A 72,089-nucleotide genomic window follows, 5' to 3' on the forward strand; every position below is an offset into this window, starting at 1 on the left:
TGCTGGGACTCTGAAGACCACCTTACCTGCTGCCTGTGGTTGAAGGCAGCCATGCCTATAATCACTGTTTACAACCGAAATATTTTATATGAGCTCAAGTGGTAAGCCTAGAAACCAGAATTTTTTTTTAAGCCTTTTCTCCAACCACCCTGGCTGCCTTCTTATTCTGATCTTCGGTATCCTTGTCACAAGTTCTTTGATTGTGGGCTTTACAGTTCACCAACGGGCACTAAGAGCCCAGCCCTCCCATCTTGGTGTGGTCTCTTTTGATAACAATCTGGGTAGGAAGGCAGAGAGTGAACATGCATTAACAAATAATCAAAGCACACGTCTTTGAGTTCACGGGCAGTCTTCAGATCCGATTGTGAAAGGTTAAACTGTCAGGTGAATGGGACGTGCAGAGATGGCTGGACTGTGTCCAACAGTACCTGGAGCAGCTGTCAACCCAATTAAGCCAGATGTGCATTCAATGTAAACGGACCTCCCAGGGGGAATAATAACAGATTTCAGTCTCTGGCAAAGGACTAAAGGTGGGGGTAGGGATGGATGCTAGAGAAGGGAAATTAAGATCTGTGGAATGTTTCTCATGTCAATGTCATTCTTAACAAGTCCTTTGTGGCACCTTGACTGAACCAGGGTGAAACAGTCCTACAGGTGGATGATAAATGTGGCTGTCGTTAAGTAAGTGAAGTCTGTGCTAATTTTCATGTTCAATAATGTGGAATACTTGCTAAAACACTTTCATCGTATAAACACACACACACACACACACACACAAAAAAAAAAAAAAACCTCAGTCTGACTTTAAGTCCTCAGTTATTTAAAAAATGACATTTAAGTCGTGCCAATTTTGACAGCCCTTCAAGTGAGTATGCAAACCATGAGCCAAGAAAAGGACACTGTTTGGAAGGCCTCAGATTATATGCCATTCATGGCTGGAGATGGCTAAGCAGGCATGCTGCTTGTAACCTTACTATTTAGCACAAACACTCTGCAAACTATAAGATGTCATGCACAACAGTAAGCGTTAGGTTTACAAAAATAAGCACACACATACTCTAGCTCTCAGGCAAATTTTTCCATCCATGCTATAAAGTGTCATATCTCCAAAACAGAAGTGTTCGAGAGGCAGACCTTTAAGCTTGGCCAGGAAAATGCTTCTCAGAAAAATTTCCTTCATGTTGCTGAATTTAGAAACTACCTTGATGAAACCAGCTTGAAGTTGCCACATGTGTATGAAAATCATAAGAAACAATCTCTACCTTTTGGGCTTTTGACAGATCCAGAATAATTCCTCAGTCCTGATTAGCATGAAAAACTATTTACTTAACGACTATAGAGAAAGAATTCATTCTGAGCCAGAGAGCTTGGAGTACCTTATAAATAATAATTTACTGAATGTTCATAAAAACACTCTGCTGTAGGTAGCCTTGCTACTCTCGTTTTTCAAACAAAGAAATATAAATCCAGAATATTAACTGTTTGCTAAAGCCAGACAGCCACAGCCTCCACATTCAGAAGTACCTGGTCTGTAAGGATCATCTCTTTAAGGAGAGGCTAGATGAAAAAGTAGGATGAGAGCTGGTAAAGTGTAATGGTTAACTTCTATCCCAGTGGCTGCAGCAGACGGGATGCTCAGGCAAGCTCACCTGGAGAGGCACAGACACATGATCCAAAAAGAGCCCAGGGCTATGAATATGGGTTTTGTGAAAAACAGAAGATTAGGAAATTGAGTCTGAATCTTAAATTTTGCTAAAATAAAGTGGGAGCTGGCTAATGTATTTATTTAAACATTAAGACTAAAACTGGTCCCATTTGACAATTAGTGATGGACGGTCTCCACATGCTCACTTGATCCTGAACATTAATAACCACTGGAACTACAAAGATGCATCAGTACATTGTAGCCATGAAAGGATGCAGAAACTATGTAGAAGGTTGAATAGCATCCTCCAAGATCGACACTATCTAAGAAGCTCAGAGTATGGCCTGATTTGGAATAAGTGAAAAAGATAGAACTAAATTAGGATAAACTTTTACCGTACTGGATATGTGCTACATTCAGTGACTAGCATCTTTCCTAGAAGAGACATGCCCAAAGGCAGAGACAAACAGGGGAGGATGAAGGCCATAGAAGCAGAGATGCAAGTGCTGTATTTGAGAACTAAGGGAGGTTTTAGGACATAGGTCAGCCTGGGCTAGAGTGAGTTTCAGGTCAACCTGGGCTTCAGTGTGATATCATATCAAATCAAGAAATTCATTGGCTAAGAGACCTAAGGAATATCTAAAGAACCAGAGATGCAAATGCTGAAAACCTTCCCTCCATCTTTTTATGGGCATCTTTTTTTGAGACAAACCTATCTCTCCTCATCTATTGCTAATCATTGAAACATTTTTTTTTTTTTTTTTGCCTATATATGTGTGTATCTGTTTTTACTCATTGGACTCATTGACACTTTTCCTCCTCCCTCCCCCTATCTTTTTGTTTCTTACCAGCAGTGCCTGTTTTTACCCTAGGTCTCTGGGCTATTTAATCTCTGGCAGTGTTGGGTATAGGTTTCTTCTAGTGGAAGGAGCCGTAGAGTAAGTCAAACATTGATTGGCTACTCCCATAAGTTGTGTGCCATCACCTCCCTAGCATATTTTTGCTGGCAGGGCTAATTGTAGGTCAAAGCTTTTGTGGCTGGGTTGGTGTCCATGTTTATCTTTTGGCTGACTGCTGAGTACTTTCCCCACACGAAAGACACTGAACGCAGGGGTGAAGGCTCCATGCACCAGCTCCACTTCTGCAAGGTCAGTGAGTTATGTCGCTGTTGTCCTTGGCAATGGGGCCCGCTGTCATTCTATAGAGAGCAATCCTTTATCTTAGTATTAGCCTGGGTTGTTTGAAGATTTCAGTGTAATCCCTTCAGACCAAGGCTCAACTGAATGTGACCCAGTACCGCCACTGGAAGCCTCTCCTGGCAATAAGAGATGACCAGTTGAGACTCCACAGCCCCCATTACTAGGGGTCCTCCTCAGGATCACCTTCATAGATGTCAGGCAGTTTCCCCTTCATTTTCCCCACACTGCTCCCTAAAGGTACCCCAATTCCAGCCACCTCTGTCCTCACTCTCTCCTTCATCTCCCCAGCCGCACGATCCTCCTTTTACTGTCTCTGCCTGCTCCCAGTCCACTGGTTAGATTTAATTCATTTCTCCCTCCCAGAAAGATGCATGCGTTCCCCAGATTCCTCCTATTTACCTAACTTTTCCCGGGTCTATGGATTATAGATTGGTAATCATTTACTTTAACGGCTAATATCCACTTATAATTGAATACATACCATTTTTATCTTTTATCTTTTATCTTTCTGGGTCTGAGTTACCTCACTTAGGGTGATTTTTTTTTCTAGTTCCATCCATTTGCCTGCAGATTTCATGATGTTATTTTCTTAACAGCTAAAGAATCCTCCATTCTGTATATGTACTACATTTTCTTTATGTGTTCATCTGTCGAGGGACATCTAGGATAGTTTTACTTTCTGGCTACTACGAATAAAGTCACAATGACCATGACTGAGCAAGTGTCCTCGTGGTAGGATAAAATGTCCTTTGGGTATATGCCCAAGAGTGATATAGATGAAACTTGATGTAGATAAATTCCCATCTTTTTGAGGAAGCACTGTACTGATTTCCATAGTTTCTGTGCAACTTTGCACCAGCAATGGAGGAGTGTTTCCCTTGATCCACACCTTCGCCAGTATGAGCTGTCACTTGTGTTACTGATTGTAGCTATTCTGACAGGTGCATTGTACAAAATCCCAAACAATTAAAAACATTATGTTGAGGGGAAAAAGATGGAATCTCAAAGGAGTTTTGATATGCATTTCCCTGATGGCTAAAGATGTTGAACATTTCTCTAAGTGTTTTCTTTGCCATTTGAGTTTTCTCTATTGAGAATTCTGTTTAGATCTGTACCTCACTTTTTATTGGGTTCTTTATTTTTATATGTAATTTCTTGAGTTCGTTGTATATTTTTGATATTAGCCCTTTATTGGATGTAGAGTTGGTAAAAGTCTTTCCCCATTCTGTGGGCTGCCACTTTGTGAGGCTGAGAGTGTCCTTTGCCTTACAGAAGCTTTTCATGAGGTCCCATCAAATATTATGTTCAAGGCTATTTCCCACTTTCTCTTTTATCAGGTTCACTATATCTGATTTTATGTTGAGGTTTATTGACCATTTGGAGTTGAGTTTTGTGCAGGGTGGTAAATATGTATCTATTTGCATTTTTCTACGGGCAGTTTGACCAGCAACATTGATTGAATATGCTGTCTTTTTTTCCAGTGCCTGCTTCTGGCTTCTTTACTAAAAACAACAACAACAACAAACAAACAAGTGTCCATGTGTGTAGATTTATGTTTGGGTCTTCAAGTCAGTTGATCAGCCTGCTGTTTTTATGCCAATGCCATGCTGCTTTTGTTACTAGAGCTCTGTAGTACAGCTTGAGATCAGGGATGGTGATACCTCTGGAAATCCTTTCATTGTACGGAACTGTTTTAGCTATCCTGCTTTCTTGTTTTTCCATATGAAGTGGAGTACTGTGCTTGCAAGGTCTGTAAAGAATTATGTCAGAATTCTGATGGCAAGGGCACTGAGTCTGTAAATTACTCTTGGTAAGATGGCCATTTTTAGTATGGGATCTTTCTATGTTCTGATTATCTTCAATTTCTTTCTCCAAAGACGTGAAGGTTTTGTTATTTTATCATACAGATCTTTCACTTGTCTTGTTAGAATTGCTCCGAGATACTTTAAGTATCTGAGACTATTGTGAAGGGTGTTGTTTTCCCTAATATCTTTCTCAGCTTGTTTGTCATTTGTACATTGGTGGGCTACTTACTTTCTTGAGTTAATCTTGTACCCAGCCACTTTGATGGAGCTGTTTATCAGCTGATAAAAATTTTCGGGTCACTTATGTATACTATCATATCATCTGTGAATAGGGATACTTCGACTTCTTCTTTTCCACTTTCTATCCCTTTGAACTACATCGGTTGTCTTATTGCTCTAGCTGAACTTCAAGTACTATATTAAATTGATATGGAGAAAGTGGACAACCTTGTCTTGTTTCTGATTTTAGTGAAATTGCTTGAGTTTCTCTCCATTTAATTTGATATTGGCTATGGGCTTGCTGTAAACTACCTTTATTATCTTTAAATGTGTCCCTTTTATCCCTGATCTTTCCAGGTCTTTTGTCATGAAGGGGTGTTAGATTTTATCAAAGGCCTTTTCTGCATCTAATGAAATGATCGTGTAGATTTTTTTCAGTTTCTTTATTATTGTGGATTACATTTACTGATTTTTGTATATTTATTCATCCCTACAAGTCTGGGATGAAGCCTACTTGATCATGGTGGATGTGGTTTTGATGCGATTTTGAATTTGGTTTACAAGTATTTTATTGAGCAATTTTGCATCTATGTTTATAGGGGAAATCTGTCTATAATTATCTTTCTTTGTTGGGTCTTGATGTAGTTTGGGTATTAGAGTAACTGTGACAGCATACAATGAAATGGGCAATGTTCCTTCTATTTGTATTTTGTGGAATAATTTGAGGAGTATTGGCATTAACTCTTTTTTGAAAGTCTGGTAGAATTCTGCACTAAAGTAATTCAGCCCTGGGCTTTTTTTTTTTTTTTTTTTTTTTTGCCTTTTGCCTTTTGCCTTTTGCCTTTTGGATATCAGTCTTTATTGAATTTATAGGGTGAACCTAAGTTTAAGTTCATAGTCCCTAGGAAAGCCACAGACTTCCTAATAGCTGACCAGCTTCCATTATTCATCTTTTGTTCCCCAAAACATGACTATTCCATACCATAGCATCTGTTCCCCTAACATAATGACTGTCACAAACCACAGCTTCTCTTCCCTAAAACATAATACCTTTTTCTAACCACAAAAGAACAAATGGATATGATTGGTTGGCCTGCAAAATCTACATTTTGCATCAGGTGACATCATCAATGACATAAACAAATCCCATATCCTTAAACCCTGATTGACAGAAAAAAAATAGTTATAAGACAGCACAGATGCTTATGGTTTTCAAACATCCACCTTCTGTAACTTTCTGGCTCACTGGGTGGGTAGGTGTCATAGTTCATCTCTAAAGAATGGTATGTGGCCCTAATCAACCAGTGGTGCCTGGATGACACTTTTTTTTTTTTTTTGCCCTTTGCATTTAGCTAGTGTTAGAATTGTATTGGATCTCAATGGACCAAAGCACACAAAGGCCTTACCACACTGCTTGTATTCACAGTTTCTCTCCAGTATACTTTTATGACAAAAAAGACTAGAGCTGTGTGCAGAGGCCTTATATTTTAACATGTTCTTAAGGTTTCTCTCCAGTATGACTTGTTTCATGATGATGATTACACGAATGTGGAAGAGCTTCAGCACGCTAAATACACTCACAGTCTTTCTGTCCTGTATGGGGAGACTTTAAAACCTAACTTTTTATTGGTTCTTTATAAATCTTACATCACGAACTCTAATCCCACTTGTCTTCTGTATATGCATACCCCCACACTACCCTTGCAAACTCCCTGCAAAACAAAAAAGAAAAAGACAACAACAACACACTGTGGAAGTTGTAGTGTGTCACAGCGTGTCCCACAGTATATCTTTCTGTCCACACTTCTTGATGTGCAAATGTTCATTGCAATTAGTCATTGGTCTGCTTCAAGGCCTCTGGCTTCTGCTACACCATCAACACCAGAACCTCACGGAGACCTTTCTCAGTTATCCTGTTGTTGTTCTGTGTTGTGGAAATCCTGAAGCTTTGGATCTGCAGGACTGGCACTTTCACATGCTCCAGCACTTCATAGGTGAGTTAAATTTTGGGTGGGCCTACTCAATATCATCAGTCTGGGCCTGGGGGGTAGCAGAGCTGGTCATTCTGCCGGCTGTCCCTCATACCACATCACTGGAGAGGGCAAACTCTCCAGCAGTGCCCTGGCTAGCTCGTCCAATGCTTTAGCTGGCAAGGGGGCAGTTCTCCTGCTCCCTTGCCCTTGGGGCCAGCTCACTTATGCCCATGCCAGCATTACCAGCTCTGTTATGTTGCCCAGGTGAGGTACAGAGCCTGCTCTTCTGAATGCTGCAGCTGGCGAGGGCAGGGCCAGCTCTTGGTTGGGAGAATTTTAATGAGTGCTTTATTTCATTAGGGGTTATAAATTTATTTAAATTGTTTATCTGGACTTGACTTAATTTCCGTAAGTGATATATATTGAGAAAATTATCCATTTTAAAATATTTTCCAATTTGGTGGAGTATAGATTTCCAAAGTATGTCCTTATGATTCTCTGAATTTCATCTGTATCTGGTTTTATGTCTCCTTTTCATTTATGATTTTGTTAATTTGGGTATTCTCTCTCCACCTTTTAGTTATTTTGGATAAGGGTTTGTCTATCATGTTGATTTTCTCTAAGAACAAACTCTTTGTTTCATTGATTTTTTTTTTGTATTATTCTCTTTGTCTCTATTTTATTGATTTTAGCCTCAGTTCAATTATGTCTTGCTGTCTACTCCTCTTGGGTATACTTACTTCTTTTTGTTTTAAAGCTTTCAGATATGCTGTTAAGTTGATAGTATGAGATCTTTTTTTTTTTTTAATGTAGACACTTAGTGTTATCAACTTGTCTCTTAGCACTGCTTTTATTGTGTCCCATAAGTTTGGTCATGTTGTCTATTCATTTTTATTAAATTAGAAATTCTTTAATTTTTTTTATTTCTGTCTTGACCCAATTTTTATTCAGTAGAGAACTGTCCAGTTTCTATGAAATCATAAGTTTCCTGTTGTTTCTGTTGTTGATGTTCAGCTTTAATCTATGCTGGTCTGATAGGATGAAATAGGAGTTATTTCAGTTTTCTTGTATCTGATGAGACTTGCTTTGTGTCTGAGCAATGTGGTCATTTTTTCCTATGGGATGCAAAGAAGAAAGAATTTTCTTTTGTGTTTGGGTGAAATGTTCTGTAAATATCTGTGAGGTCCATTTGTTTTAAAACATTTGTTGGGTCTGGGATTTCTCTGTTTAGCTTTTGTTTGGATGATCTGCCTATTGGTGAGAGTGGGTAGTCAAGTCTCCCACTATCAGCGTGTGACTCAATGAGTGACGTAAGCTGTAATAATGTTTTTTTTACAAACTTGGGTGCCCTTGCATTTGGGACATAGTTGTTAAAAATTAAATTGTCTTCTTGGTGTTTTCCTTCGATGAGGATGTAGTGTTCTTCCCTATCTCTCTTAACTAGCTTTGCTTTGTAAGTCTATTTTGTTGGATTTTAAATGGCTTCAACGGCTTGCTTTTTAGGTCCATTTGTTGGGAATATCTTTTTCCAACCCTTAACCCCGATGTAATATGTATGCTTGATATTGAGGTATGCCTTTTGGATGCAGCAGAAGGATAGCTCCTGTTTTCATAGCCATTCTGTTAATCTATGTCTTTTGGTTGGGAAATTGAGACCATCAATATTGAGAGATATTAATAACCAATGGCTCTTGGTTCCTGTTAATTTGTTGTTGCTGCTGCTGGTGGTAGTGTGTGTGTGTGTGTGTGTGTGTGTGTGTGTGTATGAGAGAGAGAAGGGGGGGAAGACAGAGAGACTCCTGTATTTGATTTTGATGGTGTGTATTCTTTATTTTCTGGATTTTCATGAGTATAGTTAGCCTACTTTGGTTGAAGTTTTTGTTGTTGTTGTTTTCTTTTTAGCACTTTCTGTAGGTCTGGGTTTATAGATATTGTTTAAATTTGACTTTATTATGGAACATCTTATTTTCTTCATCCATGGTTATTAAAGCTTTTGCTGGGAATAATACCCTGGGCTGGGATCTGTGGTTTCTTAGAGTGTACAGCACATCTATCCAGGTCTTCCTGGTTTTCAGAGTCTCCATTGAGAAGTCAGTGTAATTTTAATGGGTTTGCCTTTACATGCTACTTGGGATTTTTTCCCCCTTGTAGGTTTAAATATTCTTTCTTTGTTCTGTATATTTAGTGTTTTGATTATTATGTGGGAAAAATACTTTTTTCTCTGGTCCAATCTGTTTGGTATTTTGTACGCTTCTTGTACCTTTATAGGCTTGTCATTCTTTACGTTAGGAAAGTTCTCTTCTGAGTTGGTTGAAAATATTTTCTGGACCTTTGATCTGGGATTCTTCTCATTTTATTCCTGCTGTTCTTAGTTTATTTTTATTTTTTTTAATGGTGTTCCAGATTTCCTGCATGTTTTGTGTTAGGGTTTTTTTTAGACTTAACATTTTCTTTGACAGATTTTTTTTCTATCATAGCCCCATCACCTGAGATTCTTTCTTCCATCTCTGGTACCTTATTGGTTAAGCTTTTCCTTTAAAGTTCCTGTTTAAACTCCTAAATTTTTCATTTGCAGAATTCCCTTTTTTTGTGTTTTCTTTATTGATTCTATTTCTATTTTCACGCCTTGAACAGTTTATTCATTTCCTTCAACTGCTTGTTGGTGTTTTCCTGTGTTTCTTTAAGGGATTTGGTCATTTCCTCCATTTTTTTGTTTGTGTTTTCCTTGCTTTTCTTTAAGGATTTTTTTTCTTTTAATTTCCTCACACTTTGTGTTTTACTGGATTTCTTTAAGGGGTGTATTCATTTCCTCCTTAAGGACCTCTATCATCATATAGTTGGTTTTAAGGTCTTGTGTTTTGGCTATGTTGGAATATTCAGGGATTGCTGTTGTAGGAAGCTGGGTATTAATAGGGACATATTGCCCTGGCTATTACTGAGTTTTGTGTGTTTCTTTGCTTGTTTTGTTTTGTTTTTATAGTAATATCTAGGCATTCAGGTTTGGGATGATCATAGGTTCAGGTGCTGATTTCTGGATTTGTCTTTGTTGGCCTTTTTTTTTTTCTTTGTGTTTCCTCTCTGGGTTTAAGAGAATGTAATGGCTGTGTGGTGCTTGTTTTCCTGGCCTGCTCAGCTGGTGTGCTCAAAGGGAATGCCTGGTGGTGTTGGAGGCTAGAAATACTGGAATGAGTTGGGGGAAGGAAGGTTGGTGAAGAAGGTCTTTGATCCCTTGGGGATGGGATCAGAGAGGAAAGGGAGGCCACAGCACATTGTCTGCTCCAGGGCTGGGGCTGAAAACTGGGGGATCTCAGACACAGTAGGAGAGGTGTGGGTCCACTTCCAGCCTACTTGTTGCCTTGGGAGGAGCTGCCTTGGGTTAGGAGAAGACACCTTCTGGGGTTGGGGTTTGAGATAAAGCTACAAGTATGTGGGGGGAGTTAGAAGGGGAAGATCTGTGGGGTTCACAGGAGGTAAGAGGAAGGCGGGGAAGGCTGCCAATGGTATTCTGCTGCAGAACTGGGGATGACAATGGGGTATTGGATCTGGAGGAACGGAGAGAGAAGATATCAGTGCACAGCTTACCTGGTTTTCTGGAAGGAGTGGTCTGAGGTTTGCTTGTCAGTGCTTGTTAGAGTTGGGGACTGAAATACAGCAAATGGGCATAGGGTCGTTGGGAGGGGATGGTCTGTGAGATCCACAGATGTGGGCAGGGTGAAGGAACACTGTAGCTGGTATTATGTTTTGGCACTATGGAAGAGACTAGGGGATTGGATTTGGGGGGGGGGAGTGGTGAGAGTCTTCAGTTAGATTGCCCGTTTCCCTGCTCTGTTTGGCTGGTGTGTTCTGAGTGAATGCTTCTGTGTTGGCTGGGACAATAGGATGACTTGGGGTGGGGGGAGGAGGTTTAGGAGAGATTTTGGGGACTGGATAAGAGAGGAAAGTAATTCTTGAATATTCTTGGTAATTTTACCTATGGGTATCTGTTGTAAGTTGCTGTTAAAATTTACTATTAATTATCTTTTAGTAATGCTGCTGTTAGTCCTAAACAGCTGTATACCTAAATCACCACACAGAGACTATGATTTATTTAATTAATATAGAACACAATGCTGGGCAATATTTACTCCATCGTAAACCTCCAAGCCTTCATAGTTTCCTAACATTTAGATTTCCCACATTATACTTGCTTTTAGTGAAATCTTAGGTCCGGTTCATTCTCCAAGTCATTCCAAGACCTCTGCTCCTGCCTCTGCTCTCCCAGCCTCTGCCCTCTCTCCTCCTCTGCCTCCCACCTTCCTGTCCTCTGGCTCCTCCTCTCTCCCTTCTATTCCTTCCTCTCTGTTGCTCAACATTGTGGCTGGTTGTTTTATTTTGTCATGTTTACACAAAGTTGAGACAGTTGATGCTTAGAAAAAGTATCACAATGCAATGTCCAGATTAAAACCAGAGAGTGGGGGAGAGAAATCAGCATTTGAATGAACAAGGGTAAAGTGTATACATTCCAAAAGAACATTATACCAACAGGTCTCTGATATTAGTTTCAGAAGCAATTCAAGCAAACAAAGTAAAAACTTTCAATGAGTCCCAAATGACGGTGCCAGGTAACATGTTCAGCTTCTCCTGTGCAATTCCACTCAAGGTGAAGCAATTTTAACTAAAATAAGAATGACAAATTTGGAAAGAACCACTCCAAATGAATCCTTAAGGCTCATGGAAATGTTTGATTGGGCAGCTTCCTTTTCCTCATAGAATCCTTAGTTTGCACATTAGCATAAATATGCATAATTCAAGTCACTAGGTGTTTCTGCAATAAAATCACTTCCCAATTTTTCTGTACTCATGAGGCTTCCCTAACCTACGCTGCTCCATAGGGCATGTTGCCTTTATAGTTAACTCAACATAGAGGTGGAACACTCAGGCTTAGCTGTCTGAAGCTGAAAACAGTTCTACATAGGCACACTACGTAGTGAGAGAATCACAGGTCCAGCCCAGTGCATTCACTTGTTGACAATGTGCTATTGGAGAAATGCTTAAATAAACAGCTTCAACTCAAGAGTTCTTTGGGATCAAATGCTGCCACGGGAAGACAGAGGCATACAAGCGTCTTTATGTTGACTCTAGCCCCTTGGTATGTAAGCTAATATCCTTTCCAAAGCCCAACAATAACTATATATTTGTTTAAGTTCTTACCAGTGTGCGTGAGTGAAGATGTTGACCTCTTGAATTGGCAACAAGACATTTAATAAAATTAGGAGATTAGAAGGAATTCAAAGAAGTTGTTTTATCCACCCTGCAGTCTCAAAATGCTACTATTCCAAAAAACAAGACAAAACAGAAAAAAAAATCCAGAAAGATGCCAACAATGAATTATTGGACAGCTGGAATTTTGTTTACTTATCTGAGAGAAGCAAGAGCTGAGAATAAAACCTGCCCTGGAGAAATACTTGTAGGATGATATAATAGATTGCCTGAAAGCTAGAGGTGCTGGGAGGAGAGTCTACCAAAGTTGATCTCATTAAAGTCGAATCTTCATTATTCTTCTCTGGAATAAGACCATTTCTGAATTTACAATTGGGACAACTCTTTTAATTTTATCTTTTAGAGCCTGGCCCTCCCAACACTAATGAAAGTCTTAGTCTTTGTCAGTTTTGTTGTTTGATGTGTCTTTAAAGGTCATTGAGCACCATACTTCAAATTCTAAGCTGTTTTTAATCATTCTTAACTTGCTACAGGGAATCTGGAAAAGCATTTTGTCTAAGAATCACCCCCTATCCCCAAGAACAAATGTACAAATAAAAAGCTCAAATTCTTCCTCATTTGACCTTTAATGTTTGAGATGTTTACATCTTCTCTAATACACACCTGTTATTCAGAACTCCACAAGAAAGAGCTCCAGAAAGGCCAACCATTTTTTCTGAGAAGTTCCAATTTGTAATGCACAATACATTTGTTTGTTTATTTATTTATTTATCTTTCTCTCTTTTTGATATTATTTTCCTCTTACTGAAAATAAAATCAGTATTTTATTTTCACATCATATGTCTTGATTATGGCTTCCCCTCCTTCCACTCTTTCCAGCTCCTCCCCACCTCCCCTTCCATCCAGATCCAGTCCCTTTCTGTCTCTCATTAGAAAAACAAGCAGACTCTTAAAGGAATATAATAATAATATAATATAATATAAATATGATAGAAAATATAGTATAGTGTACTATCTAACACATCCGAGTCGAAACCAGACGCCCACCTACTCCTTCACACACACAGGAGCTGCATTAAAACGCTAAACAGGAAGGAAGCCATGTGTGCACAGAGGACCCGGTATAGACCCAGGCAGAGTCTGTGCTCACTGCTCGTCTCTGTGGTCTATACAAACTTTGCTCATGTTGATTTAGATGACCTTGTTCTGGTTTCCTCCAGTCTTCTCTGCTTTTACATTCTCTCTGCCTTTCATTCCGTGGCTTGCCCAGAGCTCTGAGGCGAGGAATTAGATGAAGACATCCCATTTAGAGAGGTGTGTTCCAAGGTTCCTTACTCTCTGCATACCATCTGGCTGTGGGTCTCTATTTGTTCCCACCACTACAGAAGGAAGCTTCTCTGAAGATGGCTGAGCAAGGAACTGATTTGTTTTCCTAGCTAGAATCCATTTTCTCTTTTCAAAGAATAATCTGCCATTTTGTTCGTGCTATGACTGCACAATAAAGAGTCACAAGACTAAAGAATTCTAAATCGTGGAACAGTTTTATGGCTATTTGTTCCCTTACTTGATATTTTTTTCCCTCTACTTCACTAGTGGATAAAAATTTCCCTTTCATTTTTACTAGTGGATAAAAATTAGTTTAACTGTTGTTTCCTGTTCAAAAATTGCTAAGGAGTTAAACAGCAACAAATCAAGTAATCCAATTAAAAAAGGGGTACAGAGATAAACAGAATTATCTGTACAGGAATATTGAATGGCAGAGAAACACTTAAAGAAATGCTCAATGTCCTTAGTCACCAGGGAAATGCAAATCAAAATGACCCTGAGATTTCACCTTACACCCCTCAGAATGGCTAAGATCAAAAACTCAAGAGACAACACATGCTGGAGAGGTTGTGGAGAAAGGGGAACCCTCCTCCACTGCTGGTGGGAATGTAAACTGGTACAACCACTTTGGAAATCAATCTGGTGCTTTCTCAGACAGTTAGGAATAGCGCTTCCTCAAGATCCAGCTATACCACCCCTAGGCATGTATGCAAAAGATACTCAAGCACGCAACAAGGACATTTGTTCAACCATGTTCGTAGCAGCTGCTCCAAATAGGAAGGGGTAACTTCAGGTGCTATTACCTGTTTGATGGTTAGCGTCAGCACAATTAACAATTAAAGTATTCTCAGTGTACCGGTCAGTTTAAACTGCTAACTTGACAGTGTAGGAAAAACAGGGAAGGGAGCCACAGCGATCAGGTTGGCCTGTGGGCTTGTCTGGGTGGTGGGGTTCATGTGTGAAAACTCAAAACTTAAGGCAGGCAACACCTACTCCCTGGGTTTTAGTTCTGAACCAAGCAGAGGAAAAGGTGTGCAAGCTTTCCTTCTCTGGCTGCTCCTGATGCCATGTGTGTCATAAGCTCCTTCAAGGTGCTGTGCCCTGATTTCTCTTCAGTGTTGGGCTCTTACCTGGAAGCGTGCAATGAGTAAGTCCTTTCGCCCTTAAGTTTGCTGTTGTCAGGATAGTTTACCACAGCGACAGAAAAGGAAAGCAGGGCTCCCAGAGAGTAGATTCTAAACCACATTCCTTAAACAAAACCTGGTAGCTGTATTAATGGAAGCAGAAAGATCCATCCCTCTCGTGTTTTAACCCTGCATTCTACTTAGGTTGGAATTAAATGCTGACAGTCTTTCAGAACAGCCCAGCCAGGATTAGAGAGCTCTGCACAAGCCAGCAGCTGCCTCAGCCCCCACCTTGACTCCTCCTGTTTGCACTCGGGGCTCCTCGTGGTACAAAGGACTCAGGACCCTCAGCTGCCGAAAGCAGCAGATTCCGGTTGTGCATGTCCACAAGCAACCTCTTGCACAACCCTCTGAGACTCAACTTTGTGACCATGTAGTTAGTCAACAAGTTTTTAATTCTCACTTAATTTATACGTGTTTGGTGAGCTGTCTCGCACCGACTGGCCTGTTTCTCTTCCTTTTGGGTGTTTTCATTGCCCATTGAGTACTTTTTAAAACTATATTTTGGAAAGGAAAGAGTATAGTGCTGAAGTCTGATTTGGTCACGGTGAAGTGGAGGAATCTGCTATGTTCCGTCTGACCTGCTGTACCACACCGCTTGAGAACTGTTTGCCTCTGACTGTGTGTGTGTGTGTGTGTGTGTGTGTGTGTGTGTGTGCGTGTCTTTTGCCTGTGTTTTTCTCAGGCACCACGCAGGTCAGCCCCATGCTAGGATGGCTGTGTTCAATAATTCCCAGTCCCTGGAATCAAGGACCTTGTTTAGTCATCTCTTCTGTGAATGGAAACTGTGACAAAGATGGCAGGGTTTCTCTTCCTTAATGAAGCCGTTTTGAGTGCCAACGGTGAAGGGAAGCCTTTTTCGAGGTCACTTTATGAAATGAGGGGATGGTATTCCTTGTCTTACATGGAACACACTTTTTGTATTTCAGTCGACAGGCAGCTTTTCCGGTTTTTGCATTTCTTCGTGCAGAGTGATTCCCCATTGGCAGCGTCTGGAAGGTGTCGGATGTCCAGCTCTGCTACTCTCTGCCTTGTTCTGTCCAGTCAGGGTCTCTCACTCAATCTGAAGTCATCTCACATTGAACCCAACATTCACTATTTTAAAATTTAAAAACCAAATAATCCTATTACTGTACTAGTTACCTGATAAGTGAAAAATTAGTGGAAGAGGAATTTATTTCTGCTTATAGTTTGAAGGTTTGTTTCATCACGGTGGGAAGAAATGAAGGCAGGAGCAGCTCATAGCTGGACTGGCAAGAAGTTGCTTGCTCAACATCTCTGCAGATCAGGACACAAAGCATAGGCATTGCCGGCTGCTGGGGCTTCTCTTCTCATTGCTTTTATTCAGCCTTGAACGGACAGCCCATGGGACCATGCTGCCCACGGCGAGGACAAGTCTTGCCCCATCCATGCTATCTGGGAACACCAGCACAAACCCACCAGAAGTAGCTTCACTCATACTCCAGACACTTCATTCCTTAATAAAGGCAAGTTGACAGTGAAGGTTAGACTGGGAGGCCTTCAGTCTGCTTTTCCTAATGTTTCCCAGCGACCGATAGGAACTTCCTGTCCATGCACCAGCACATCCTCTTATACTTTCCTGTAAATATCCTGTGGCTTGTTGTCAGTTTAGTATATTTTTGTTTATTTTAGTATATGTTTGTTGTCAGTTTGGTATATTTTGATTTTCTTTTTCCTGTGTGTGTGTGTGTGTGTGTGACAGGTATGTTTACATGTGTATGTTCAGTCATGTGTGTATGCATGTGGAGGCCAGAGGTTGATGTCAGGAGTGGCCATTGACGACTCTTCCATCTTATCCACCTCTCAGTCAAACCCACAGCTTTCAGCTCTGCTAGCCTTGGTGGCCCTTGCTTAGGCTAACCTGTCTCTACCATTTACTCGGGTTCTGGTAAATTCATGCTCTCATGGCAAGTGCTTTGACCATTGTGCTATCTCTCCCAGTCCTGACATGAATGTATTTTCAAATGTGTTACATTTTTAACTGATATGTAAAAATTCTCTATATTTGTGGGGTTCTTTGTGATGCCACAGTACCTGAATACACTGTACTGAATGTATATACCTTCTGTCTAGTGAAAACATTCAAGATCCTGTCTTCTAGCATTTACAAAAATCTACAGCTGTAGTTAGCTGGGAGCAAGACATTCTGGTAAATATGTTGTAGAATGCAGTGTGGTCCTAGTTTCTGTATTTGGTGTGGCATTTTAGGAATCTTGCCTATCTCATCTAGTGTTTGCCAACTTATTTTCTGATGAGCTGTTTTAATTCTGAAGAAATTTAATCAGTTTCTCTGACTTTCTTTTTGGGTGGTTTGTGTTATACCTTCTTTAAGAAATATATATTTCTGGCTGGATCTTATGGAGGCATTTTCTCAATTGAGGCTCCTTCCTTTCAGATAACTCTAGCTTCTGTCAAGTTGACCTCAAACTAGCCAGCACATATGTTAATAAAGTTATACCTAGTATTATAAACAAAAAGCAATAGTTGTACCAAGGTAATAATTGTTTATAGGAATATAAGATTTATTTAACATTTAAATATCAATCAAAAATGTCTACATGTAGAAAAATGCAAATAGATCCATACTTATCACCCTGCACAAAACTAAAGTCCAAGTGGACCAAAGACCTCAACGTAAAACCAGACACACTAAACCGCTTAGAAGAAAAAGTGGGGAAGAGCCTTGAACTCATTGGCACAGGAGACAACTTCCTGAACAGAACACCAACAGCACAGGCTCTGAGATCAACACACAATAAATGGGGCCTCATGAAACTGAAAGCTTCTGTAAAGCAAAGGACACTGTCATCAGAACAAAACAACAGCCTACAGATTGGGAAAGGATCTTCACCAACCCTATATCTGACAGAGAACTAATATCCAGTATATATAAAGAACTAAAGTTAAAAAGCAACAAATCAAGTAATCCAATTAAAAAATGGGGAACAGAGCTAAACAGAGAGTTCTCTGCAGAGGAATATAGAATGGCAGAGAAACACTTAAAGAAATGCTCAACCTCATTAGCCATCAGGGAAATGCAAATCAAAACGACCCTAAGATTTCACCTTACACCCATCAGAATGGCTAAGATCAAAAACTCAAGAGACAACACATGCTGGAGAGGTTGTGGAGAAAGGGGAACCTTCCTCCACTGCTGGTGGGAATGTAAACTTGTACAACCACTCTGGAAAGCAATCTGGTGCTTTCTCAGACAACTAGGAATAGCGCTTCCTCAAGATCCAGCTATACCACTCCTAGGCATATACCCAAAAGAGTCTCAAGTACACAGTAAGGACATTTGCTCAGCCATGTTTGTAGCAGCCTTATTTGTAATAGCCAGAAGCTGGAAACAGCCCAGATGCCCCTCAATGGAGGAATGGATGCACAAATTGTGGTATATCTACACAATGGAATATTACTCAGCAATAAAAAACAAGGAAATCATGAAATTTGCAGGTAAATGGTGGGATCTGGAAAAGATCATCCTGAGTGAGCTATCCCAGAAGCAGAAAGATGCGCACGGTAGGTATATACTCACTCATATAGACATATAATATAGGATAAACCTACTAAAATCTGTACACCCAAAGAAACTAATCAAGAGGGAGGACTCTTGCAAAAATGCTCAATTCCTATCCAGAAAGGCAAAGAGGATGGACATCAGAAGAAGGAGAAAGGAGGGAACAAGTCAGGAGCCTGACACAAAGGACTTCTGAAAGGCTCTGCTCTGCAGACTATCAATGCAGATGCTGAGACTTATGGGCAACCTTTGGGCAGAGTGCAAGGAATCTTAGAAAGAAGTGGGAAACAGTAAGATCTGGAGAGGACAGGAACTCCACAAGGAGAGCAACAGAACCAAAAAAATCTGTGCACAGGGGTCTTTCCTGAGACTGATACTCCAACCAAGGACTATGCATGGAGATAACCTAAGACCTCTGCACAGATGTAGCCCATGGCAGTTCAGTATCCAAGTGGGTTCCATTGTAATAGTAACAGGGACTGTCTCAGACATGAACTGATTGGCCTGCTCTTTAATTACCTCCCCCTGAAAGGGAAGCAGCATTAGCAGGTCACAGAAGAAGACAATGCAGCCACTCCTGATGAGATTTAATTGACTAGGATCAGAAGGAAGGAATAGAAGACCTCCCCTATCAGTGGACTTGGGGAGGGACATGCCTGCAGAGGGTGGAGAAAGGGAGGAATTGGGATAGGAGGAGGGAGGGAACCACGGGGGGGGGGGGGTACAAAGTGAATAAAATGTAATTAATAAGGAATAAAAAAAAGAAAGAAAAAAAACAACTGTCAAGCATTTTTTAAAATTAGTGATTGATGGGTGAGGGCTCATCTCATTGTGCCTGAACTTTTGGTCCTGGGTTCTATTGGAAAGCCGAATGCACAAGCAATGGGGAGTAAGTCAGTAAACAACACTCCTCCATGACCTCTGCACCAGAAGCCTGACTCTACATCCCTACCCTCACTGCTTTGATGATAAACTGCTGTATAGAACTGTAGGTGAAATAAACCCATTACTCCCCAAGTTGATTTTGGCCATGGTGTATCAAGAAATCAATAACAACCCTAACTAAAACAACATGCAAACAGAGAACACTATTACTTCCAAGAAATAAGGAAATCATGAAATTTGCAGGCAAATGGTGGGATCTAGAAAAAAAATCATACTGAGTGAGGTATCTCAGAAGCAGAAAGACACATATGGTATATACTCACTTATAAGTGGATATTAGATCTAAAAGATAGGATAAACCTACTAAAATCCGTACACCTAAAGAAGCTAAACAAGAAGGAGGACTCGGGGTAAGATGCTCAGTCCTCACTTAGAAAGACAAATAGGATGGACATTGGAAGTAGGAGAAAACAAGAAACAGGACAGCAGCTTACCACAGAGGGCCTCTGTAAGACTCTCTCTAGCAGTGTATCAAAACAGATACTGAGATTCATAATCAAACCTTGGGCAGAGTGCAGGGAATCATATGAAAGAAGGGGGAGTAAATAAGACCTGGAGAGGACAGGAGCTCCACAAGGACCAAATATATCTGGGCACAGTGGTCTTTCCTGAGACTATTTCTCCAATCAAGGACCACGTATGGATATAACGTAGAACCCCTGCTCAGACTTAGCCCAAGGCAGCTCAGTATTCAAGTGGCTTCCCTAGGAAGGCTAACAGGGACTGTCTCTGACATGAACTCAGTGGCTGGCTCTTTGACTCCCCCCGCAAAAAAAAAAAAAAAAAAAAAAAAAAAAAAAAAAAAAAAGGAAGAACAGCCTTGCTAGGCCACAGAGGAGGACATTGCAGCCAGTCCTGTTGAGACCTGAAAAGCTAGGGTCAGATGGAAGAGGAGGAGGACCTCCTCTATCAGTGGACTTAGAGAGGAGCAGGGAGGAGATGAGGGGAGGTAGGGTAGGATGGGAGGGGGCTACAGCTGGATACAAAGTAAATAAACTGTAATTAATATAAAAAATAAAAATTTAATTACAAATATTTGTGATTTTGTTAATGGTAGACTTTTGCTTGTAGTCTTTTCTTGTAGTGGGTATGAAATCAAGTTGATGCTAGCCTTCTAAAATGAATTGCTTATAAATAATTGTTATTATTTTTTCCTTACATGTTGCTAGCATTCACTAGTTAAGCTATATTGGCTTTTTCAAATGGCAAATCCCATTTCCTTAACACATACCGGGAAATTCAGTGTTTATGTTTCTTTCTTTGTTGATTACCATTATTGTACCTTTCAAAAAGTTGGTCTACTCCACCCAAGAAGTAGAAGGGCTGTGAAGGTTAGGGTGAGGAAAGGGATACATTATTCAATAGATGAACTGGGAAAGGATATACTGAGAAGGGGACACTTAGAAGTCTTTAACATAGTGAGGAGTTTAGCTGTCTGGATGTGGAGGGGAAGACTTTTCCCTCACAGTAGATCAGCCAGCTCAAAGACCACAAGTTAAGAATGGGTCAGGGCAAGCTGGTGATGACTGTCTGACTAGTAAGTGGAGGGACATGAGGTCAAGGCAGAGGTCTGAGGAGTGGTCATGGCACATGCTGCACTGACCTTGGACTTGACTTTGAAGAGTCTGCGGTGCACAGAGTAGCTTTGAGCAGGAGGTAGGCTCTGGCTTTCATTCTTTCAAAAAACAACTCTGGTCATTGAATTGCTGAACAAAGAAGGTAAAGATATAATCAGTGTCTAGTCTTGTGGCAACTTGACACCAGCTGGAGTCATCTATGGGGAAGGTATCTCACTTGAGAAAATGCCTCCAACAGGTTGGCCTGTGAGCAAGCCTATGGTGCATTTTCTTCATTGATGATTGGCTTAGAAGGCTCCAGCTCACTATGGACAGTGTTGCCCCTGGGCAGGTGGTCCTGGGTCCTATCAGAAATCAGGCTGAACAAGTCAGAGGAATAAGCCAGTAAGCATCACTCCTGCATGGCCTCTATTTCAGGTACAGGTTCCTGATTTGAGTTCCTGCCTGGCTTCCCTCAGTGACTAAATATGACCTGAGAGTTGTATCAGAAAAAAGCCCCTTTCTTCCCAAGTTGCTTTTGGTCTTAGTGTTTTACTGCAGTAATAGAAACATAAGTAAGACAGTCAGTAAGAATAGTAAGATCTATCGGGAGGCCATTTGACTTATGTACGAGTAGGGACTGATTACAGAAGTGTGTGTGTGTGAGGCACAATAAACCATCACAATTTGTTTATATAGCAGAAATATGACCAATAAGGCTTCCTACTAGATTGGATTTTGAGTAGGGAATATGATACATCCTTTTGTGGAAAAGGTTCAACTATCAGGCAATTTATTTTTAAAACAGAAGACGTAAAAAGAAAACCAAACAAAAATAACAGTGATTATATTTGTTATTTAAAAGTAAATAATGAAATTACAAGTACAGCTAGAAATAACATAAATTAATTAAATTATCATAATTTAAAAATTTTAAACTTGTATCAATAAGGGGAGATGCAATTCATTGAAAAAAGTTAAGAATTTAACAAAGTAAAATAATCACAAAACACTGTCATTCTCCTCAAATGTGGTTTAGGGTGGGAAGAGAGATCTGGAATCTAGAAGAGATCTGGAATCAATTAATCATCCCATAAGAAAGTAAGTTGTTTCCTGAATACAAGATGAGGTTCAGAGGAGGAGGTTAAGACTAGACAACCCAGCAAGCATGCTGGGAATCAGAGCTGAAGGGATTTTATATTTGGGCTCTGACTTGGTATATATTTCCTTTTTATCTTTAAAAAGACAAATAAAGGAGGTGAATTTCCTCTCTTTCTGTGACAACAAAACAACTATCAGAAACACCTCAAGGGGCATTTATTTGAACTCACAGTTTCACAGGGTTTTCTCGACGACTGTGGGGTCCTTGGGTTGGCAGAGCATCATGGTAGGAGGAGCTTGTCCTAGAGAGCAGCAACTGAGTCGTCCTTTGTGGGAGAGAAATACAACCAAGAGGAGTATTTATAACATTCAGAGGAATGCCACCAGTGAACAAACTCTTCCACCTGGGCCCCATCTCCCAATGTTTCCAAAACTTTCCAAAATCAAGCCACCAAATGGGAAATAAGCATTTTAACACATGAACCTGTGGAGGTCATTTCATATTGATACCATGACATGGGTCATGAAAAGCAAGAATAAGATATAAATGCAGAAACCTTGGTGGGAACTTGTATCTACATTGTGTTGATGCTGTATTTCTTCTCAGAGATGCACTGAGCCCCATGTCAATCATCTTCACAGCAGAGGCCCTTGCGGTTCTGCTGTGAAGACAAATGACTTACCGTAACTACAGAAGGAGAGTCATGGCCACCACAGGGGGAGCCCTCATCACCTGAAAATCAATCTAGAAAACGAACTAAGGGAATGTCACCATGAGCAGAGCCGTCAAGGTCGAGAATAGAATTTTGATATAATATAATGTAGTATAACAGTGCAATATAATATAATACAATAATAACTAATACAATCAATATACTTTTTGGCTCTCTTTTTCAATTCTAGTAGTGAAACTCCAGGCTTTCATATGCTAAGCAAGTACCCTGCTATACTGAGCTATATCGCTAGACCTTAGGCATACATTTTATGATTAAAAAATAACAATTTACTATTCTGAAAGTAATAGACTTTTTAAAAGGTAAAATTTTAAGGAAAAAGATGCTATATGATTTACCAGAAAGCTCGGACTTTAGAAACTGAAGCTATCACTGAACACAAAGGTTGTTAGGGCCCCAATGCTTGTGTGTGTGACTCCTTTGACGCTATGTTTTGACTGAATTAATTAGTCTGTTTTGACTGCACACATGAAGTGGAAACCACCTTAACTTTTAAGAGTGTTTCTGTGCAGTGCTTTCTGCTGTATTCGGCACACTTTACTATGCCAGTGTGGTCTAGGTCAGTCTTGCAGCCCTCTGTTCTTCCATGGAATATCCACAAATAGACATGACATATGCAAGCCCCAAAATCATGCATCTGGATTTCTGATTTAGCTGAAAGATGTGTAAAAATGCATGGAACCACATCTGAAGAAGGAAAAGAACACTTTTTCCCCAACCATCAGTGTGATTTATGATCCCTGAACTGTTTCCCCATCCCTTATTTGAAAATTGGCCTGAGCAAGAATGGAAGAAACACAGATCTGAGGCTCTGGAGTGCTTGGAAAATGGGTATTAGTGGATCAAATGCTTGGCATGGGCTCTGCTGTCAGCACCTCAGGTGTGTAATGCATTTCAAATTTTCAAGAGACGACTTTGATTTTGACATAATTCACACTCAAGTATTTCTTTAGATCAGGCTGAGTAATAGCCAAACACGAAGAAAGATATTACCTGGAATGTGTTACAATACCCTTTCCAATATTTCCAACTAAAGCTTAATAGGAATGTAATTTTTCCATGGCTCTGATAAATAAAAACTTAAAAAAAAAGTTTTTAATGATCTTATCCCTGGTATGTGCCAGGATGACCAGCGGAGCCACAGACCTCAATAGCACATCATGATGTTTTGAAAACAGACAGGGGAAAAATGAAGGTTTCTCATGCCCTCCTTTGGCAGCGCACTGTGTTGCATACGCAGAGTGTGTGAGGCCTAGTGTTGAAACCTCCGTAACCATCAGATTCATAGCAAATGAAAAGGCACTCCTGAACTCCAGTCTGAAATTCTTTCTCCTGAAACAAAGCTGTCCTCTCTGAAATGGGTACAATACTTATAAGCTCAACTGAATAGCATCCTCGTTTGGACCTGGTCACCATGGTGATTGTTTCCTCCCTGTCCATTAGTCAACATGGCAGAAGAGTGGTCTAGCTTGTCTCTGATCCAAGCCTAAGAATCCAGGGATCCATTCCTAAAAACTCTGAGGAACTCAGGTTTTCATAGCTCCAAACCGTTCTCCCTTCCATGGAGGCACTGTTCAAGGTTTTCAGGCTCTCACAGAAACCTAAGCAATGGTGATTGCATTTGTGTCGGGGTTCAGTTACAAGAAAGCAGGAGGTAAATTCTAAAGAGGCAATCTGAAATACAGGGGCACATGCAGGACACTCCGGGTTCTCCCGAGCATTGTCCCGACCCACTGGGGCGGCAATGAGCTCCACCCACGAGAGTACATTCCCTTTTCACACGGCAGCAAGCACTGTGCTTGCCTACCATTTATGAGACTCTCAGTTCTATGATCTGAGCATGGCAAAAATGGATGAATGAGTGGATGAATAAGCAAACAAGGGGCCAAGGGGATGGCTAAGTGTTTCAGAACACTTGCTTTCTTGCTTGAGGAGCTGAGTTCAAATCCCAGAACCCCCACACCTGGGCTCTAACTACAGCTCTGGGGTGGGCAATAGGTAAGAGGACTCCTGAGCTGCCAGCATAGTTCTCGGTTCAATGAGAGACCACACACACAAAAAAAAACACACACAACACACACAACATACATACACATCACATACAACATACACACAACACACTCACACACACATACACAGAGAGAGAGGGGGGGAGGGAGAGGGAAAGAGAGAAAGAGATTCAATGTTTGGACCGAACTTTCCCTAACAAGTGATGCTTTTTTTCTTCCCCTGTAACTGCTTTTGTTGTAGTCAGCCCACACACACTAAAACTCTTCAGTGCTGCTTGGTAATAATTGTCACAGCAGAAGGTCCAGCAACTTTCCTGGGATGAGAAAAATCGTTCCCATCTATGACACACTGAGTCTGGTCAATAATGTGTTGTCAGCAGTGGCAACCATCTGAAGAACATTGATTTTGTGTTTACCTTTTTTCAAATCCAGGTGTTCATGGAGAAAACAAAACACTCCATGGCTTCCTGGATCTGCCCTGATGCTCACAGTTGGGCACTGGTGTTTTTTGTTCAAATATAAAGCACTCTGTGACCATGCAAGAAGCAAGACTACTTCTGTGAGGTAGATATCCAGCCCAGCTACCTCTTCCCCAGTTCCTGAAGTCAGGAGTCGAAGGGGAACAAAGCCCTGTTTTATGATGAATGCCTAGGAAGTTGCATCATGGAAAGAACATTTACAAGTCCGATGGAACAGACTTCCCGGAGACTAGCAGAGAAAGGGAAAGAGAATGGAAACTTTCTGAGCTCCCCTTATCTTGCCTGCCTCCAGAGCCCAGCGAGAGGTGATCAACACGAGTCCTAGAGGAGCCCCTTTCCATGCCGGGTATTTCCAGCTGGAACACCCTACCTGGCACAACTAGGGGAGTTACCTATGTTACCCTGCACAGCTGGTGACAGCTTTGTCCACAGAGACCAGAAAACACGGAGCCCTCCATCACTCCTACATTCTCCTTACCTAGAAGAGAGCTGTGGGTAACCGTGACTGAAAGTCAGGGAGACAGCATCCTTCATTCCCAGGGGGCAAGTTCAACGTGAGCGTAGTCTCAGCAGAGGTGCCGAAGCAGCAGACAGCTTTTGGTTACAGAATTCTCATTTTGAGACCAGTAAGTGTAGCATGTCATATGTCTATACATTCAAATACCTACCTTCTCTGTTTCTTTCCCTCCTTTTTGTCCTCCTCTTTCCTTAGTCTTTCAGACACTGAGAGCTCTAAGGCTCTCCTAAGAAACCTCAGTATCAACAGGGAATGCATGTCCAGCCACCACTTCTGTATGGTAGGCATCATGGCTCTCAGGCTAAGGATCGTGCTCTCTGGAGTTTTCCTGACAGACTCACTAACTTTCTTCAAAATGTCATCATTCACTTCCCCTTGTTCTGGGTCAATAGTAATTGAACAATATGTTTGCTTCTTTCTTCATTCCTATAAGCATGCCACCATCATGTTTCCTATAGGGAGCAGTAAGAGGGCTTCTGGGGTGAATCCTCTCAGCCCACACCCCAAAAAACCTAGCATGCATGGATACAAAAACACTTTTCACAGACACACGCATCATATACACAAATAAACAAAAATAATATATTTTATTTAAAAAAACGAGTCATGTAGTGCCAATTTTACATTTTAAAAACATTTTCAAAACAAAGTTAAAATAAAAAAAGCTTGAAGAAACGTACCTGTGAGAAGGCACAGAAAACACGAGTATGTGCTTCGCGTTTCACAAAATTCACACTAAGATTTAGGGTTGCAAGACTACAAACGCTTCCTTAGTGACCTTTTGAGAGCACAGATCTAAGTTGGTGATGATTGCAAGGGCAATTCTAAAACTCCAGCTGTTAGACTCAGCAAACTCAGCAACAGAGATGTGTCAGCTTTACTGGTCAGCTTTTTCTCGCCACTGTCATCTCAATCTTGGGACAGACCACAGGTATGAGCAAATAGGACAACTTCCTATCCTCATTTTGGATGCTATATGCTATCACATGTGACCAAAATATAATTCTTTCGTGTATTTTTTTTGTACATATATCCTAAAAATCACAGATATACAGGAAAATAGGGAAAGATAATAATTAAATCATTCTTTAGAAATGTTTCCCCACACCATGGTGGCTAGGTCATTAGCCCCTCTGGGGTAGTTGGTGTGACGTCAACTTTCTACAAATTAGAACCACCTAAGTAGGAAGCCTCAACTGAAGAGCTGTCTTGGTTGCCTTAACCAATGTGGAAAGACCCACCTGGAATGTGGTGGGTCTGGTAGCAGCCTAGCTAAAAAGGCCAAGGCTAAGCGAGGGTTATTCTCCTTTTCTCCTTGCTCGACTTTTGCTGTCTGCCTCTGCTTTGCTTGCTGGGTTGCTGCTTGCTGCTGCCTATTTCAGCTCCCAGGCTCCCACTGTGCACCAAGTCAGAGGCTCTCCAGGAACCTTCCAGGTTTTCATTGCAAATAGGGACTGCCGAGACACCGAGACTGCTGAGCTGAGCAACTACGGGGTGGCTCTGTGGCCCAGCCTGTGTGGGGTCCTCACACTGTCGGAGCCTCAAGGCAACCGTTGTTACTATTTTAATGTCGGCTGGATTAATACTTTCTGTTAATGTAAGAAAGTGTTTCTGCACTCTCATTCACTGTCTCCGCCGTGTGTGTCTCTGAACTTTTCCTCTTTGTCATATCTTGTTAGATGAACTAAGAAAACGGAGAAAACAAATGTCCCCTCCACTTTCACCTTGGTGAGTCAGGTTGGAGAAGCCTCCGTTTCACGTGTCCTGTCTCTTTTTCAGGACTGCTGGAGTGTCAGAAACCTGGAGAAGTTAGAAAGACTTGCTGGCATGAAATCCCTGATCCTTTTCTATTAGTAGGCAGGTGTTCTCTCTAAAGTGAGATCTTTGTCTTGATCTTGGGGAGAATGCCAAGAGCTAGAGATTTCTTCTAGATGGGGTGCTAGCATATTCTTGACTTTGCACAAGAATTGGGGTCACCTGGTATTTACATGAATTAATGAGTCTAGTCTAGTACTTCAAAAACATTGCAACAAGTTGTGGAAATTTTCTGGACTGTTTTTGTTAACATAAAATATTATAATTCTACTCTAACTGTAGGAAAGGTTAAGTTTGTAATATATAAGGCACATGCGTACATATATATGTGCACATATGCTCACAGTCATACATACACACGCATACACACTTACACATGCTTCCCTGGGACTTGTGCACACAGACAAGACATCTGGGTTATTTATCTTAGATAGCAAATGAGCTGGTTTTGAAGCATAACTGTTGTGATCTTTTTTGGTGCTGTTTCACTCCTAAAGTATTTCCGAATTTGCTCAACCAATCTTCCAAGGGAAGCGTGCACAGTGCGAAGCAAGTTACTCTTTGTAATGGGTTAGGTGGTGGATGTGAGGAGAGGTGCTGAAACAGGGTCTCATGTGTCCCAGGCTGTCCTCACACTCCCTGGATAGCCCAGACTGGCCTTGACCTCCTAATTGCGTTGCTTTCAAATCCTAAGTGCTGGGATTATAGGCAGGTGCATTACTTGGTTCCTTTAATAATGTATAGAATTACAGTTGGAAAACAGACAGTAGTATGCTTGCTGGTTTCTCTCCGTGGCTATGCTAAAAGTCAGCTGAAGGAATGACCAGAGTCCCGCTGTGCTCTACAGAGACATGGGTCTGCCCTCCAGCATTCTCCAGCCATATGTATACACCCCGGTAACCTAGTTCTTATGTTCAGAGGAACCCTTGGGCATGTGAGCATCCTTAAAGACTCACCAGGGCATGTCCAAGCATGTTGAGCATAGACTTCATTTAGAGCATCGGATGGCCTTATAATAAATAAATCTACCCCATCTTCCTGGCCCTTTTATACTTTTAAGTGAAAGACATAATTCAACAGCATAGTCTCTGAAACACAGAAGTCACCCAGTGAGTTTTGGGGTCGAGAGTAAAGGCATATGTAACATTCAGAAATTCCCAAACATCCACCAGAGCTGTCGCTTGCTGCTGCCGCCATCATTGCAGGATGCTCCTCCTTCACACCCTCAGGTCCTCATGCTTGGACACAGTGGTGGGGAGATGGAGGCTCTGGCAGCTTCATTTGCTTGTCTCTGATGGCTGAGGAGACCTGACATCTGCCCTTTACTGGGCACGTGCCTATATCATTCCAGAAGTGTATTTTCAGATTTTTGAATGCATGTTTTGTCAGATTTGTTCCTATATGTTAAACTTTGATTCCTTTTCAAAATGCATCAAGTGAACTTTCTCTTACAGTTTCATATTCAAAGTTTTCATTATAACTGTGGCAATGTAACTGTCACCCAGATGCATCTAAATTGGCTGTGGTAGTGCGCTTCCTTCTTCTGTCTGTGTCTCATCGGGTTTCCTGTGCATTCAGCAGGTTGTACTGAAAGGAGAATGGCTTAGCTTTTTTATTCTCAAACTGGGTGCTGGTGTGCCTCTGTTCATTTCCATTTCAAAGCTAAATAAGACTTTTGCGAGCAAATGTTCTTGTTCGTAGGCATTGCAAAAAGCGTTAAACAATGAACCTTGGGCTGGCCTGGCATTTCAGGGCCTGTATTCCATTCACTCAGTAAGCTGAGGCAGGAGCACAGCTTCCAGGCCTGTTTGGATACAGAGTGGATTTACAGTGAGTAACTTAGTGAGGTCATGTCTCAAATCAAATGTAAAATAATAATAAAAAAAAAGTAAAATTAAAAAAAAGGGACCAGAGCTCAGTTCCAGAGAGGCCCCGGGTTCAGTCCCCACCACCAAACTTAAAACATGCACGCATGCATACACACACACACACACACACACACACACACACACACACACACAAAGTGATTATTACAGTTTGGTTCTGGGATGTTTCTTGTCAGCCTATGTGTCACAGGCTTGTTCCAGCCTGGCTGGTGCTTTGGGAGGTGCTGCCACCTCTAAGGGGTGAGGCCTAGCTTAGGCTTCAGGCCCCTGGAAGTGTGCTCTTGAAAGGCATTGTGGTGATAGGACCAGGCCAGACCCCCACCCTGACAAAGTCATCAGTCCCAGGAACAAGTCCATAAAACCTCCAACCCAAGGAATAGCCTGGAGATCACCACAAAAATGGGAAGGTATCTTTTCTCAGGGTGGGACATTTTTGCCCTGAAGCCTTATCTTCAGGAATGTAGCCCACTGACCACTTGGATGCAAGCCAGTCAGAAGCTGACCCCTGTAATTTCCCTGGCACCTACCATTTTGGGCCATTTTGAACCAGTTTAGCGAGCCCCCAACCCCTAATCAAGCCCTAGACAGTTATCAATGCACTTTGGTTTGAACCTGCACCAATCATAAATACAGAAGGCCCAAGTGTCCCTGAAATTCCCCTAGTTTTCTATAAAAAGGCCTGTGCGCCTTTCTCTAGGGTCACCATTCTGCCTGGATGGTGGCCCCAGCATGCTGGTCTTCTGCAGAATAAAAGCCTTTTGTTGCTTGCATGCTGCTTGGGTCTGGGGTCATGCTTTCAGTGTCTTCTGGACCCCAATGATGGGACTTTTCATTCTCTCTCTCTCTTTTACTTCCTGGCTATAAGGTGAGTGAGTTTGCTTTGTCATGTTTTCTCATAGTGATGTGTTCCTTGGCAGTGGTTCTTCAGATTTTTCAGAATTCTGAATCAGGATTCTTCAGATCTGTGCAGGCCCTAAAATAATCCTATTTTTAGTTGACTCTCTGGGGTGGAGAGCTGACTACAACATGACGCCATAGAATCACTTCCTTAGATTTAATCAAAGCTGTGGGTAAAAGTCAATAGCTTTAAAGCATGGGTGATGATTGCCCTGCCTAAAGTGGTACTCGGCAAAGGCACAAATATGGAAACAATGGAGCTTAATCAAAAGCATTAGCAGGATGACCTCAATAACCGTAAATTCATCAGCAGTGACATTGCAACAGATGTACCCAGTCCTGCCAGTGATGAGACATTGGCCAACTCACTCATGTGTACTGCCTCAAGCACATGTCCTGGATTGACGTCCTTCATGCCCACTTTGGTCACTAGAATGCGTTCAACACATATCACATACGGCAGAAGTACAGAGATGGAAGACGTCTTCACAGTAGGAAGCTCTAAGAAATGTAAAAGTGGACCAAACCCGGGAGTCTGTCTTCAGGATCAAGTTCTTGACTCCCCCTCTTCCTAAGGGCAAATCCACTCATTTAAGAGAAATACAGCCGCGATCCCGAGCCACACTGACTGAATTCAGGCTGGGGGCGGTGTTGCATGCCTGTCGTCTCAGCAGTCGGGAAGCTGAGGCAACAAGATTAGGAGTCATCCTCAGCCACACAGCAAGTTTCGAGCCAGCTTGAGCTACATACACACAGCCCTGTCCTGTTTCTGTTTGATTTTGTCAACTTGATACAAGCTAGAGTCTACTGGGTCTGGAAAGAACCGAGACTGAGAAAATGCCTCCACCAGATCGCCTGTGGGCAAGCTGATAGGGCATTTTCTTGACTAATAGTTGATGTGGGAGGGCCAGCCCACTGAGGGTTATCCTGGCGTGTATAATAAAGAAGAAGGTTCTGGGGAGCTAGCCTATGAACAGCTCCACAGCTTGTCCTTCAGTTCCTGCCTCCAGTTCCTGCCTTGAGTTCTTGCCTTGGTTTTACCTGATGATGGAGTATAAGCCTATAAGTCAGACTTTCCTCCCTAAGTTGCCTTTGGTCAGTGTTTCATAAAAAGCAGACTAAGAAAGACCCCAAGATAGACTCTCCTTACCAAAAATGTAGTAAATAACTCCTGTTAAAGAACTGTTAAACTGTGTCAGGGTCAAAGAGATATCCCTATGTGTCCGTAATGACGGCTGTGTGTGCTCAAGTATCAATGAAACTGTTGAAAACAAGGTAAACTGAAGCTTCCATTTCATTACGTAAGCATGATGACACCTCTGCACTTGTGCATACGTATACATAATAAACAGTTATGTATTTGTGTGCTTACATAAATAATACATAAATCTGTAAGTACAAACATGTGTCTCTCTGCCACCCTCACATGACAGGCTGGATAAGGAGACTGCTTTCTTCACTGGTGACTTGTCGTATTTCTTGAGAGAATCCGGGCTTTCATCCAGGCAGGCGCTCTATTGAGTTTGCTATTCTCAGTCCCGTGGCTGCTGTTTACGGCCACACCATCTACCCTGAGGGCATCCGATCTAGCCTGTGCCCAGTGATTCTCCAGGAGTTGCTGTTGGCAAACATTCCAACATTCACAGAAGGAAGTGTCCAGGAAGGAAGTGGCTCTACAACAGGCATCCAGGTGGTGCTTGCATTCTCCTGGCTTGAAGTGAACCGCACTCAACAAAAGCTGACTGAAGAGCCAGCCTTACTCTACACCAAGGGGCATGAACATGCAAGAACGCTAGGCTGTGCTCCGCTCTCCTTTCTGTGTCCTTCCTTCCCTTCCCTTTCCCGTTCCTTGGCTTTTATTCAGTGTTCTTGGATCAAACTCAGAGCCTTGCCCATGCTAGGCAAGTGTTCTACCACTCAGCTGCATTCCCCATCCTGGTGGCAATTTTTTTTTCCTAGGAACTTTTTCAATAAGCTTTAGCCTTAAATATACAGTTTCGCTACCAATAACTTTGCTTACTCTACATTTAGTAATTTGCTAATAGGTCCGATGTCACTGTGTTAGATATTTATTCTTTTGTGACTAGGGCAAACACTTGTCAGAAGTACTAAAATAAAGGCGAGATTTCTCCGGGCTCACCTTTTCAGAGGTCTTGGTCTGCATCTGTTGTCTCTGGTGAGGAAGGAGGAGAGGGGAGGGATGGAGCTGCTCACATCATGGCCGTCAGGAAGCAGAGAGAAACACAGAAGCACCTGGGCAGAGTGGTGACTCAGAGCATGCTCTTGGGGCCCACGTTCCTCCTGAAGCCTCCTGACCCTTGAAAACAGCAACCCACCAGAGAACCAAGCCTTCCAAACCAAGCATTTGGGGTGGAACTTTGTACCCAGACCACAAAAATAATTTCAAATTTAATCTTGACATGTTTAATAATCTGGTAAATTTGGAAATCTATTAAAATCATAAATAAGACATATAACAAAGATGTTCGAATTTTTAGATTAAATGCATTCTTAGGATCTAAATAATGATACAGATAGAGATATAGACATCTTTATTATATATGTATGTAGGTAGATGTGCAGATAGACAGATAGTTAAGAGTACTTGCTGATTTTGCACCCACATCACTGGCAGCTCACAACTCTAGCCCCAGGGGATCTGACACCCTCTTTTGCCTTCCTCAAGCACTTGTATGCATGTGCATAACACACACTCACTAAAAATAAAATAACTTTGAAAGTTTTACTTTTTCCATACCAAAATGTTCACTTTGAAATGTGGAAAACAACATTTTTAAAATGTTGTATAAAAAGAAAAAAAAAAAAACACAACTCAAGTCTTTAGCTCAGTGGTAGAGTGCTTGCCTAGCAAGCACAAGGCTCTGGGTTCGATCTTCAGCTCAGGAAAAAAAAAAAAAAGACAAAATAATAAAAAGAACTTGTGTTTTGTTTTGTTTTTAAAGAAAGAAAAAACAAAATAATTGATACTCTGTTAATTTCACAGAAGGAAAAAACATCCTTGGATTGGATCCTACTGGATGCAGTAACTGTCCTGGACAGAGGGACTTTTCCACGAAGCTAGCTGAAAACAGCAGAAGAGAATGCGTACATACAGACATAACCTATGTTGTGTCTATTAGACTACAGCTCCTCATATTTCCAGAGATTTCTAGCCCCGTGCCTTGCTCTTTCCACAGAAGCACGAATGGAAGCCAGCTCTTCCTAGACATTACCTAAAGGCCGCTGCCCTGCACATGCCTGGCTGCTGAGTGCATACGTTCCGACAGCGTGCTCGCGGCTCCAGATCCCTGGTCCAGCCTCTCTGCCTTGCCTGTCCTTCAGCAGCTAAGACACTGACATCACTGGAATGTAAGTGCTTATAATCAAACTGCATATTTGGCACCTCATTAAAATCAGAGAAAGAAAAACAGAGAGGCCCTGGTTCCTTTGCTTCCATCCTGAGTGGAGCAGCCTTCATCCAGGGGCCAGGTTTATCAGCACAGCCAGAAGGAGCTGCAACCTTGCTGCGGTTGATGCAAGTGTAAATCGGACTCCCCAGGGCTCTTCTGTAAGATGATAAAGCCTGGGACTCAGGACTCTGTCTAGTGTGCTCAGCTGGCTGTGTGAGCTGCTGCTGCTGCTGCTGCTGCTGCTTCCCTCTGGCTCCAGGGTTACTGCCATAGTCAGAGCTTTCCTAGACTTTTAGGTGTTCCGGAGCCCAAGACTCTACAGGGCCACCAAGGGCTTCTGTTTTTTCTTTTTCTTTTTCTTTTTTTTCTTTTTCTTTTCTTTTCTTCTTGTCTTGTCTTTTCTTTTTTTCTTTTCTTTTCTTTCCTTTTTCTCAGCCAGCTTTGCTTTCAAGAATGAGCTGGTGAATTCATCCTCAAGTGGCAGATTATAGACTAAATATGTTCTCATTTCTAGGCTACTGGACACTCTGGATAGAGACTGTAACAACAGCTCAATGTTTAGTTTCAAGGAATGGGAGCTAATATTAGAATTTCTGGCTCCAGCAGGTTTGTATTTTAAAAGAAAAAGTGGGCAGCATTTTAGGGAACTCAACAGATAGTCTTCTCCTACGTGCAAAAATAGGACCCCACAGGTATATTTGGATGATTTCTAATTTTGTGCGTTTTTGTTGTTATGTGGTCTTTTGCAAGATGGGTGAGAAGGTGTGGTCTCGGAGCATTGTAGTATACTGTATGTAGGACACCGGCGAAGCACTAGCCTCTTATGCATGCTTCCATTGGCCTCAGTTTCCTCAGATCTGAAGAGTGTTATTTCGCTGAGCTTGTGTGAAAGTAAAATCAGATTGAGTGAAAACTATTCAGACAAGTTTAATGGTGGCAGAGACACAGAGAAGTAGGGGTGTTTATAAAGAGCAAGGCCAGATACCTCTCCTTCTGCTTGCAGCAAGGTAAGGTGAGCAATGCCAACTTCCTGTTTGCTAGGTGGGGAAACTAAGGCAAAGAGCCCTGGGCACATAACTCTGCAGAAGAGTGTGCATTCAGGGAATAGAGGAGGATCTAATACACACCTGCGATTGTGCAATAATACAATCTAAAAGCTTTCCAATGCTTCCAAACATCTGAAGGCGATCTCTTAAAGTCCCTGAACTAGTCAAAACACCTCTGGCTCACCTCTTTTTCAGCATAAAAGAAAAAAAAAAAACAGAACAAAATAAAAACACAAAAACAAAACAAAACCAATTATGTAGCATCTTACAAAAACAATTAATGACAGATATTTTAGTCATAGACAGTTGGATTCATAAATGCTTACGCTATTGAGTTTGTCTCACAGATTTGTAGGTATTTATTGAAAAATGGTAAATTTTCTCTAGGAGATGTAATTAGACACACAGTCTCATTTGAACCCTTTCAAGAAAGGCTTTGCAGAAAGCACACAGACTACCCCATGAGGCAGGCCTGGTCTCCTGCTTCTTTACTCCATGTGCTGGGAAAACGAGACACGGTAATAAAAGTAAGTGCCTGGCTTGCCAGCTAAAATTTATTGTACGCAAGTATCTAACTCAAAACTTTCCTACCCCAGATTCCTGGTGAAGTGCCAAACGTGGGCTTGAAGTATTAGGAAATCAAAAATATGTAGGTCGGTGGGAGCCAATGGGCCCTTATGGGCGTCTCTTCTTCAAAGAAGGTATTTTTCTACAATGTAAAGGATCGTTTCAACAGGATCATGTCGCTATCTGCAATAATTCCTTTCCATGGCCTCATTATTAAGTTTCCTGAATTCCAGAGCAGATTCAGGGTGACTGAAAATTTGATTAAAAATTCCAAGGACTGAAGTAGAACATCCAGTCCAAATGCCTTTCTTCCTCAGTCCCTCATGACAAGAATTGGGTCTCATGTACCCACTCTTGTCCTCTCTGCAGAGACAAGGGGAGGACAGAGCCCAGAGCCAGAGGAGAGAAGGGGCTGAGTCGTTATTTATGGCTGGAGACTGCTTCAGGTGGCATCTGCTATCACACCACCTCCCATTTCATCAGCGATGGCTCAGGAATAATTAAGTCAGCCATTCTTGCAGCAGCAGGTGACCTGCCGGGGTCTCCTCAAGTCTGAGTGACGTGAAGATTAATGGATCCATTATCAGGAGCCCACACCATGCCACTAGAACCATCTGATCAGCTATGTTTACAGCCACAAGTTGCTGTTTTTGAAATGGAAACCAATGTGTCACTCGCAGCAAGATGGATTTCTCCATGTAAATAGCACTGCGCCTTCCAATCTGGGTGATCGCTATTGCAATCACCAGCGCTGGCTTGGCCTGGGAGGCGAGAAGAACCACTGTCTTTTACACGTTGGTGGAGCTCAGTGCAAAGAAGAGATGAAATTCAGAACAAGAAATCCTGAATTCTGTCCTTACCTTCATCTTAGACTGTTTTAGCATAGACAGGTCTGTCAGAATTCAGTTCTTGTAGAAGTTAATTTTCTATTCTAAGAAATGTGGTAGAACATGGCTGGGGAAGGAATGAGAGAATACTTTTTGATACTATTGTAATGATTGCTTATAGATATGATAGAAACAGCCAAAAGTCATGGTTTTGTACGTGTATACACATAGACACGTGTGTGACACGGATGCACACAGGTGTATGTAGCTAGGTGCTGAGGAAGGGTTTGGGGCTTGAGAGAGACTGGTAGGAGATAAAAGGCAGCAGAACGTGTCCAGTTGCAACTTCTTCTTGTCACAGCCTAGCAATCTCGTGCTCACAGTCCTAGGGAAGTTACTTTCAATTGAAACATTCCCTCTGGGAGGAGCCAGAGACTAAGGAGACTCAGGAGTAAACAAAATTCCCAGGTTAGGGAAAGCAGAAGCTTGAGTCATGAGGCCCTCTTCAGGGTTACAGATATAACTAACAACTGCAGTCAGGAGAAGACTTTGGTGCACTTGTTTTGTTTGTTTGTTTATGTCTAACTTTGAGAGAGAGAGAGAGGGAGGGAGAATGTGTATGTTGTGTGTGTGTGTGTGTGTGTGTGTGTGATGTGTACCACCCAGGAAAAGTCTTCCATACAACACTAGTTTCTGGGCAGTGGTTGAAAAATATTAGAAGGATTAGAACATGGGCAGAGCCTTAGAGATTTTAACATGTATGGTTAGACAAAGAAGAGAAACCAAAGCAGCTTCCAGCTCTGGTTTGGGCCGGGAAGCAGATTGCCTTGCCCTGCCTTCTGTGTTCCTGACGTGCTGAAGCGCCACACAGCCCAGAGGCCAGGTGGGGGCAGCAGGCTTGGGCGTCCAGGCATCTGCTCAGCCAGAGCCACCAGGGCACACAGCATCTAGCCAGACGGTGGCATCTGTCAAACAAACACCATCTTGAGTTGGGCAAAGCCGTGATAACACGCGGAGTATTTGAACATTTTTTTTTCTTCAGAATCTGTTTACTCTGAGCAGTGCCCTGTGACCGTTAGCAGATTTGAGGTGGCTGTGGCTGTGAAGCACAGGGCCTTGTGTCGCTTTGGGATGTGCTGGCAATCGCTCTCCTCTCTGTTTGTCTTCTCTGTGCTTTCCTTCCTTCTGGTAAGTCCATCAAGTGTAGTAAGAGCTCACACAAGTTGGAAAAAGAATGTGTGTGTGTGTGTGTGTGTGTGTGTGTGTGTGGTGTGGTGTGTGTGTGTGTTTATGTGTGGTGTGGTGGTGGTGTGTGTATATGTGTGTGTGTGTAACGCTGTGTTGTCTCCTTACTGTTCCCCTCATTTTTCTTTATTTAAAATTAAATGAATAACCCCCAAAAGCCAAGGCCCTAAACTGAGCTCGGTGTTCCTGGAAGCCAGCTATTTGGAGATCTCAGAAAAGCCGCTGACCCCACAAACCCAGTGGTTGTAAAAAGAGACTAGGAGCCACAATTTGAAGAACAGCTTATCTAAAGCTAACTTTCTGTTCTGCCCTAATGGAACCCTCTTCCCCTCTTCCACCCTTAGCTATGAAACCCCGGCTGGAAGCACCTGATCTTAATCTACAGTCTCTAGAACTCTGGCTACTGTGTTCCTGGGTCCTGCACCCTGATCACGGTGTAGCCAGACCTGAGAGTCCACCTCTCAGGTAAGGCCCCTGCCTAGCTGCCGAGGCCATCTAAACTGTCATATTTTACTGTGTCCTGTACATTTAATCCCTACGAAAGTAAGCAACAAATGCCCCCGACCACGTATGACTTTGAGGTCAGTCCCACCCTGTGTTTCCAGGAAGCTCACTTGCCCACGGCAGTCCCCTCTGCTTGGCGTCCACCACAAAGACTGCCATGTTGGTCAGAGCACTGTGTTGGGGGGGAGGGAAACGATAACTATCAAATTCTCTGACAAAAAAAGAAAAAAGAAAGGAAGAAGGAGACATGAAATGAAATGATGGGCAGTTTAAGGAGCAGTTATTCATTGCTGAGAAAGTCCCTTAGTATGGAATGTGGGGATTGTAAGCATGAGGGGACCAGCCTCGGGGCTTTGGGAAGAGGTGGGCTGTTTGGGTGGACAGCATGAGAACAGCCCAGGTGGGGAGCTCCATCACATCCTCCCTATGCCTGTCCTTATTGTTTTGCTGCTCTGCTTTCTGTCCTGTACTTAACTTAATTTGTTGGGTTTATACTGTCCTCCCACTTTCTCAGCCTTGACCCCAAGTGGAGTATTCAGAGTCTAATGTGATTCCACGAATGACAGATCAGTCTAGAGCAGCGGTTCTCAACCTTCCTAATGCTGTGTGTGACCCTTTGTTATGGTCCCTCACATTGTGGTGACCCCCAAGCATAAATTATTGTTGCTACTTTAGAACTGTAATTTTACTTCTGTTATGAATCATAATGTAAACACCTGTGCTTTTGGATGGCCTTAGTCAGCCCCTGTGAAAAGGTCAGAGGACCCCCTCGTGGGTCATGACCCACAGGTTGAGAACGGCTAATTCAGGTCCTTTTCTTCACCTCTGTGGTACAAGCCCTCCAAGATAGTGCTGGAATGTATGCTGGTGGAGGGTGGAAGAGGACAAGGGGCACAAAAACACACAGTTAATGGAGCTCACATCTCTGGATGAGGCCTATTGCTGGCACAAGGTCTAATCATCCAGACAGCCCTTTCTATCCCCCCCTCTCTGACCCTTTGGCCACTGTAGCCCATGCTTGGTATCCAAGCTCTTCTTGAACAGTTAATCCTATCCACTCTCTTCCAAATGGGGGAAAATGGAGAAGCTACGTGTCTGACTTAAGAAAGGACATGGGTGGAGCCTAGCAGGGCACACCCTGTTGTTGATGTGCCCATCTCGACATAGCACTTAAAAGAGTCACATCTCAGGGCACCAAGGCCAGGCACGCTATTCTTCTAAGTATGTCATTCCCCATAATCCACACAGTCATCTTTCAAAGGAGACAAGATGGAAAGAGGCTTTTCAGGGTTAAGTTTAGAATAGAAAACATGAGCCCGGCGTTATCAGGTCCAAACCATACGGATATTTTGGTGATCATAATCATTCTCCCTTTATTAGGCAGTATAGAGATCCTTACTATCCATAGAGCTCTTGGCTGATTAGTGGAAATTCCATTTGCTGATGCATTATCTCTTCAACTTTCAGATGGCCAGTAAAACTAGCATTGATAATGTAGTAATTGGAATGAGAATGGCCTCCGTAGATCAGGATGTTTGAATGTGTGGTCCCCAGTTGGTGGAACTGTTTGGGAAGGTGAGAAGGTGTGGCCTTGTTGGAGGAGGTGTGTCACTGGGGGCAGGCTTTGAGGTTTCAAAAGACCTGCTCCACTCCCAGTCACTCCCTAGCTTCTGCTTGCAAACTGCAGCAGCTCTGCTCTGCTATCCTGGACTCTAAACCACTGAAACCATAAGCTCCAAGTGAAATGTTTGCTTTTATAAATTGCCTTGGTTATGGTGTTCTTATCACAGCAATAGAAAAGTAGTGAAGGCGGACACCAGCATCACACAGTTTCTATCACTGAATTTGTATTAGGGAGACAAAGACTGAGTGTATCCAGGAACCAGAATGTCCCGTAAACATAACTTTCAACTTGCTCTCTGCTGCAGAAAAAATAAAATAAAAAGAAATAATAAAATAAAATGAAAACAAAAACAAAACAAAACAAAAACCTTACACTTTAAATCATTTTTACCTTTGTTGGACCTGCAAGTTCACAATTTCAGAAACAAAGAAACCCAAAACAATGAAACTCAGGAAACTGACAATGTGCACGGGGGTAAGATTATGTCTGAAAATGTACCCAATGTTCATGCATCTAATTGAAAAGGGATTAATATTCTGTTTCTTCATCTAGAGACCATATAAGCAGTTGCATGAATTCAGCAGCAATCACCAGTCTTCCTGAACTTCTAGCGATAGAGCTGGCAGCGAGTAGGCCCTGAGCAGCTCATGTTTGGTGGATTTGCGTGCATGGCCTCAGCTTAGACTGTGAAGTTGCTCTCATGGTCAGATCCAAGGTCAGCTACTTACAGCTTGAGGCCCTGGGTTGGTCACATCATTTCTGTGGGACCTGCTGTCTTCCATTCAGTTCACCTGGCTGGTACTTAAAGCACGTTTAAAGGAGTGTGATATCCACTTCTAGCTCAGCATATATTAGTATGTTTGGATCACAAAACTAGGTATCATTTTGTGATTGGCCTATATGTCCATTGATTTTTCAGTTTGGCTGTGTAAGTTTACAATGTATTGCTGGGATTCCAAATAGTTTAATTTACTGACGGTTAGTAGTAATGGCATACATCCTCTTTATTTGAGAAGCTTATTTACTTAATTGTGAAGAGTGATTTCTTAATTGTTCTTCTTGCTAACCACTCTCTCCTGTGTGTGTGTGTGTGTGTGTGTGTGTGTGTGTGCACATGCATTTGAGTATGTTGGGTATCGAGAAAAGTTATCAGGCTGTTTGCTTGCTCCCTTAGGTGAAATGTGAGCAGGCCACAGACTCTGATTTCAGTGTAGGAATGTGTTTAATACTCTGAAATCCCAAACTAGCCTGTTTGTTGCTTGCTACTTGAAGGGAGCTCTCCACCTCTCTCAACCAGAGCCAAGAGTGAAGCAAAGAACAGCTACGGCGGAGGTCACTATGTGCCATGGAGAGCTGGGGTGACTTAGCCAGGCCACCCACCGCCAGAAAAGCACACCGGGAAGGAATGTAACTTAAGAACCCGGGATAAGCCAAGTAGCATTAAAAACACTCCGCCTAAGGGAGTTACTGAGTCCTATGGCTAGCCCCAGTACTTTTCCGATTCTGAACCACTGCTGCCAAAGCTAGCCTACCGATGAGGGTGGTAGTTCCTAGGAGCCTGCTCCGACACAAGGTTACCTGGAGAACACGTGTCCCTTCACAGAAGCAGGCTGTCCTGAGGCCAGGGGTCACTAACATTGTGTGTGAGGTGACAGTTCTGTGATGAGTGTGGAGGACACAGATGTTAACCTACATGATGGAGGAAGAGTTACGCTGTGGCTCTTGGACCCAGTGACTTTTTTCACAACAAAGAAATGGGAATATACTCTGAAGAAGGGTGATTGCTCTGTGTTCTGTGATCAGGCCGGTCATCTGAAGGCTGAAACCCAGGGGTGCGTTTCATACGGCCACATTCCTTTTGGTGCCTATGAATTTAAGGTATCCAACATGATGTTTTGGTATAAAAGGAAAAGTACACTTCATTTCATTAGCCTATTATTGACTGACAGTTTTATTTGGGGGGGGATGTTTAGGTTTTGTAGCTCTCTGTACACTCACCACATAATTGATTAGCAGTTGTCCCCGTCTGACATAGTGTTGCAGAGACTTTCTGTCATTCTGTAGGCTGTGTGCACTCTCTGCCGATACTTGCTTTTGCTGTGCAGAAGTGTTTTAAAGTGTGTACCCATTTTATTGTTGCTCTGTTCACAGTAACCAAGAAATGGAGTCAGCCTGCTTGATCATCAACAGATGAATGGATGAAGAAATGTGATTCATGTGCATAATGGATTCATGTGCAAACTGAAAGAAAAGCCAAATTATAAAAACTACCATTTTAAACAAGGTAACCCAGACATAGAAATGCAAATACTACATGTTCTTACTCATGTGGGTCCTAGCTTTTAATTCCCACATATTTTCTACATGTGTAGTCGAGAAAGCTAGAAAAAGGACTATGGTGGACTTTAAGGGAGGGGGAGGCCCATTAAAAAGGCACTTCTAGGTGTGGAAGAGTATAGGAGGTTTGGGGGATGGGGAGAAAGTTGGGGAGAAGGAACAGCAAAACCAATTTATGCCTGAAAATGCATGATGTAGCGAAACTCATTGCTTTGAACATTGATGGAAAAAATAAAGAAAAATAGAAGAGTAATCAAGGAAAAAGTACTGCATAATCTCTCCCTTAAGGGGAATCTGAAGCCCTGAACATGTAGAAATGGATGAGAACTGAGTGGTTCCTGGGACGGAAGGAAGCAGGAGCAGTAGACCGTGGAATAGGGGCTGGCATTTGTGTCAGGTAAGTAAGCTCACCAAGACAGCAGCAGTTATTGTATTGTATGTTGAAATCTTGGCAAACTTAGGAACTTAGGAATCCTTTAATTTAAGGATTTTTCTTTTTTGGAATGATTTTTTGCTAATGTTTTTCTAACCTGACATTTTTTTAGTTACCTATCTTGCCTCGCTGTTATTTTGAACACAATCTTGTCTCTCATCAGGAGGTGACTTGGGACTGGCAGCCGGCATTGACACCAGGGCAAGAACCTGCTCTGAGTCGTGAAGTGAGGCTCTGCCCACTGCTTGTTTTCCACTCCAGACTGAGCAGGAAAAGAGGGCAAATCGCTTGCGTACTTCAGCAAAAGGCCCCTGGGGTTTGGGGAATGGTTAATTTTTTTTTTTGTGTTAGAACCCACAACTCCTGGGATTGTTTGGTCATTCATTACAGGAATCAAAGCAAACCCGGGATTCTGCTGTATTGTGAAGTTTGGCCCCTTCTTTTGGAAAAATCTTAATGATCAAGAAAGCATGTGTTTTTACTCAGATATGTTTTATGACATAGCTGTAAAATCTTGTCTCAAATAGACCTACCGCAGGCCTGCATTGTTCCGCAGACAGTAATGTGGCTTTGCTTCTAAAATGCCTTTGTGTTCAGGCAAAACTACTGATGAAAACTGGAACACTTCACACGGGAATTATTTACGGCCCCTTTGTTACCAAACTGCCACGGAGCTGAAAACACTGTGTGCCCGCCCCAGTGTTGGCCGTGAGCTGGGAGAGACTGTAGCATGGGTGTGACACAGTTCAAAGGCAGCCCGTCTGGGTCACCACCAGCAACTGAGTTTAAAGGGCTTTTACTTGGCACAGATGAAATTCCAGAAGGAAGAAAGTGTGACATATTGGCTGTCCTTGTAGAGAGATTATTTTTCATAATATTTAAAGGGGACAAAAGAAAAAAAAAAGGTTTTCACTGAGACCCTCAGCTGCAGAGGAAAAAAAGTTGTGCTATGGAAGATAATAAGGCGACAAAGATCTGTAAACTGTGACCAAGGGAGCATTTTAATCTATCGGTGGGTTAATCTGTGGTCAAGACACACCGGACATTTAGAAATGCAGAAAGTCACCCTGTAGCTCTGCCTTCATGTCCCTATCCATTTAGCATGACTGATTTTTCTTAAGGAATTTTCAAAACCTTTCTCCCAGCGAGAAGGCAGACTGAATCAACACAGGTGGTCCCGAGCGTTCCGTTTTTAACATCCAACTTATGTGAGGTACGGTCTTGGCTTTAATCTTTTAAAAAACATATTTGATTATACAAGTTTCAAAAGTAAGATCTAACAATCTGTAGCAAATGCAGATTATACGGTCACAAAGCCTGGATAGTTAACATTTCTGTCTCCTAAACAATTTTCAGACTGTTTGATTAACCTGTTATAATCAACATATTAGGTTGTATGGTGGAGTATCCCAATTCGTGTATAAAACATGCACTGATCATCCAGGGTAACAGCACTCCATTTCTTCACCTCTGCTTGGTGTCTTGAAACCAAACTCTCTCCTAGTTATTCATAAAATGTTCAGCAATTAACTGTTAACTACAATCTCTCCACTGTTGCCTAGCCTGCACTGCCTCTTAATTACTCTTACACACTGATTCTATTTGCCTTTTAAAATATCCTCATGTGAGAAATGATGGGGTACTGTATTTTTTATTTTTTAAATATTAGTTACAGTTTATTAACTTTGTATCCCAGCTGTACCCGCTCCCTCATTTCCTCCCTCTCCCACTCTCTCTCCCTCATCTCGTTCCTGCCCCTTTCCAAGTCCACTGATAGGGGAGGATTTCCTCCCCTTTGTCTGACCCTGGTTTATCAGGTATCTTTAGGATTGGCTGCAAAGTCCTCCTCTGTGGCCTAGCAGGGCTGCTTCTCCCTTGGGGGGGGGGGAATCAAAGTGCTCACCATTGAGTTCATGTCAGAAAATGGTCCCTCTTTCCCTTACTAGGGTACTCACTTGGATACTGAGCTACCATGGGCTACATCCAAACAGAGGTTCTAGGTTATAGTCATACATGGTCCTTTGGTTGGAGAGACAGTCTCATAAAAGACCCCACGTGCCCAGATATATTTGGTGCTTGTGGAGCTCCTTTCCTCTCCAGGTCATATTAACTCCCCCTTCTTTCATATGATTCCCTGGACTCTGCTGAAGGTTTGGTTATGAGTCTTAGTACCCGCTTTGGTACACTGCTAGGTAGAGTCTTTCAGAGGCCCTCTGTGGTAGGCTCCTGTCCTGTTACTTGTTTTGTCCTACAAATGTCCATCCCATTTGTCTTTCTAAGTGAGACAGAGGGCTGATATCCTGAATATATAAAGAACTAAGGAACTTAAAAAGCAACAAATCAAGCAATCCGATTAAAAAATGGGGTTCAGAGCTAAACAGAGAATTCTCAGTAGAGGAATACAGAATGGCAAAGAAACACTTAAAAAGAAATGCTCAATGTCCTTAGCCATCAGAGAGATGCAAATCAAAACAACCCTGAGGTTTCACCTGACACCCATCGGAATGGCTAAGATCAAAAACTCAAGTGGCAACACATGATGGAGAGGTTGTGGAGAAAGCAGAACCCTTCTCCATTGCTGGTGGGAATGCAAACTTGTACAGCCACTTTGGAAATCAATCTGGCGCTTTCTCAGACAATTAGGAATAGCGCTTCCTCAAGATCCAGCCATACCACGACTGGGCATATACCCAAAAGATGTTCAAGTACACAACAAGGACATTTGCTCAACCATGTTTATAGCAGCTTTATTTGTAATAGCCAGAACCTGGAAACAACCCAGATATCCCTCAGTTGAAGAATGGATACAGAAATTGTGGTACATTTACACAATGGAATATTACTCAGCAATTAAAAACAAGGAAATCATGATTTTGTGTGTGTGTGTGTGTGTGTGTGTGCGTGCACGAGCGCCATGGTCTCTGCATCTATTCATTCACTGATGGGCGTCTAGGCAGATTCCATATCTTCTGAAACACAACTTTACTCTCTCCCTCGTCACCTATGAAAAATAAATGTGCTAACATGATCCTGCGCATGTGCTCTGATTGCCTGCTCACACCAGCCACAGTGGTTCTGAGGTGACAAGCATGCAGTCTTGTTACCTGTTAGTGTGTGCTCGAAACAAAGGGGGTGGTGGAAAAGTGGCTCAGTAGTTAAGAGGACATACTACTCTTTTTAAAAATTATTTCTTTTTTTTGAGATTATAATATAATCACATAGTTCCCTCTCTTTCCTTTCCTCCCTCCAAACTTCCCTTATGCCCCTCCTTGCTCTCTTTCAAATTCATGGCCTCTTTTTTATTAATTGCTTTTACCTACACACACATATATACATATATGTATATATACATATACATGTCTGTAAAGTGTATATATACACACACATATATATTCCTAAAAACATAAATACTCGGTCTGCAAAATGTTACATGGGTATATTATGTTCTCAGCACTGACCATTTGGTATTGGATAACCAGTTGGGGTGCTCTGGGGGTCACTCTTTCTCCTGCTCTGAGCACCCACAAGTGCCTGTAGCTTTGTGTGTCGGGTTGAAGCCTCCTGGGCTTTCCCATTCACGTTAGCATGCCTGTGGTTGCTGTCCTTGTTCACCTTTTTTTACATACCATTCTGGCAGAAGACACAAATCTGGCTTTCAGCACCCAAGTTGAGTGGCTCACAAACTCCTGCTTTCCAAGCTCTTGGAGGTCTGATGCCTTCTTCTGGACCGTGTGGGCCCTTGCACTCCCATGTGCATATACATGTCCACACATGGGGCACAAACAGACACACATATACAAAGTTAAAAAAAAAATGAAACCTTTCAAAAACAAGTGGAGGCCATTCCTTAGCCATTCTGGAATTCTTTACCAATCCCAGCATGGCAGCAGTATTTCGTGCCTGACGTGTGTTCAGATATCAGATAGAATAAAGGAAAGCAAACACAAATGACTGCTTCTTCTGCAATGAAAGTTCTCAGACATATTCAAATCAATCAGATTTTTAAAGTTCACCCTTGAGCTCTGTCTACCACACATTGAGTGGACTCCTAATTATATCACACAAAAGCAGTTTATAGGGCGAGCTGGCTAGTTCCTGTCAACTTGACATAAACTAGTCACCTGGGGAAGAGGGACCCTCAACCAAGCAGCTGCCTCCATCAGATTGGCTGTAGGCAAATTCCTAGGGGTGTTTCCATGACTAATGACTGATAAGGAAGGTCTTGGCCAACTTTGGAGGTGACACTCTCGGGCAGGTAGTCCTGGGTTGTATAAGAAAGAAAGCTGAGGCCAAGGATCAGCAAGCCAGTAAGCTTGGTTCTGTGGTTTCTACCTCTGCTCCTGTTCAAGTTCCTGGCCTGACTTCCCTCAATGGTGGACTGGGCTCAGGATGTGTAAGCAAAATAAACTCCATCTTGCCAAGTTGTTCACGGTGTTCATCACAGCAGCAGGAGGCAAACCGATACCCTGAGCATTCACTGTTGTGGGCTGAGTGGTATCCCTTAAAATTCACATGCGAAATGAATGCTAACTCCAGCGTTTCAGAATGTGACCACAGTGGAAGAAAGATCGTTACAGAGGGGGTAGCACAAATATGTTTCATGTCCTTCAAACATGTGCTATTTAGTTTTATGCCTACTTGACACAAGCTGGAGTCATTTGGAGAGAGGGACCCTCAGGTGAGAAAATGAGCCCACCAGACTGGCGCGTGGGAAGGCCTATTTGGTATTTCCGTGATTGGTGATTGCTGTGGAAGGCTTCAGCTTACTGTGGTTGGTACTATTCCCAGGTTTGTGGTCCTAGGGGGTATAAGAAGGCAGGCTGAGCAAGCCAGTAAGCAGCATTTCTCCATGGCCTCCGCATCAGATCTCGCCTCCTGGTTCCTGCCCTGAGGTCTTGCCCTGCTTTCCTCAGTGATGGGCTCATTTAGCTTTTCACCAGAATAAACCCTTTCCTCCACACGCTGGTCATGGTATTTATCATGGAAATAGAAACCCTAAGACAATACACCTCATGTACCCTTCCCTGAGAGGGACTTGTTCTCTCTACTGATCATCTGGGTTTGCTGACTCTCCATAGATTCTGAGGCTGAAACCCTAAGACAATACGCTTCATGTACCCTTCCCTGAGAGGGACTCATTCTCTCTACTCATCACCCAGGTTTGCTGACTCTCCATAGATTCTGAGGCTGTCTTTCATGTTTTATTCTTTGTTGCAAGCAGACTTCTAAAATGATTTGCTATTAATCACACCTTCTGAACCATGTGCTGTGGACTGCATAGTCTGCTTTGATTCCTCAGAGAAACTTCTTGGGTCACAGTTTTCCAGTGGCTTACCATAGCCTCTTAGGACAAAGTTAATTCCTTTTCTTGCTTTTAGTCCCTCGCCATAGGAGTCCCTGTACACAGCCATCTGTTTTCTCTTGCCTATTTTTCAGATTTCTCATGCAGATTACCCATGCCCCTTCCATTCAGGAACCCCAAGGGCCCTAAGGATGTGTCCTAGTTAGCATAAACATTCAACCTGGCACAGTCTAGAATCACCTAAAGAGTCTCATTTCAGAGTGCTTGTCTTAATCAGGTTGATCTGTGAACATGTTTTTGAAAGACTGTCTTGATGTTAACTGATGCAGGAGGGCCTAGCCCACAGTGGGTGGCTCTACTCCTAGGCAGCTGGTCCTAGGCTATATCAGAAAGTGTGAACCAGACATTGAGGCAGAGAGTGAGCCAGAGGTGAGCTGGCAAGGAACATTCCTCCACAGTTTCTGTTGCAAGTCTGCTCAAGTTCCTGCCCTGACTTCCTTTAATGATGGGCTAAGAACTGGAAGTGGAAGCCTGATAAAACTGCCCCTTGTATAAGTTGCTTTTGTCAGAGAGTTTTTATAACAGTAACAGAAGAGGAAGCAGAACAGACTGTCTTTCCCTTCACTCTCTGTAGAAGACCTAGATCCCCTATACAAAGGAAGCCCATTGGCTGCTCAGTTTCCAAGTGGGCTTCCTAGTAAGGGATACAGGGGATGCCTCTGACATGAACTCAGTGGCTGGCTCTTTGATCATCACCTTGCCATGGGGAATGCAGTCTTGCCAGGCCACAGAGGAAGACAATGAAGCCAGTCCTGTTGAGACCTGATGAGATAGGCTAAGATCAGAGGGAAGGGGAGGAGGACCTCCCCTACCAGGGTACTAGGGAAAGGGCATCGGGGAAGAAGAGGAAGGCTGGGTAAAACTAGGAGGAAATGAGGGAGGGGGCTGCAGAGGGGATACAAAGTGAATAAATTGTAATAAATACATAAATAAATAAATAACATTAAATAAAAAAGATCCTCTCCTGGACTCACATCCTTTGCTTGTACACTGGAGACTGAGCTTCCATGCTCTAATCTGTGTCCTGCCATCTCACTGTGTATGCTGCTTGAGGTGGTCAAATGCCAGCTCCACAGTGTCCGTGAGGAGTTCAGGCTAGTCACTAGCTTTACTGCTGGTGAGACAATCACCATCTGTTTAGGAGAGACAGGGACACTTCATGGGCTCTACAGAGTTGGTACACAGGGCTCTGTACTCAGAAAGCCATTTGCCCTTAGGTCTATTTATGTCATAGAAGTGAATCCCAGTGGGTCAATAGAGCATAGGGTGAGGATGACTTGGGTCACCTCATATCACGTAGGTATCTGCTTATTGTTCCTCTCATTTCTCGAGGACTAGTTTTCATCTGCCTACTCCCCACGATGGCCCCAAGAAACGTCTGCCTCTCTTCTCCTGGTTTACTTGTGAGATTGCTGTCACAGCCATCCTTAATCGTGGCCCTCAGTGCCACTGAAGTGTGGACCAGGGTCCCTGCACACACTGGCACAGAAGCTATGATGTCATCATTTCCAGTCACTGCTCTTGGAATTGCAGGCAGGTTGTATGTGTGTGTGTGTGTGTGTGTGTGTGTAGGTGGGGGGATGGGATTGGTGGCCAGTGACAGGGACATTGGGCAGATGAAAGGCCATATGTATGTTATTACCATGGGGTTCTAATATTGACTGTGAATCTTGAATTTCTCTTGACATTCATTGGCTGGAACTCTACAGTGAACATCTACTGGTTCTTCCCTAGGAGTTGATTTTCCGTGTATTTCCTTATATCAGGGTCCTAGGCTCATGGGCTATCTACTGTACTCTCCTGGCAGCAGTCCTGCACTGTCACTCCAGTCAGCCCTGTTCTTCAGGCTGTTCTGTGCCTCCCAGATAACCCCCCCCCCGAAGTACCTTTTCAGTTTCTGGAACCCTGGGCTGCATACATCCTGCACGAAAGTACTTCTTTAAGGACTCCTGTCATGTTTACATTTCAAGGTCCTTTCGGAAAGTGCTGCCGCTGTACAACTTGTTGTTAGTAGCGACTGCTGATTAACAGTGCTCTGTGTGTAGCGTGACTCAAAGACCTCATTCTTGGATGACTCAAAACCCCAGCAGGATCCCTCACAGTATTTGATTCCTGCCATGTTGCCGATGAGAAAGTCCGCTAAGAGAAAACCTACATCTGTAAAGGTAGGAACCAGCTCTCATGAGCCCTTCAGGCTTCAAAGTCAGACTCCTCTCACTTATGTAGAACCTGAAGCAAATATCAAGGCTTTTTCTCTTGCCAAAGTGTTGGACAGCTGATAGTCAGCCTCAGCTGCTAGAGTAAAATAGTTTTAAAGAAACAAAAACTGCAATCTGAAAAACTACAATCTCCATGAAAACATGCTTTCTCTTCTTCCTAGGTAAGAGGCCCTGAAGAGGGAGCGAGTCAGAGCTTGACTTATAAAACAATCAGAAGGGCATGTGCTGGCATCACAGAGAAGAGTTTCTGGATGCAGGGAGTATGGAAACAGACTGACATCAGAGAAAGATGAGACGCCAGGGAGAATCAAAGGTACCTGAGACAAATTCTTCCCCCACCCTTCACTACCATTTTTGAAAACTCCCAAATTTCATCAGTCTGACTGCATCCTATTAAAATTAGTAAGTCCATGCCAAAAGGAATGTTCCTTGGACTATCCTAAGCTTTATTTTACCCATTTTCCTTTGATTGGGTGACATGACAGTTTATAATAGAATAGCGGGCTATGGTAACATGGAAAAAAACATAAAATTTAACATTTATGTATTTCCAACTCCTGGTCATATGTCAAAAGGATTTGAAATGGATTAAGTGAGAAATTTATAACTTTGTATAATCACATTTACAGCAATAATATTAAAGCTTTCAAAGGGATAGAAGATGGAAAAATATGATGTCAGGCTCTTCAGGTACCTAACCTGCCACACTGTGGCCTGTGTGTGCATGAATGTAATCAGTGTGGCAAAGGGGGACTGTCCTGACACTAGAGGATGAGCTCATCTCCTCACTGCCCAAGGAAGGACAGAGGTTGCTGCCATGTAATGAACCAAAAGTACAGGGTCAGATATGAGTTTCATTTCTAGGCTGAATATTTGGTTTTGATAAATGCCAGAGCTCCTAGCCTGTCTCTGCTTGATGTTGAAACTGACGGCTGGGATAGAAACATTAGGTAACCGACAGTTGCCCAGGGTTGGATCTGTCTCTGCTTCCTTACGGCACGCTTGGGAGTCAGGAATGAATGCATAAATGGCTAGGCCTAGTGAAAACCTTGGCTGTAAGGAACATGGCAGGGGAGAGGAGCTGCAGGCAGGTGGTAGAACCATGTGGACATACACCGTACGCTTGCACATACTCTGTTCATAATGTTGAAGGCAGGGTAGACATGTGTGTGACTTCGTGGACACAGTTTGCTATTTGGGTATTTATATATTTTACAGTTTGTGTATTGTTATGAATTAGCTTTCACAGATAATCACATAATCATGTACAATGTATGTACAATTTATGTAAAATAGAATTATGAAAGGCAGCATAATTATATATTTTTGTCACCTATAAAATATGAATAGAACTATTGTATATGTATGTGAATGTCCATATATGCAACTAATTGTTATATTCCTTCTTCATTATGGCATTTGTTGTAATGCATGGACGTATAGAAGCATGGTTTTGAAAAAAAGAGTATTTTTATCTAAAAATACTAACAATACATTTCCGTGTTTCTAACAAAATAAAAACAGAAATATTTCTGGTCACTGAAGAACTCTTCCTAGATATTTCAGGTTCTCCTAACACTAACCATGTGCAGGGCAGAGGTCTGAAGATCTGCCCCTACAAGGAAGGAAGGGGCAGCCATGCCTATTTGCGGACCAACAGGAATGAGCAGACAGACAGTGGATGGTAAAGCATAGGGTATGAAGGGTATTTTAATGATTGAAATGAAAGAGCTATTTCTGGTTTAGGAAAATATCTTCAGGAGTCATTTCCCTGTGTGGAAGGAAAGCACAGAGAGATGCCAAGACCCCAGGACTACCATGAAGGATGGCTAGTACTGGTGTTATTGAAAATGGGACTAACATAGAAGAAGATATAGATTGGATAATAGAAGAGAGTGAATGAGCTACCCATTGAACCCTGCATTTCCTCTCAAGAGAAATGGTCAAGGAACTTAACCTGCTTTGGGGAGATTTTTAAAGTAGGTTTCATCATGTTGGCCTTGGACTTACTAGGTATCCACACTGGCCTCAAACTCATGCTCTATTGCCTCATCCTCCTGAGGGCTGTGTCACAGGTGCCAGAGGATTAACTAAGAATCAAAATAGCCATTATCTGGTACAGCAATGTAAATCCTCACTTGTCTTCATCAAGGTTACCTATAAAGCCCAACCAGTCTGTTGGCAGCAGGAACTGGAGTATAAGGTAGAAATTAGGGGTCTTGGGCAGTAGTAGCAGTTCACAGCTACAAATCCCAACATTCTGGAAGCTGAGCCAGGAGGATTAAAAGTTGGAGGTCAGCCAGTGCTACACTATGAGAGCCTGTCTCAGAAATAAAGAAAGTACCAGGGGGTCTCACAAATCTAGAGAGACTGAAGACACTGACAGGGTTTGCAGCCAATCTTGGCTAATTTTTTAAATTAATTGAATTTACATCTTGGTCATAGGTCCCTCCCTCTTCTCCTCCAAGTCCAGCCCTGCTTTCTCCTCCCTCATTCTTTCTCCTCAATTGGCATTCCAGTTCATCTATCCGCACGAGGACTGAGTTCTTTCTCCCCTGTCACCTGGTCAGGAAGTCCCATCAGGGAGAAGTGATCAGAAAACAGGCAACACAGTCTGTGTCAGAGATATCCCCCACTATCCCAACACAATGCCTAAGATGCCCATCAGACTTATTTTCTTTGGGTCTGTGCATTGTAATATGTCCATCCTGTATTATATGACTAAAATCTGCTTATAAATGAGTGTATACCATGTGTGTCTTTCTGCTTCTGGGTTACTTCACTCAGGATGATCTTTTCTAGTTCCATTCATTTGCCTGCAAATCTCATGATTTCCTTATTTTTAATGGCTGAGTAGTATTCCATTGTGTAAATGTACCACTGTTTCTTTATCCATTCTTTGGTTGAGGAACATCTAGTTTCCACTTTCTGGCTATGACAAATAAAGCTGCTATGAATATGGTTGAGCAAATGTCTTTGTTGTATGGTGTATCTTTCAGGTGTAGGACCAGGACTGGTATAGCTGGTCTTGAGATACCGTTATTCCCAGTTTTCTGAGAAAGTGCCAGATTGATTTCCAAAGTGGTTGTGCAAGTTTGCACTTCAAGAACACATCAAACACATCATCCAGCATGATTAAGTAGGCTTCATTCCAGGGATGCAAGGATGTTCAAGATATGAAAATCCATCAGCATAATCTACCATATATAAACAAACTCAAAGAAAAAAATCAGATGATCATCTCATTAGATGCAGAAAAGGCCTTTGAAAAAAACCAATGCCCCTTTCTGATAAAAGTCTTGGAGGGATCAGGAACACAAGGCCCACACCTAAACTGATAGCCAACATCAAACTAAATGCAGAGAAACTCAAAGCAATCCCACTGAAAGAAGGACATGACAAGGTTGCCCACTCTCTCCATATCTCTTCAATATAGTACTTGAAGTTCTAGCTAGAGTAATAAGACAACTAAAGAAGATCAAAATGACACAAACTGGAAAAGAAGAAATAAAAGTATCACTTTTCGCAGATGATATGATAGTATATGATAAGTATACTATGATAGTATACATAAGCAACCCCAAAAATTCCACCAGAGAACTGAAGCTGATTAATTCCTTCAGCAAAGTGGCTGGATATAAGATAATCAAAACAAAATAAAACAAACAAAAAACAGTAGCTCTTTTGTATACAAATGATAAATGGGCTGAGAAAAAAATCTTAGCTAAATTTTAAAGCTTGAGAAGACTCTACCTAATATCTACATTGCAGTTAATAACATTGTAAATGAAATATTTCACCCCTTTTAGATCTAGAACACAAGGAATCTACCCTGTGAGTGACTCACATTTCCTTCACAGTCATTATGTCCTTGGATATCCGACTCCTTAGGAAGAGTTGCTAAGCCCGTCATAGTTGATGGTGAAAACTGTTGGCTTCAAAATGGCATCACAGGTGTCAGGGCCTGGCATGTGTGTGAGGGGAGGGTTATATGGAGAGAGCCTTTGGAGGGAGGCCCCATGTCACAGGTGTCAGGCAATGGTGGAGGGTTTGGGAGAGAGGAAGGCTCTGGAGGAAAGCTGTGCTGTGTGATTGGCTCAGCCCTAGAGGCTGCCACAAGACACCTTTTCAAACCACAGTTCACCTAGTGCATCAGACAAGGACAGCTCAGCAAGACAAAGACAGCAAGTCACTTATACAAGGACACTTGCCTGACATACCGTCTCGAATAACCCGACATGACAGAACAGCCTGCTGCAGCTCTAAGCAGTTCATTTTGGAAGTACCCACCCTTCAATCAGAGTGTGTCAATGCTCAAGTATGTGCTAAGTGCCAGTGAGCTGACTTACAGATACCTTCTGTAGATTTCTGACCTAAAATAGAACAACTCCAGCCTGCTAGCCTTCCCTCTGTGCCCCAGAAAGGCCAGAGTCTGTTCTGGCCAGAGCAAGTGTGTCCTTCATTGCAACCCTATGCTTCATTATTCAGTAAAAAAAAAATAATAATGATGATTTGCATGAAGATTTCTCTTTACATTTTTGTTTGGTGACTTTGGCAGGGAGTGACATGGAGGGATAGACTGACAGAGAACTGGAAATCAAAAGCTGTAGCCAAAGTCTTAGATTTTCTTGCTCTAGTATTTCACATGGAAGTTGCAGGCTATAAGGAGGACCAAGGCTACCAAAAAAAATTTAAGAACAGCATTGAAAACATTGCTTAAGTGAGTTAATTTTTTTTATTAGAAACAAACATCAGAAATAAGAAAATCAAATTTGTCTTGAGCGAGCGTCATTTCTGAGACTTTAGGCTGGCTCTGTTCATGATGTTAAGTGGAAGTAAGTTTTGTTTATTTAGCAAATATGAGTATGGTAGGGAGACTTCCACCAGTGGGCACTATGGAAGATGGTCCATATGCACCCTGAAAATAAGGCCCAGAAGGTCACTTATGGCTGAGTGAGGAATGTCAGCGGCAGATATCACAGTCAGGAAGAGGATGGAAATGCTGGTGGCCAGTTGAGAAGGTATTTCTGAGGCTTTGGCCTATCACTCCTTCCTTTGTGAGCTTGACTAAGTCTTAGAAAGGAAGAAGTAAAAGAATCACTATTCACAGATGACATGATAGTATACATAAGTGACCCCAAAAATTCCACCAGAGAACTAAGATTTTGTTTTTATTAAAAATGATATGCTATTCATGTCATTTATTTGACAAAATGAAACTGAAGTGACCAAAGTGAACACAAAGAACTCTGGTGCTTGTAATAGAAAATATTTGGCTGTTTTTTGCACAATAAAACATAGTAGACCTGCATATTAATCAGTGTTCTATTGCTGAAAAGAGACGCCGTCACCAAAGCAACTCTTGTAAAAGAAAGTACTTAATTGGGGCTTGCTTATACTTTCAGAGGTTTAGTCTATTGTTATCATGGTGGGAGCATGGTGGCATTCAGATGCATACAGACACGGTGCTGGAGAAGTAGCTCAGAATTCTACATCCAGATCTGTAGGCAGAAGGAAAAGGGAGACTCTAGGCTTGGCATCTTGGCATGGACTTTTGTAATGTCAAAGCCTGCCCCAGTGACACACTTCCCCCAACAAGCCACACCACCTCTTTTCAAATAGTGCCACTCCCTGGTGATCAAGAATTTGAATCTACAAACTTGAGGGCCATTCTCATTCAAACCATCACAACCTGTAAAGTATCAATCATAATGTCATTAATGAAAACATCAGTATTTTTAGATAATGCTATTGACAACAATGATAAATGGAAGTGCCACTAAGTCATGCCCAGGTAACAAAAAAAGAAAACATAGGTATTATGAAGAAGAAAAGCAAAATAATGGGAAGGGAGGTTTAAGTGGGGAGGGGAAGGGAGGAAAGACAGCTAACACTAAGGATGGTTGAAAAGCTATATTATTTTATAACCTTCAAATATATATATATGAATATATATTCAAATAAAAGACTTAATTGGCATCACCCTAACAGGTGGTAATTTTCCTCCCGGAAGCTATAGAATGCTAAATAAAAAAGCCCAGGCCCAGGGCTGCTGTGCTGGTCAGTTCTTGTCAACTTGATACTAACTAGAAACAGGGAAGTTCAATTGAGGAATTTTCTTTGTCTGATTAGCCTATGGGCATGTCTGTAGAATCGATGGTTGTGGGAGGAGCCAGCCCATTGTGGTTGGTGACAGTGTGGCCAGTTACTAATGTGGAAACCCACAAGTGAGCAAAGTGAAGAAAGTAGTTAGTGGAGTGCTCAGACACAAACAGGATGTCTAGTGCCCTCTCCCCAAGGCTCAGGGATCATTAAAGAATAATGAGCATAAAGATTGTAAGAGCCAGAGTTCAGGGCGAAACAGTATCTTCTGGACATGACAGGGCCACTGCATTCACAAACTCACAGCAAATGTGACTGCTTATACAGCATTTGTTTTAGTTCCATTTCCATTGTTCTGACAAAACACCATGACCAAGACAACCTATAAAAGAAAATATTTTATTAAGCTTATAATTTCAGAGGGTTAGAGTCCATAATGGTGAGGTAAGGACATGGTGGCAAGGATAGTCGAGAAAGCACAGTTTCATCCAAAAGTAGGAGGAAGAGAGAGAGAGAGAGGACTGATTAGGACTGGCACAAATCTTTTGAAACCTCAAATCCTATCCCTAGAGACACACCAACTCCAACAAGGCCACACCTCCTAATCCTTCCCAAACAGTTCCACAAACTGGGAACCAAGCATTCAAACATATGGGAGAACAATCTTATTCAAATCACTACAACAGGCAAATCACTAGCTTGGAAAGGAAGGAGTTCTCTTACCTGAGGAGCTATGAACAACTGATGGTTTCCAGGGGAAGGAGAGTAAGTTTTCTTTAAGAACACAGCTTTTGGTAGGTTGACCATGCTTTATCGGATGGTCCCATATCCAGGAGTATATAGGCAGTGCAAATTAGAGTCCATTGGTCACACACACACATACACACACAGAGAGAGAGAGAGAGAGAGAGAGAGAGAGAGAGAGAGAGAGAAAGTGAGTGAGAGAGAGAGAAAGTGAGTGAGAGAGAGAGAGAGAGAAAGTGAGTGAGAGAGAGAGAGAGATGAAGTGAGGGTATGATTATAGGGTTGGATCAGAGAAGACTTTGGTATGAATGTAAATAAAATCCATTGTATAAAATTCTCAAAGAATTATTAAAATAGTGCTAAAACAAAAAGGAGCTCCTCAAAAGATATTTTTGAAGTATTTTTAGTAGGTTACCTTTGGGTAAGAAATTATTGAAGGGACTGGTATTCAGCACAGACACCCCAAGACCAAGTTCTCAGCTCAAAGGAGATTTGTCCCAAAGAGACAAAGATGTGAGACAGAGGATGAGGGAAAAAGGGAAGGGAATAAGAAAGACAGGGAAGTGGTATTGTCTCTGGATAGAGAGGAGACAGATGTGGCTCATGGTAGTTTATTAAGGTAAAAGGTGAAACCTTAGGTTAGAAAGAGGTGTTTATTTTTAATTGAGCATGTTAATTAGGTGAGCCAAAAGGGGGCTTTTGATTGCTGGACTTCAATACTTTGATATTTGGGCTTTGGTAGTCAGCCTCAGGAGGAGGAAGTGGCCAAATAAGGGAATGGACCTTGGTGTCTAGCTTTAGGAATGTAATCTAAAGGTTTTTAGCAAAGCAGAGGGAATGGGGGAAGGGCAAGGCCTGCTAGAGCCATGTTTGGCTCATTCAGGCTGGCTGGGATCCCTTCAACTATCACACCACACTGAAGAAGGAAGCACGTGTTCATTTTGAAAGGGTTTTCAGGAAATAAGTCAAAGGGAAAGACTTCGTGTGCTCCACATAGTGTTATCTACCCAGAACCGCACCGGGTGGTGTTATAGATTCAAAGGAGAGGCCATCCTCCTGCAAATCATTTGATCACAGGGAGAAGGGGTAAGAGAAGTGACCCAGGGTCTGGTGAGAAGCGCAGGGAATCAAAGTGCTTGCCACCAAGTCTGGTGATCTGGATTCTATCTGGGACATGCAGTGGAAGGAAAGGTCCGAGTCTGGCAAGTTGTCTTCTGACCTCTCATGTGGCATGTGAGGGCATGTGCTCATGAACACATGTACACACACATAAATTGCCCAGTGGTCTAATGGGAAGTTGTGCAGCCTTGACAACCAACTCCAAGCCTTCCTCTGAAGCAGTCATTTCATCCACAGCTCTGATGGGTCAGATGCCCTGCTAAGAAGCATGAAGACCAACTCTCTTGTGAATTGACTTTTGACCAGACTCTTGTCTGTACTTGACAATGGTACATCTACAAAAATATTTCAAGTAAGCGGAAACTCATGTCTAATAAATGTGACCATTTATTCATTGTTTTATTTTGTAATCTGAAGCCACTTGGAAATTCCATATGTAATGTAAGTGACAGTAAGTTGAGATAAGAATATGTGTCCAAGCGGGGTCACAGTACAAGAGGCATGCTTGGCTTTTATCCTGCCGAGGCTGGGCGAGCATCAAGGGTTGCCTGACAGACAGAAGAGGCTGCAGGATTTCTGTGAAGCAACATCTGCCTCTAATCACATAAAAGACAAAATGACAGGGACATTTAGTGACGGGGTTGTTTCTCTGCCAACATTTTACTTAGGAAGTCCTTCCAGGATCCCACTCAGAAATAAAAAGCAGCACAAAGCCCCTCGCATCTCTGAGATGCGACACCAGGCACACAGTTATGTGAAGAACGCACTTAAGTATCTGCCTGGAATCTGGGACCAGGATCAAACCATCCAGAGCTGCTGCCACTGGGGCTTGATCTCCCCTTTCAACCCACAGACATTCTTTGCATTACTCGTGCGTCAGATGTGCGGGATTGAATGTACATCAAGATGGTAATTTATGGACTGAGAAAGCCTTTGCCCGTTGATGGGGCTCCTTCTTGTACTTATGTGTTATAACTGGGGCCTCAGGCTACGTCCCTGCCTGCTTATCTCCTAGTCTCTTTCACTTTGTCTTTAGGTCAGTTTAAAAGATTTTTTTTTTACAGCAAATCCTAAAAGTAGCAGCTTAAAGGATTTGACTAAGAAATAATTAAACATGGAACATAATATTGGAGATAGGCCTTTTCCCCTTAATCTGTATCCATGATATGATGAATTGTATTAAACTCCCCCTGCTCAGATGTCCAAGCAATATAATGTGCTGGGCTTATTTCTCTCTTCTTTTTTTTTATAATGATGAAAATGGACTAAGATAAACATTTTTGGAAGTTGAAAACCAACACCCTGTTGTAACACAGGATTAACAAATTGTGATAGAAAGAGATCAAAGAAAATTTCTTAGGACATGAAATCAATAGCTATTATTGAGGGAAGCCTGAATTTTTTCTGATTTTGCATGGAGCCTTAGTCATCCAACTTAAAAAAATTGCAGCTTAGATTTAATATATACTTTTAGCTCCTTCTCTGTGACGTATTTTAAGATGAGTTTGAAGTACTCAGGGTACAGCTTGTACAGAGCTCAGGTGCTTCTCACCTTCCCCTTAGGATTCTTGAATAGTTTGTGGGCATCAAAGTTCTGAAACCTGAAACGCCAATTCATCCTAATTATCCTGTAGACTCACAGGGAACAGGCTTCTTGTGGTGTGGTTCTCAACACCCACGCCTGAAAGTGCTGTGGGCTGGGTGCTTACATGTGTGTGGGCCCACCGAGCACTGTGTAGGAAACAGCTGCTCCCCTCCGTGACCACCACCCAGCACGTCCCAACCCTCACGTGTGAGTGTATTTTGATCATGTGTAATGAGATCAAAAGAAACGTTGGAATGCTTCAGTGATAAGACAGATTCCTTCTGCTCCAACACATTTTTTAAATTGCGCAGCGTGTAGTGGAATGTCTCAATCTGTATATACAATCGAAGAGCATGTAGTTATACAAATGATAAAGATATACGCAGAGAATATAGTTAAATAGACCTCTATATTTACTTAAAAGACGGCTTTCTTCTCATTAGGAAAAAACGGCATTTGAATATAAATTCAAGCCTCTTTAGTTATAAAGAGAAGAGTAGGCAAAGATCTGGTAAGGGAAGGCACTTCAAATGCATTTACTGTGTAAAGAAGGGAATGTGTGAGGAGGTTCCTGACGGAAGGAATCACATCAGTACATGTATCAAGAGACTATCTTGTAGATCTCACGTGTTTTTAGTCTAAAAAAGTAAAGAAGTGTATATTTTAAAACAGGCAGGTATTTAAGGGTAGAAACAGCCTGAGGAAGCAGCAAGTAACCTGAGTTCAAAGTTATGGGAAGACCAATGCCTAATTGTAGATGGCCACAGAGAGACTCTTTTTTTATGTTTTTTATGTTTTTTTTTCAATGCAGTTTATTCAGAAACCTTGAATAATCATCGGACCCTGGGGAAAGCCAGCCCACAGCTTATATAGCCTCTGGGTAGCCAACCCCAGCGTGCCATGTAGGCAATGCAGATAGGTCCACATACATGGAAGCAAGCCAGATCCTCAGCCTTAGCCAAATGTGGAGTTGTTTGTGACAGAGAGCACTCACCATTGGGAAGGTGGAAGGCAGAAACTAGCTCCATCTTTAAGGCGCGGCATTACGCAGCTCACAGAGAGACTCTTAAAGTGGGAATGTTGATTTTCCTCATCTTCGGGGCTCCTCTCCCCTCCTCTCTCTCTCCCTCTCTCTCTCTTTCTCTCACTCTGTGTGGGTGTTTCTGCACATGTGTGACATCCGCATGGCTCCAGGGATGGATCTGACTGGGCAGCAGGGGAATGAAGACAGACACACAGGAACGCTGGGATGGGTGGACTGGGCTCTCTGAAGCCTCAGCACTGCAGAAGCTCAACATGTTTATTAAATGCAGCTGAACAGGGAGGCTGGTTGTTGCATACAGCTGGACAAGGAGGCAGGTTATCACACAGGGTTTATGCTGTACATGAGGTCAAGGAAGCAAGCAGGTTTAGCTAATCTCAGTAAGTGTGGTTTCTGTGGGGGACAGTTTTCAAGCTCTAAATATCCAAAGGGAGAAAGCTATGGCGGACATTTTCTACACACACAATTGACATCAACATGTGGACCAGAAAAAGGCATTTTTATATCACTTCAACCCTTTCTCAAGTGTAAAGACCTACTGAGAGAAAGAATAGCTTCATCATTTAACAACAGCAACAACAAAAGATAAAGGAGCAGGCAAGAGTTTTTGTATCAAGCAGCCCATAATTGTCTCTTGTTTATTACACACATAATTACACACTTTTCAGTGGCTCGTGACTTGACCTTTCCTTCTCAGGGTGGGGCTGAAGCTGACACATGGGTTTGGGTACAACATTTAAGGAAGCATGGAAAAAAATCTACAATGGAGATCTCCCCTCTTGTCTTAGTTTCCAGTATGACTCCGCACAGGGCCGTTTCTTATTCTTTGTTTAAACATGCCTTGATATTTTGTTCTTCATGGATTTTTCTTCACTCAATTATCTTTAAAAAAAATGCTGCCCTAGAGTATTATTTGTCTTTATTACTAAGATATTTTTTTTTTCTTTTGGTCTCTGTTTCATTTTGAACTCCAGATAAGTGCCTTGACTGCTTAACATAAACTCCAGCCCCATTCCTCAGAAGACAAATGTCTTCCTAAGAAAATCCAGCCACACCTCAGGTAACTCAGTAACTGGGAAAATAGTTTGCTCAGATGATTTCATTTTAACTGTGCCTTCATCTGCTGGAATGGTAAAATTGCCTGCAAGAAGAAGGGATTTATGGCTACCACCCGCCCGATGGCTAAAGGGATTTTTATCCATGGAACACTTGTTCATTTGCACAAAATTTTATGGGTTGATCGCTTAGCCTTGTATTTTCAAAAATATTTTCCTAACCACAAAATTTTAATCTAGCAAGCAGATGTTAACCATGGTGTCACTCCTTTTAAATATGCTACGTTGAAAAAGATGCAAATACTTTCTGGTTTCATTGCCCACTTCTAAAGTACTAGGAAACTGTCCCTCTCATTGTCATGACATTAAAAGGAAAAAAAAAAAACTGAAAAAACTAAAAGTCAGTGATTTTTCTTAGATGTTTAAGAGTGTTGAGTCACCAGGGAAGATTGTCACCAGGCACATGAACAGTCATTTCTGTAACAGACAGCTGTGATCTGTTTACCTGAGGCAGCGCTCACAGGAGATGCCAGAAGGACTGCTTAGACTAGACTGTAGCTTGAAGGATTTCAGGATGCTAAGTTTATAGAGGGTTAGTAGAAACTGAAGAAGCTCTGCTTCATCGAGCTTAACTGAAAGGATGCCAGCAGGTTCTCATGATAGCATCCAAGAAAAATCACCTTGTGTCCTTGGCACAAGGAAAAGTGAGCTAACACTTTTGAAACATGCCCAGTGTGTTTTCCGTGACTAAGGCTCACTCTCTAGCGAGAGTTCATCAGAACCCAGCTCACATAGAGGGAGGGGCACTGGTCCCTTTTCAGCCTGCGGTGATCTTGAGGTTTCTCCTGACTGAGAGAGGGGAGAATAGTAAGGAATATCACAATAATCATAGTTCAGGGACACAAAGAGTTTGAGATGAAATTGTGAAAAGTAGATATTCTGTGACTGCTTTCCTTATGACTGAATTAACACGATGCAAATTGACTGAAGCAGAAGATGCTACAAGAGAGGGCTCTGTGTCAGAAGGAGCCATCAGGGACACCCCAAGACTAGTGGGGAGAGGAAAACACCAATGTCAAAAGATAGGCTAGCTTCTGCTACCACGGACAAGGAAAACAGGAAGTGAAGCCAGGCCTCACCATATCAACATGAAATATGCTCTACCCTTCTAACAGGCTGGTTATTTCAGTTCTTACTCAGCACACAGAGTTCAATAAAAGCTACAAGGCATCCTGAACAGGTAAAAAAACAAACCAAAACAAACAAACAAAAAAACAAAACAAACCCAAAACAAAGCAAAACAAAAAACCAAACCAAAACAAATTGTGAAATGACAAAACCTCAGAACAAAACCCAGGGATCAAAAAAGAAACCCAGTAATTTGTATACTAATGGCTTTAATGTAAAAAGTCGACAAATGATAGAAAACAGAGAGGGGTAGGAGGGAGGAGAGGAAGAGAGAGGAATTTTGGAAATCTAAGCCCACCATGAGAGAAATGAAGAATGTTCTCATCCTAGGCTGAACACAGCTGAGAAAGGAGTCAATAATTTCCAAACTAGTAACATCCTCACTAAAATATAACTAGACAAGAGAATACAAACACAGAGCTTAATTTCCAGGTACCATAGGAAGATCTGGTTCTTGATTTTTAACTTTTCTACGCAAGTAACATTTATCTATCTATCTATCTATCTATCTATCTATCTATCTATCTATCTTGAAAGTTTTCATATAATACATTCTGATGAAAGGGACACACACCCATTTGGAATACTAAGAGGAGACTATTAAAAGGTGCAGAAGAAATATTCAAAGCAATAATGACTGCGATGCCAAAATGAATGGCATAGCAAACTCTAGTTCCAGGATAATAAAAAAATACCATGGGATGTAAATACACACACACACACACACACATTCACGTATATGTTTACACACACACATATGCATTATTAAATAGTGTTATCCCATTTAATATAATTTTCAGATCTATCCATTTGCCTACATATTTCATTTTTTTTTTTCTTTATGGCTAAGTGTAATTCCACTGTGTGTATGTACCACATTTTTGTTACTGATTTCTCTTCTGATGGGCATCTCTTCTGATGCCACTTCCTTGCTACTGTGACTAGAGCAGCGTTAAGCATTCATTAGCCTGTATCTCTATGGTATGGCGTGGAGTCCTGTGGTAGGATGCATATCCCCCCCCTCTTTTTTGATTAGTCAATATTTCAAGAAGAAGAAGAAAAATGAAAAGCTGACCTGAGTAGCATAATGATCAACCTGATAGAGTGGATTTTCATAGAATTCTTCATCCAGCATCACACAGCACAAATTCTTTTCAAGACGATGCAGGGAATATGACCAGACAGGAGTCATAAGCACACCTTAATTCACTAAAAACAATAGGGACCCTGTGCTGGGTAGTTTTGGGTCAACTTAATAAAAGCTAGAGGTATCTACGAGGTGAGGGCCTCAACTGAGAAAATGCCTCCATAAGCTCAGTCTGTAAGCAAGCCTGTGGGACATTTTCTTAATTAGCGGTAGATGTGGAAGGCCCAGCCCATTGTGGGGTCGACATTCCTGGGCTGGTGGTCCTGGGTTCTATGAGAAAGTCAGTGGAGCAAGCCATGAGGATCAAGCCGAGTAAGCGGCACCCCTACACAGTGTCTGTGTCAGCTTCTGCCTCCAGGTTCTTGCCCTGCTTGACTGAGTTCCTGCCGTCACTGCTTTTGATGATGAGCTGTTATATGGAGCTGTGAATGAACCTTTTTCTCTCCAAATTGCCTTTGATCATGATGTTTCATCACAGCCATAGTAACCCTGAGTAGGACAGACCCTATAGAATATGTTCTCTGGCCAACATAGGTTTAAACTACAAATCGGTAACAAATATTAGTTGAAAATATTTAGATATTAAACAACATGTTTCTAAAGATCACATTGATAAGTTTCAAGAGAAATCAGAAGTTAATTGTATTTACTGAAAATTACAACGCAACACGCCAATGTGTGTGAGATGCAGGGTCTTGGGGTATGAGGCTCACACGCAAACTCCAGCTGCTTTCTTACATCCCAGCAAGCGGCCACTGAAACCTGTAACTGAGGGCTTACTGTAATATTTGCACTGGAGAATGTTTAGCTATAACTCTAACCAAATTCACACACACACACAAAAAAAAAAACCCATAGAATAAAAGGTACAAAAGTCTAATGAAAGAAATTGAAAGAGCTCTAAACAGATGGAGATAAATTCCATGTTGACAATTCTCTCCTTGACCTTGCACAAAGCAATCCCATCTTTCAAAATAATATCTTGATATGTATCTCATGGTGGCCCAGGACTCACTAGACAGTTCTGGTGGTCCATGAACTGTGACAACCCACCTCCATCAGACAGAGTGCTAGATTACCGGCTTGTGCCACTATGTTTGGTTTATAGTCAACAGTTTTAATCTACTAGCAGGGTAATAGTAGAAACAGATCACCTTGAACTTTATATAGAAAGGAGGATTTGAAGTAGCCAACATAATAACAGGAAGAACAGAGCCGGATCCAACACTGAAAGCTATGGTTATCATGGGAGAACAGAAGCAGCCCCATACAGCTGGCGAGGATTTGAGGGAGGAGCAAAGCCATGCAATGGAGGAAGGATGCTTTCTCCTAGTTGAGTGGGCCAGAATCAACTGGGCCTCTGTTATCACTGGAGAAATGCCCATGCTCCCTGGGTGCTCCACATTAATGCACATGTGGGCAGCTCTAACTGGGCTTGGTGGGTTATCAAATAAAGCAAATTGATAGGAAGTTGGGGAGGTATACTGTAAGAGTTATAAGGGAGATAATATGGGTAGGGGTAGATGTGCTCATATTTCATTGTATATATGTATGAATTTCTCTAAAACAGCTAAATTAAAAAAATATAGGCCCAGACTTGACATTTTTCACAAACTAACAAAATAAATCATAGATTCAAATGTAAAGCTCAAGACTACAGGGCTAGAGGGTAACATAGAGATCTAAGTGATTCTGGGCTAGGTGAGGACTGTTTCATGAGATATAAAAACAAGATTAAGAAAAAAATCCTTGACAATCAAATGTTGTTAAAAGTTCAGTCTTCGGGACAGGGAGCACAAGCCTGGTGGTCTGATGTGGCCCCTGGAGCTGACGAGTACTGTGCCATGTGAACTTCCTCCACACACCTCATGTACACACATACATTCACACGGCAATAACATATTCTTAAACGTTAAAAGATCTCACCTGTTAAAATCACTATCAGAAGACAGCATAAGCTCCAGACCAGGGAAAATATTTGTGGAAGTCATATCTGATAAAGCATGTCTCCAAAACACACAGGGAGTTCGTAAAATTCAACAATAAGAACAAAAACAACCCAATAAAAATGTATCTGAAAGGACAGTTCTCACAAGAAGATGTAAACCTGGAAGCCAAACACATGAATGGATGCTGAGACCATTTGCAGGTTCAAAACATGAGTTTAAGCCGCGAGCTGCTAAAATGCAAGAGTGCCAGCACTGCATGCGCCGAGCACTGGGTCAGCAGGAGCGCTGGGGCATTGAGAGTGTGACACAAAAATGGTCCAGCTATTCTAGAAGACGGTTTTATAGTTGCTCATGAAGCAAAATATATCCACACCACGGAACCCAACATTGTGTCTTTTAAGTATTTTCTCAATACATTTAAAAACAGCACATGCGCAAAACCTACTACAACTGTTTATAGCCACTCAATTCTTCTGTGTAGAGAACTAAAACAAACCAAGATTCCCTTCAGTAATGAGTGATTAAATACTGTATGCAATTGTAGAATAATTACTTAACATTAAGTATAAATGAGCTGGCAAGCCATGAGAACACATAGCGAAAACTTAGACTATTTCTAAGTGTAAGAAGCCATTCTTAAAGGTTTTTCCAGTGTGTGATTCCAGGCACAGGATATTCTGGTCAGAGTGAAATTAGACAGCTAAAGCCATTGGTTGAGGGATGGGGGCGTGATCAGTGGTTGAATATGGGTGCTCTGTAGAGGACCCCCACTTGGTTCCCAGCATGCATAATAGGCAACTCACAATGACCTGTAATGACAGCATCCTCTGGTCTCTGTGGACACCTGCGCGTGTATTTGCATTATGTAGGTCCAACAGAAGGGGTCATTGGGTGACTAGGGTTCAGAGAAAGAAAAGGAGGTGAAGCACAGGGATTTTTTTTTTCTTGGGACCAAATAATCTTGTATAATACTGTCAGGGTGAACACACAACTTTACACATTGGTCAATGCCTGCATCATAGAACTCTGCAGAATGGAACCGAATTGTGAAAAATAAAAATAGATATGTTAGGTATCTGGGCAGCATCCGGGATGAATAAAGACTGAAAGGGTCTAATTTTATTATAACAAGTGAGAAAACATTAGAGAAAGTTCACAAAGTATGGAAAGTGATGGCTAAGCAAATAATATATGTAAAACTAAAGGCTAGAGGACTTGAAAAGATACCCAAGCTCAGTTTGGGAAGGCTGTTTCCTACACAGTCATGGGCAAATGATTCTGATTTTATGTATATATACTGTAAGTATGAATGTATGTAAATATTACAGTATATATAAATATTACAGTTTTGCTCCTTACCTGCTCGAACAGAGAGCAGAGAATCATCTTTAACTAAACTGTGCTCAATGAACTGCCCATGTATACATATATGTATATTAATAAAAAAACGTATAATACCTTTAAAAGTTTATATATTTTACAGAGCAAGGGGACCAGACACCAAAAACAAACAAACCAACAAACCAAGACAAGTAGACCAGATGATCCTAACTCACAGATGGCCTCAATGACTGTTTCCTCAAAAATCTGCCTCCAGGACAATTTCAAATGGTTAGTTAGATTGTCCGACATCACCAACTGTCCCAGTCAGGACTTCAGCTAAGCTCTGAACTTTCTCAGCAAAAGTTACAGCTAACTTTATTAAGACTGGATAATATCCCAATTTTCTTGGGCCCTCAAAAAGAAAAACTACATCCTCAAATCAACAGATAGCAATTCAAGAAAACTATGACACATTTCCAAGAGGGAATGCATGGGTTTTTGTTCATTCTATGCATGATAGATGTTTCTTATTGTTTTAAAGGAGTTGGTTATGGGAATGATAAGTAGATTATTGAATCTACTTTGCTAGCAAAGAGAATTAATAAGCCCAAAATATTATATTGGTATAAATCTTTGTATATTAATACAGATCAAAGGTTATATTTGGTTACAGCATGCTAAGGTATTATACATAGGTAATTCTTAAAACTATAATGTTGAATTCTAGTCCTTTTGAAAGCTGTTACTACCAACTGTTTAGAATAATTAAGAAATGCATATTAACAGGCAGAAAATCAAACTCATGGTCCTGTTAGACACTAGTTTAGCTAATTACAAAATATGTTTTCTGGATTGACAGATAAAAATAGCTAGAAACAAACAATTCAAATAAGATAGATAGATGACCTTCCAAAACAGCAGAGACCTACAGAATGTGGCATTTAAAGATTTTATTAACTTAAGGCTTTTTTTTTTGACAGTGAGACAGGTCTGCTCCTGACGGCACCCTTGTTCTACTTCAAAGAGTGTCAAAGGCTTTACACATGGCAAGATAGCCCTTATGTCAATTACAGATAGAATACTGTCCAAATTGGACAAACTGGATACAGGAGAGTCAACTGCCAAGCTTTGCAAGGGCATGATAGACAAGTCCTTTATACTGCCTGCTTCACAGAAAAGTCTGTCAGATATTCTCAGCCAAAAGGCTAAAGATGATGCTCCAACATTAAAGAGAATTTTTTGGGGACTATCAGGCAGGCAAATAACCTCTGTCATTTCTATACTTTTGGAAGCTGCTTGCATGCACTTTCTACATACTTAGGTAACATTTATTCCTTCTTAAGTCTCTGGTGAGGTTGAAAGCTAAATAGTTAAAGTCTCACACTTAAACTTAAATTGTTTAAGATAATAGAAATTAATAGATAGTAGAATATTTTTCCAAAGATGCCAGATATACAAATGTAAATCTTACCTAATAATTTTCATAATTGTTATTATTACATATAGTTTGTTATTATAAGAAAAAGAACCTTTATTAGACTAAAAGGGAAATATGTAGGCACAAGGTTATTGTGTAATTCAAATGCTGATTTTTATATCCCTCATATCTGGTTGCAATCCTTGCTCTGAGAATCTCCTGTCCCAATGTCGCATAAAAACTGCTCCCCAATTGTCTTGTGATATGCTAATAGAGCAACTTACAGCCAATCACTGAGCAGGGGAGAGAAAAGAGTTGGACTTCTTGCCATTCAGGAGAGGAGGAATTAGAGGAGGAAGTAGGGGATTCAGCTACAGGAGAAGTTCAAGAGATATCAGGAGAAGGAGCTGGAGCAGCAAAACTACAAAGTGCAAGTATCTTTGAGATGTACATTGGGAGGAAACCAGATTGGCTTAAACGGTTAAGAATAGAGTAATAAGAGAGATAGCAGTGTAGGAAATAGGAAGAAGAGCATGGGATACTAGTGTAGATTCACAAGGCTAAATAAACAGCATTAAACATCAGCTTTCCTGTGATTTGATGGGGCAACTAGAAAGTGGGTGATCTTAACCATTTTCCTCAAATATATTCATTTCTTATGTCAGTTCTGAGATGTGAAATGAAAAGAAGCTGAAAATGGAGGCCTGTGCATGACATGTAAAGTCAGAGAACTCTCCTTAAGAATGTGGAAGGATGGCTGCATGGCCTTGAATTAGGGAATAGTTTGTTGGACAAACTGAGAGACAGGCCAAAAAGAAAAAAAAATTGCTGTCTCTCTTATGGCAATTTTTTCACTAATTCTTTTCTGCTCAGGATGCTTTCCTGGTTTACACAGTTTCCATGTTAAAGCCTGAAACTGATAGCTGAGAAGATTTTAAAGTTCCTCACTATTATTGGGGAACTTTATTATTTACACACACACACACACACACACACACACACACACATACACATACACACACACATACACATACACACACACACACACACACAATATCCCAGTCTATTATTCTCTTCTAAAATCACTTTTAAAAATATTTAAAATTGGAACCCTGCAGAGACTGATACCCCAACCAAGGACCATGCAATGGAGAGGTCCTAAAACCCCTGCTCAGATGAAGCCCACAGACTCAGTCTCCAAGCGGATTCCCTAGTAAGGGGAGCAGGTGCTGTCTCTGACATGAACTCAGTGACAGGATCTCTGATCTCTTCCCCCTGGGGGGGTGAAGCCCTTCCAGGTCACAGAGGAAGGTGATGCAGCCAGTTTTAATGAGACCTGATAAGCTAGGGTCAGGTAGAAGGGGAGGAGGTCCTCTACTATAAGTGGACTAGGGGAGGGGTATGGGGGAGAAGAGGGAGGGGGCCACGGCTGGGATACGAAGTGAATAAGTTGGAATAAATAATAAATAAAAAAGAATAGAGTGATATCTGCTCAGTTATTGTGTTGTGAAGCTTATTGCTACAATAATATAATAGAGTTTCAATAGAGAGAAGCTGAGAAACAAACACAGTTTTATAAAAATAACATTAACAGTTTCCCCCAGTTAATTTCCCCCAGGTCATTTTCTAAATGACCTTATAGACTTGTCTATAACTTGTCTCTAATTTGATCTCAGATCTAATCAAGTTGGGAGTTATCTCAGTTACTTTTCTATTGCCATGATAAGACATCATAGTGAAGCTTACTTATAGAAGAAATAATTTATTTGGGATTTAGAGTTTCAGTGGGTTAGAGTCCAGGACCATCACAGCAGGAAGCATGGCAGCAGGTAGGCAGGCACAGTGCTAGAGCAGTACCTGAGAACTCACATTCAGACATAACTACAAGACACTGGAAATGTTGCAAGTCTTTTGAAACCTCAAAATTCTCCTCTAAGTGACACATTTCTTCTAACAAGGCCACACCTCCAAATCCTTCCCAAATAGTTCCACCAACTGGAGACCAAGTGTTTAGACATATGCACCTAGGGAGGCCATTCTCATTCAAACCACCACAGCAACCAAGATTAACCCCCTTGTTGGGTAAACCGCCTATTATGCTACTCCTGGATGTACTCACAGTCTCTTCTGTGTTTTTACTCAGATGATTTGAACAAATTAATTTGTTCAAATACACACAGATACCTATGCACAGATTTTAATGACAGTATTATTCACAGAAGGAATCAAATGGTCTTTCAGCTGGAGACTAGATAAACAATTCAGTTTATCAGGAACAAATTCAGGCAAGAAAGTATTCATCATATGTAAGAAGTGAGAGACCAACCCAGATAATACATTATGAAGTTAAAGAATGTTATTTTTGCACACACTCATCCTAGTGAGCATCATTTTCTCTCCTTATCTCCATGACACATGTGGCTACTATCTAGTCTTCTTCTTTCTCAGTGTAACTTAACTCCCCTTGACTTTTTCCATTTACAGAAGGGGAAACCAAGGCTTATGGAAGTTAAATAATTTGTTCAGGGTGCTTCTTAATATGTATCTAAGAAGTAAGACGTTTTACCATGCTTAGGACTTCTGTTTTCAGAGCTTGTGTGACACAGCTATTTCCTGAACACGTTAAGACTGCTTGTTGAGTGGAATGTACCAGGAAAATATCTTTCTGGCTTCACAAGCAGTCTCCTCGGTGATTTCTCATTAGCTTTCTATTTCTTTTCTAATGGTTCCACCCCTCTGCACTTTCTGAACACAATAACTGGAATTTTGCAGAGGTATAGCAATACCTACATTGCCTTTTGGTGGAGGTTTCCACACTGTGTGCCATAAGGGCTCAGTCACATGAGCGCTTCAGTTTTATCTGAGAGCTGCCTTTGAGTACGATAGTCATTGAGTATGATGGCAAGTGAATGTTCAATATTTGTTATGATGGAACCAACAATTAACTGTGTCTGGTATATATTGCTCTGCCCTGTGCACACACACCTTATGACAACATGTACTATATAGTTTAGGTGCACTACAAGATTAACAATAATACTACAGGTGTCCCGGAGGTCTCTTAGCAGGTACAGTGCATATATATCATATCACATTAAGAGTTATTGAATTATTTGTTACTTGTTTCTGTAATGTTCCTGGGATCACGGCTGGCCATCTATGTTCTTTCATCACTGTGACACATTTTTAGAGAAGCATCTTTGTAAAAGGAGGGATTTTTTTTTTTTTTTTTTTTTTTTTACTGTTCAGAGCTTTTAGTCCACTGTGGACTGGACCCACTACTTTGGGCCTAAGGTAGGTGAGAACACCGTGGTATAAAAGCCTGCAACAGAGGATGCTTATCTCATGGTCCTGAAAACACAGAGGCAAAAGGAAGGTCTGGGGTCAAGGTAAACCTTTCCATTTCCCCATTAGGCTACACAAATAACAGCACGGTGTATGAGCCCACTTAGAAAGGAACCTGTGGGCTGTGCCTGCAACCCCAGCCCATGAGTTTCTGGGAACATCTCTGGTTCAAACAGTAAGTAGTGCTACAGGAAGCAGGGTTGTGCTCAAGAGCAAGCCACGCCGTGTTTCCTTCAGGGCTGGCACCTAGCTTCTTCTTCTTCTCTTTTTTCCATTATCATCATCTTCTCCTTCTTTTTAATAAAAACACTTTTAAAATAAAATTTTATGTATGAGTACCATGTTCATGTCATTTCCACCTCTCCTTTATCCTCTCCAGTTCCTCCAGTGTGCTCCACTTCCTCTCAAATTCAAGTTATCGTTACATACGTGTGAATGTGTGTGTGAATCCTGCCTGCTTAGTCCACTT

The sequence above is a fragment of the Meriones unguiculatus genome, chromosome 9 (assembly GCF_030254825.1).
Source record: "Meriones unguiculatus strain TT.TT164.6M chromosome 9, Bangor_MerUng_6.1, whole genome shotgun sequence".
NCBI lineage: Eukaryota > Metazoa > Chordata > Mammalia > Rodentia > Muridae > Meriones > Meriones unguiculatus.